The sequence below is a fragment of the Monomorium pharaonis genome, chromosome 1, assembly GCF_013373865.1.
Source record: "Monomorium pharaonis isolate MP-MQ-018 chromosome 1, ASM1337386v2, whole genome shotgun sequence".
NCBI lineage: Eukaryota > Metazoa > Arthropoda > Insecta > Hymenoptera > Formicidae > Monomorium > Monomorium pharaonis.
The window spans coordinates 29993264-30065352 of NC_050467.1; the positions used below are offsets into that span (position 1 = coordinate 29993264).

The 72089-nt window shown below is 37.6% G+C and overlaps 4 protein-coding genes and 1 long non-coding RNA gene across 10 annotated transcripts; 2 read left to right on the forward strand and 3 right to left on the reverse strand.

Moving 5' to 3' along the window:
- Positions 1-4204: 4204 nt before the first annotated feature.
- On the reverse strand, positions 4205-15077 carry LOC118645536 (fatty acid synthase-like). 2 transcript variants are annotated; one of them, XM_036286812.1, is made up of 17 exons: positions 14862-15077; positions 14170-14588; positions 11914-12207; positions 11661-11844; positions 11408-11568; positions 10755-11072; positions 10121-10617; positions 9580-9881; positions 9110-9505; positions 7994-9018; positions 7557-7801; positions 6788-7481; positions 5845-6676; positions 5237-5718; positions 4862-5116; positions 4437-4691; positions 4205-4343 (listed from the first exon to the last, which is right to left on the reverse strand). In XM_036286812.1, the coding sequence occupies exons 1-17, from the start codon at positions 15043-15045 to the stop codon at positions 4233-4235; spliced, it is 6654 nt and encodes a 2217-aa protein (XP_036142705.1). In that variant the 5' UTR covers positions 15046-15077; the 3' UTR covers positions 4205-4232. The 2 variants fall into 2 exon arrangements, with proteins under 2 accessions (XP_036142705.1, XP_036142706.1); XM_036286813.1 differs by lacking the exons at positions 14170-14588; positions 14862-15077 and having other exon boundaries at positions 11640-11844; positions 11914-12231.
- Positions 15078-18260: 3183 nt separating this feature from the next.
- On the forward strand, positions 18261-33285 carry LOC105835386. 2 transcript variants are annotated; one of them, XR_004963251.1, is made up of 3 exons: positions 18261-19313; positions 19671-19876; positions 31037-33285. It is a non-coding gene; the product is annotated as an uncharacterized LOC105835386 (long non-coding RNA). The 2 variants fall into 2 exon arrangements; XR_001138974.3 differs by lacking the exon at positions 31037-33285 and adding an exon at positions 27120-27378 and having other exon boundaries at positions 18262-19313.
- LOC118645538 (DNA transposase THAP9) lies at positions 23722-25687 on the reverse strand. The gene is made up of 4 exons (XM_036286819.1): positions 25594-25687; positions 25304-25495; positions 25066-25197; positions 23722-24935 (listed from the first exon to the last, which is right to left on the reverse strand). The coding sequence occupies exons 1-4, from the start codon at positions 25656-25658 to the stop codon at positions 24809-24811; spliced, it is 516 nt and encodes a 171-aa protein (XP_036142712.1). The 5' UTR covers positions 25659-25687; the 3' UTR covers positions 23722-24808.
- Positions 33286-48592: 15307 nt separating the features above from the next.
- Positions 48593-52787, forward strand: LOC118645564. 4 transcript variants are annotated; one of them, XM_036286893.1, is made up of 5 exons: positions 48593-48725; positions 48992-49200; positions 50421-50541; positions 50727-50900; positions 51456-52787. In XM_036286893.1, the coding sequence occupies exons 2-5, from the start codon at positions 49024-49026 to the stop codon at positions 52061-52063; spliced, it is 1080 nt and encodes a 359-aa protein (XP_036142786.1). In that variant the 5' UTR covers positions 48593-48725; positions 48992-49023; the 3' UTR covers positions 52064-52787. The 4 variants fall into 4 exon arrangements, with proteins under 4 accessions (XP_036142786.1, XP_036142780.1, XP_036142795.1 ...); XM_036286887.1 differs by having other exon boundaries at positions 48618-48725; positions 48980-49200; XM_036286902.1 differs by having other exon boundaries at positions 48619-48725; positions 48980-49200; positions 50463-50541.
- Positions 52312-56165, reverse strand: LOC118644135 (protein ANTAGONIST OF LIKE HETEROCHROMATIN PROTEIN 1-like). Its single transcript, XM_036286882.1, has 6 exons — positions 56039-56165; positions 55598-55818; positions 54713-55112; positions 54416-54629; positions 53342-53614; positions 52312-53187 (listed from the first exon to the last, which is right to left on the reverse strand). Exons 3-6 carry the CDS (start codon positions 55099-55101, stop codon positions 52858-52860), a joined length of 1206 nt encoding a protein of 401 aa, XP_036142775.1. The 5' UTR covers positions 55102-55112; positions 55598-55818; positions 56039-56165; the 3' UTR covers positions 52312-52857.
- Positions 56166-72089: the final 15924 nt, after the last annotated feature.

Sequence of the window (72089 nt, forward strand, 5' to 3'; positions counted from 1 at the left end):
TTTCTAGAAAAGTAGAAAAAGTCGTAGCAAAGTATGAAAATGTAAACAAACAAAATAAAACTTAAAAAACCAGTTTATCTTTTAGATTTTATTTTGAAAGTATTCTATTTGTAAATTACATAAAATTAAAATTTAATATTTTTTTAATAATTCCCTTTACTTTAAAACATTGTAAATTATTAAAAATATCACACAAAAGTAACTTAACCCGGGATAAAATATTTCTTATATGCTCGTATATGCTCATATTAGAAGTAATTTTATACGCTCATATATGTATTTTGTCCCCAAAAACTTATATATGGTCATATATGTGATTATCTAATCATATTCAAGCATTATATATAAGATCCGATGCAGACCGTTAGGCGATTTACAAATCATTAATATGATTATCGAAATTTAAAATGTAGTCACTCAAAAGTAATTAGGAATTTTTTCAGATTTTTTGTATGTTTTTAAAAACGTTAAAAACGGAACAAAACAAAAAGGCGTTAGTGTACAGACTGTGTCAGTGAAAATAAGTGTACAGACGGAGAGTTAAAAATTGGACAAAAACTGGTTTGAATTGGTTTTATCAAGCGACGCGGTAGCGGCGCGACGCCAAGTACATAAAGAATTTTGCTGCATGATGCAAATGATGCAAACTTCACTGCGCAAATGTCACGCCGCTACTAAGCTTTATCTGGAATTTAGCTGTCAAATTCACTTTCAGTTAAAATATCTCAGAAACTAAAATCATAATCAAAAATCTAATGGCAATTTTGTTATATAATATTGATGTCAGCTTTCGATTGCGACCACTCCGATTAAAATTGGTACACTCATTTTTGAGATTTCGTAATCTCTTGCGCGAAAAAGCTCACTTGGATCACTTGGATATTTTCCACAGATCACATGTACACACACACGTAAAGCCAGTTTGTCGTTCAAGGGGCTTCACAATGTTCCTACATACAATTTTATAAAATTAAAATAAAATTATTTCGTAATGTAAGTGGTGAATATTGGTACGCGAAAAAATATAATAAACTTGATAATTCTAAGATCTTGTGATCTCTTGCGCAAAAAAGCTCACTTGAGTTATTTTCCACGCATTCACATATACATGCACACACACACCCAAAGCCGGTTTGTCCTTCAAGGGGCTTCACAATGTGCCTACATATAATTTTATAAAACTAAAATAAAAATTATTTTGTAATATATGTGGTGAATATTGGTATGCGAAAAAATATAATAAACTTAATAATTCTGTGATCTTGAGATTTCTTGCGCGAAAAAGCTTATTTGAGTTATTTTCTACAAATTCACATGTACATGCACACACACACGCAAAGCCGGTGTGTCCTTCAAGGGGCTTCACAATGTGCTTACATATAATTTTATAAAACTAAACATATAAAAAATTATTTTATGATATAAATAGTGAATTTGGTATGCAAGAAAAGTATAATAAGTTAACAAAAATAAAATAAATATATAACATAAACAAATACATGATATATGTGTAAATGTCAAAAATATTAATATAAAAATTAATAATAAAATTACAACGTCTGAATGTGAGTAATGTAAGTGATATTATTAGTACACGAAAAAATTTAATAAAATTAATAAAAATAAAATAAATAAATAATAATAACAAATAATATACATAATATATATGTAATAAATGTCAAAAATATTAATAAAAAATTTTTATCTGTCAATGCAAATAAGTATAAAAATATTAGTGCAATCTTTTATCACGGTGAAAATATAATAGATGGACATTACACAAACATGATATGTACTAAAAACGCAAAATGGATGTTAATAAATGATTTAAGTATAAAGAAATGCAATTGGCCTTGAAATGCTAAAAATGCATTCATATTTTTTGCAGAACAAATAAAATAAAATAAATTATGGAAAATATATACATACACAGAAAAAAAATGTAATACAGCCAATAACATATGTGATTGCGGGCTGCCAACTACATAAAATACTCAATACAATAATATTTGCTATTAATGCAAGTACAATGTTGATACTGCAATAGCATATATTATTGTATTGAGTATATTTTTAATTGGCAGCCCGCAATAACATATCTTATTGAATATATTGCATTTTTTTTTCAGTGTACATACATATCAAATTAACACATTAAAAAATATGTATAATAAAACTTAATGTAATTAAAAAAAGAAGTAACTCTTTAATTTTTACAAAAAGGAGTGAAATCCCTTAAAAAAACCTTAAAAAGGTAAAAAAGATACGCCAAGTACATAAATGCGTGCTTTCCAAAATAAATTTGAGATCAATATAGTTAGCCAAGTATATTTTAAAAGACTTAAAGAAGTTTAATAAACATCTATTTAAAAATTGCTTAAACGGGCTTGATGATTAAATGATTGAAATCAACCAACGGGATTATAGTGAAGCAAAAACTTGGCGTGCCCGGCTTAAAACGCCCGACTTAAAATGATCAATGTTATACAATATGAAAATTATTTGTACGAATAAAATAATAAAAAAAATAATAACTTATGAAAAACTTCACAAAGTTAAAAAAGATATGTCAAGTGTATATGTCAAGTATATAAACGCATTCAAAAATGGTTTTATTCAAAAATTATGTGAAAAATGGGAATATAAGTGATAACATATAATAAAGCAGAAATTGACAGATAGTAAAACAATATCCGAGTCACATTAATTGCATTCTTGTATATATATTTATCAATATCAATAACATAGAGCCTTGGAAATTCAGAAAAAATATGAGCCGGGCACGCCAAGTTTTTGCTTCACTATAATCCCGTTGGTTGATTTTAATCATTTAATCATCAAGCCCGTTTAAGCAATTTTTAAATAGATGTTTATTAAACTTCTTTAAGTCTTTTAAAATATACTTGGCTAACTATATTGATCTTAAATTTATTTTGGAAAGCACGCATTTATGTACTTGGCGTATCTTTTTTACCTTTTTAAGGTTTTTTTAAGGGTATTTTATTTTTTTATAAATTTTCTTTGTTTTAATTTTTTGGAATTTTTGTATATTTTAACTTTTTTTTACTTATTTTTACATTCCAGTTAATAAAAAACAAATCAAATTGTTATGTTATATTTTTCAAGTTAATTTATTTTTATATACATTACCTAAATTTCTAAAATAAATTATGTTTTTGCTTAATTTTTAAAAATGTTTCCTAAGCCTTACAAAATTTTCAACAATTTTGTTGTATTCAAAAAATCAAAATCTACATACATAACATTTTATTTATTTTATTTCCATCTTATCTACTGTAGAAACCAAAATAAGCCCAAAAATTTTAATTTATATTTTGATCGTAATAAAATTAAAAACGTTTTTTTAGTTTTACAAATTTAAAATTAATTAATTTCTTTTATTAGCATTCTAAATAAAAAAATATTTTACAAACAAATTTTTTATTTAATCTCTATTTTTAAACCTTCGCAAATACATTCATTTTTCAAATCTTTGCATTATATACATTGGGTGATTGCCATCCATGGCAAATTTCAAACAACTGTATTTTTTCTAATATTTATGCTAAAATTCTGAAAAAATGGATTAACTTTAAAGTTTATAGAAAGTATTTACAAACCTTTGGTATTAAAATTTAAGTAATTTCATACTTAAAAAATTATTAGACTTCGCGATTTAAAAAAATGAGTTTTTGCAGTTTTTACAGTTTTTGAGCTTTTTTCATTTATTGCGGTATTTGAAAGGTACAAAGCGCTGAATTTTTAGTTATGGGTGGTAACAAAGAGTATGTATGCAAAGGGTTAATATTAAAGAATAAAGGAAAGAGTAGTGAATCGTTACTTTTTAGATAACGGTAACGGTAACGGTAACAAATTATTTTTAGAAAGTAACTTTCCTATATATATATAATGTATTATTTCCCAGGTTATATAATGTATTATTAAAATGCGCGCACAACAATACACACTATTTATTGACATTTTTATTAATTTTATTAATTTTAAGGAAAAAATAAAAAGGGTATAAAAAATAACCTTATATTGTAGTATACATATATAGTATTTATTATACGTTACAAATAATTATGATTTTTTTTAATTTAGCCCATTTACACCTTTTCTTTTAATTCAAGTTTAGTATACTAAAAAATTGTGTGTGTATATAATGTTTTTAATTTTTAACGATTAATCGCTGATTTTTATCTTTTAATAATGTTGCATAAATTATAACCTCAAATGATAAAAGGTGGTTCCCCGTTTATTGCAGCTGATACTTTTTTATTTCTCAATATTGTCACATGATTACCGTCGACGTAATGTACTTGAATCATATTTTGAGTAACCTTAAATAATTATATTTTTTATTAATTCTAAAAATTTTGATGGCTTATTGCAACAAGAAATAAATTATTATATGTGCAACTTTTTAAAAATACCTTATGCAAACCATAATCTTCATCTGTTATTGATATATGCAACGGCTGTGTAGGTTTTAGCAAGATTATAGGAGATTTAATTGGTGGCAAAGTAGAAGGATCGTAGTGCCGAATAGCGGATGAATATTTGTAAACTGTAGTACACAGCGTTTTTAAATTTGCTGGAGACAGTGATCTATTCATAACTAAAAACGATCTTGCGAAAATATCGTATCGCTCTTCCCAGGTATTACATTTCTCCAATTCCATTACAATCTATATTACACATTTTTTTAAATATAAAAATTTACATTTACAAAATAAAAATCCATAAATTACAAAATTATAAAATAGAAAATATTGATAATAATTTCCACAAAAAATACAAAAATATATCACAAATGTACAATAAATTTTAACTTGTAAAATTGAAATCACGATTATACCTTTTTATTAATTTCTTGTGAGTAAATTTTCATAATATTGATTAAAACAGCAATCTGAAGATGCGTTTCGTTAAAATTTGATGTAAAATGTTTATACATCATTTTTATTTGTTCGGGAGCGCCGTCGATAAGAACCAAACGTCCTTTAAAATTCAAGGCTTCCAATCTTCTTGTTAACTCTATTGCAATAATAGACCCGAAGGAGTATCCTACCATTACAAAGTTCTTTCCGTCTTTTAATTTTGGTAATACATGCTATGAAAATATTAATGTAAATATCAAAATATTTTCTGAATTTTATGCCTTACAAAATAAAATAATAAGGATTCTATATAAATATAATATAAAATTACTATATATAGTGCGATTGCGTACATTAATTATACGATTAGTTGTCTCCAATATGACGTCCGTAGCATCAATGTTATTATTTATTGTGTTATACTGTAAAGACGTTGCTAAAAATTTAATATCTGCTGATAAATATTTGAATACCGTTCCACACCCGTCCATTCCCGGTATAAGAAAAACTTCAGTCGTACTATTTCGACTTTTAGTCGAGAGATCGAAACATAACTTTGAAACAAAATCTTCGTCTTCCACAATACCAATTGGCAATTTCATGATATAGGCCTCTCCAGCATTAAGATTATTCTCATATTGTATATTATTATTACTGACGTTTATATTGGACATTTCGTTAAGTTTCGCAAAGGTGAGATTAGATAGCTCTTGTGTAGTAAGAAAAATGTCAAATTCTCGTTCCAAAGTTTGTTTGATTTCAACAGCCATCATGGAGTCCATTCCAAGTTCAGCGAGAGATATACTTCGACTTACAACTTTTATGTCTTTTATATCTGTAATATAAATAGAATGTTATTTTGACTTGAACTTTAATGTACTACCAGTAACTAGTTACGTAAAATAATACTAAATAAAAGATATAGTAAATATATAAAAACAAAAAGTAAACATAAACTTACTTAAAATATCGGCGATAATTTCTGTCGGAGTTCCATGTCCAATAGATCCCGTTTTCTTTTCAGCCACCACCATACTACTAACAACAGGCTGGCTTTGAAGTAAAAACTTATCAAGTTCATCAAGGCAACATGATATTTTTTGTTGTAAGGTACCACCGATAATCAATTCCTTCTCATTCTCCTGCATGTCAGCGACGAGACCCACGTCACCTACAGCTCCCCATTGAATTGCCAATCCGGGTAATCCTTCTTCTGCTCTCTTTTCACACACTCTTTCCATAACAGAGTTAGCCATGCCATAATTCGTCTGTCCAGCATTGCCTCTACCACAAGAAACGGAAGAGAACACTACGAAATGTCTCAGTTTAGAGCAAAACTTTCTGGAAACTTTATCCAAAGTTTGCGTCGCTCGAGCTTTTGACTGAAAAGACTCTGCAAATGTCTCTGTGCTTTGATTCTTTAAAACATTATCCTTCAACACCACACCGAGGTTGAATATCGCGTCCACTGATGCTTCGTTTTCCGCAGTTCGCAAGAGATATTCACAATCTTCAGGATCAGCAACATCGATATTCTTAATAATTAGTACATTTACACCATAAGATTCCCATAATCGAATCTTCATGCGTTGGTAACCGTTTTTTATTCCAGTTCGTGAAACCAACACTATGTTTCTGGCACCACGAAATATTAGCCAATCTGTTAACTCCAAACCAAATCCACCCAAACCACCCAATATAATATAACTTTTATTCCTGAGACAATAATAACGACGATATGCCATAATAGGCTCATTTAAAGGTTTATTTCTGTCCCGAATATTTATTATAATCTATAAACATATACATATATTAAAAATGAGCGTAAATTACGTATGAAATATTTCTGTACAACACTATAACGGAAAAATAAATGTATATTTTACAGATAATTACAAATGTACCTTTCCCATGTGTTTTCCACTTGCCATGTATCTAAAAGCTTCTTCAATATCTGTTTTCGGAAAAACTTTTACTTGAATAGGTTTAATAGTACTATTCTTAAGACCATCAGTTATCATTTTGCGTAATATTGATTTATACTTGTGATCACCAATAAATAGATTATCTAATAAAATTCCATGAAAGCTAATACCCTTCTGAAACGCAGAAATATAAAGAGGATTGTTAGAAATAAAATCAAACTTTCCGATCTCCAAAAAACGGCCGTTTTGTGCCAAACAACGAACGGAGGCAGTTAGCTTTTCTTCCGCCAGTGAATTTAACACGATGTCAACGCCGCGACCGTTTGTCTGCCGCATGATCATTTGTTCAAAACTGGTATCTCGAGAATTTCCAATATGTTCATCCAAAATTGTAGAAAACATTTTTTTAATAAAATTTCGTTTGTCGCTCGTGCCTACAGTAGTAAACACTTCGCATCCTTCTTTGAGAGCAAGATGAATAGCTGCCTGTCCAATGCCACCAGTACCAGAGTGTATAAGTATTTTATCGCCTTTTCTCATTTTTCCATAAATGTATAAGGCAAAGTAAACTGTACTGTAAACGCATGGGACCGTCGCAGCCTCTTCAAATGTCCATGCGTCCGGTATTTTCCAACAGAAGTCTTTATTCTTTACAACAACGTTTGCTATACAACTAAAAAAATTATATCAAGCTGGTTTTAATTTTTTCATATTAAAAAATGTAACTAGTTTTTAAAACATTATTTACTCAGTATCATGAACTCCCATTACTCGTTGTCCGGTAGCATCGAATCCAACGTATTCCATTCCAAGAGGAATATATTCAAATAACCGTCCCCGTGAAATAGCCGTATTAAGTATTAATTTACCAGTTGCAAACATGACATCTCTAAAATTCAGGGATGAGTAAACCACATATACCAAATCTTCAAGAGGAGATTCAATAGATCTATTATTTCCCATCCAATAAAATGTACTCAAATCATTACGAATCTACAAAAGTCAATTATAATACAATATATAATGTAATATATAAAACAATAATTTCAATAAAAGAATTGTAAATAAAAATTATAAGCAAAAATTAAAATGCGTAAAAGTACATATTATTATTATTATTCATAACAATAAATCATCGATATACTTTGAAAATATGTATTTTTTTTATTGCGTCACCACACATACCGTTTGGCTAACGTGAGCGGTAGAAACAGGTTCGGGTTTCTGTCGTGGTAATGTTAAATGTCTGTACGATCCCCAGATACTATCAGATCGTAATACATTAATTGTCATATCTTTTTTCAATTGTTGTAAATAAAAGGGGTCTTGAAGAGAAAATTTAGGAGCCTCCTTGTCTTGAATAAGCACACCCCTAACAAGTTCTCCTCCTGGTTCTTTTCTCAAGCAGTTGATAAAACCCAACAGACCACATTCAGAGTCTCCCTCTCCAACAACTATGATTCTACTATCCTCCTCAAGTTTGCTTTTGTCGCTTATAAGCGGCTTTAAATCATCTAACCAGTTAAAATTATTATTATTTATATGAACAACAATGCGTTTTTTTACATAAACTTTCTTCTTCATAAGAACAATCATTTCTTTATCGGTGCACTTTTCAAGAATAACGTTTAATTCGTACTGTTGCTGATACTTGCTATAATCACATATGTCGCATTTTTCGCGCGTCAACAAATAGCCACCTTCTTTTAGAAACGGCAAAACTTGTTCTAAAGAAGTTGGCTGTTTAGACAGAAGATTGAATCCGGCAACTATTAAGACTTTATCGTTTACAATTGGTTTGTTTATATCAGTGATTAAAATATTTTGTGATAGGGCTTCTGAACTGAAACGATTCGGTGATGTTAATAGAGTGACATTCGTTTGTATCAATGGTATATCCTCAAAAGCTTCAATTAACAATGAAGATGAAAGGTATTCTAATGTAACATTGTCGTCGTCTTTTACCAGCTCAATGGCTTTTACTTTAGTGATTTGATGATCTTCTAGCACGAGTTGTGCTAATATCCGAATCGCTTCTTTTAAAGAAATTTTAGCGCGATCTTGGTGAGCTATAAATGTGTACTGCTCAATAACAGCAACTTGATTTAAATTTCGGCGAGAAATCTGAGTAGCTTTAAGACCTTGTACTTCTATTCCACCAGCTCTTATTGTGTCTATCTCTCTGTATATTTGTACTGGTAATATAGTATCTAAAATGTACCTTTATATAATACCACATAAATTTTGTGCAACTTATTGTCTGTTACAATTAATACCTACATTTATGCATGTCTGACGTACCTTTTACGTAATCTGAATTATTTTGTAGCATCGAAATATGAAGTTCAGGATTAATCACCAGTTTTTGAATACCGGTAGGAACATACAAATCTCTAGTATCGTATCCGATAAGACGCATTTGTAACATGGCATCGATAAATGTTACCCAGTTTTTCCATACGATATGTCCTTTATTGCCTGAAACGGATGCACTTTTTATTCCACGAAACCAACCACTATACTGATAACCGCGGAGTTTTAACTCCTTGTAGATATCTCGGTCCGTCATTTGTTCTTCTTCATCGTTATTCTTTGATAATAAACCTGTCGAAATCATTTCTTGTTGTGGATTTGATGTATCGTATGCTGTGCCTGTTACCACAACGCTATCACCTTCCGTTATTTCAAACTTCCCATCTAAGAAAATTTTTATGTTTGATATATTTTTATTTTCCACGGTTACACTTTAAAATTACTTATTCCACAAATACCTTTCTGTATTGCAATCCTCAATGTCACAGTATTATTTTTTATCAAATGTGTAGCACGAATAAATTTTACATCTCGAAATATTATTGGTACTGTTGAGTACATTAATCCTTTCATTATGCCAATAGTTTGCCAAACAAGTACAAGATAACCTGTTGCGGGCAGCAAATTTCTCCCATTGATCACGTGTCCGACCAAATAATCGTAATCTACATCTTTAAGGGCAATTTCGATGTATCTTTCTCTTTCCACGTACTCGTGTGTTTTACAGTCCGGTATAAACCAATTTTCAGAATGATTCCATCTAAAATTACATAAAAAGTTTTGCTCATACACTATAAAAGTATGTGTGTGTGTGTGTGTGTGTGTGTGTGTGTGTGTGTGTGTGTGTGTGTGTGTGTGTGTGTGTGTGTGTGTGTGTGTGTGTGTGTGTGTGTGTGTGTGTGTGTGTGTGTGTGTGTGTGTGTGTGTGTGTGTGTGTGTGTGTGTGTGTGTGTGTGTGTGTGTGTGTGTGTGTGTGTGTGTGTGTGTGTAATATATTACTTGATCGATGGAGAGATCATAGGAGTTCCTCGGCTAACTGGAAATTCCACTGGTGGGTACAAATTGGCGATCTGCGGCTGTAAACCATAATTGTAGAGCCGTCCAATTCCTTTTAAAAGTACTTCAATATTTTGTTCAGTGCGTTTATTCAATACAATGTTTGCTTTTGTACCCAAGGATTCTTTCAAAACTTTTTGCAAAATGTTGTCTGGTGCGATTTCGATAGTTATAGCATTACTTGGAATTAGTTGCGTGGTTTGTTCAAAAAGAACAGGGTTTAATATACTATGCGTATGATAGTCCGCTGATGATAAGCTTGCCGCTGAAGTAAACCATTCCGTACAAGGTATTGAAGAACTTATCCATTTTAAACTCCGTTTCTTTGGCCGTGGTATTACATTGTTTAAATTTAACAGAAGTTGAGTTTTAATAGATGCGAGATACGAACAATGATACGGTACGTTGCAGTAGATCTCTTTCACATGAATATTATTAAGCTGATATAAAAATATAAAATTTAACACGTGTAAAGGTAAAGTAAATTGTAGTTTCAATTTAAAAAATTAATATTATTAAAATTATCAAGTTAAATTTTCCAATTCGCTAACTCAATACAAAAGCTATTTTGTCTTACCTGTAATTCTTTCATGAATTTTTGTACAGATTCTGTAGGTCCACATACAACAATGCTGTTTTTGCTATTGCAACATATTATTTTAATATCCGTTGGACATATATTTCTTAGATTTCCATAATCAGAATTGACAACTGCCATAGAACTACGAATTATTTTTTCTTCAACACATGCCAAACCAATGAAGTATGCTGACAAAATAGTTTGTTCAATAGTGAGACATTTATCCGCGTAGGCACAACCGAGTTCACCAGCGGAATGACTAATCATGTAATCCGGAATAATTTCTAAGGATGTCAAAAGGTCTACTAACCCAATCTACAAATATGTACATATTATTTTACAATCAGACATCATATTTATAAATATTAATTAATCATAAATCAGTAAAATGTAATTTAAAATACATATTTATTAATCACATATGTATATATACATATGTTATATTGTAAATACATTTATAAATAAATATAAATGTATATATGTACTTTATAAGTATATATGTATACCTCTGAAAATAAAATATAATTTAACACATTTTAAATAATAAGATGATATATAGTTCAAGTAAATTAAAACATTACAGAAAATTTATATTTTTGTTTTAACAATAATTATAATATAATTAATATTATTTATTCATAATATTTTACCTGAATAGCGACAATACCAAGAAAGGCATATAAAGCGTTTTCACACAATATTTCATCTGTCTTTGTCAAAATATTCGTGATATTTATACCATATGGTTGTAAAATATTATCGCACATTCTTATTGTATTTGCAAAAACTTGAAATTTTAACAAGTTTTGTCCTAATTTTAATTAAAAATTGTATTTATTATTCTATTAGTTATATACATATAACGTATAAAGTATTAAGTACCCATTCCTGGCCATTGTGTACCTAAGGCAGAAAATATAAACCAAACAGGTCTTTTCATGTTTTTAAAATTTTGAATTTCCTGTATTGATTCTTGTTGCTGATTATTAAGTATAATAAATCCTCTCCATGGATGACCTTCTATATTGTCTGCATGGATGTCTTGTAATAAACGAATGTATTCTTCATCTATTGGATAATTAACGACCTAAAGTAAAATATTTTTTGAAACAAAAATTAATGCAAAGGGTAAAATTTAATTATTTGAAATACTAACGTCGTTTAAAAACAACTTCACAGATTTTTTAGAACGTCCAGATAATATCACAAGCCTTGGCAAGTCATCATTCGGTAAACCATTGTTAATTTTCTGTTTGTAATTCCACTTTAATAATGCATGAACATTAGCTCCTCCAAAACCAAAAGAACTGATACCTATGTAACCGTTTTTAAGTGGCAGCGGTTTTTTGACGACACGAACAGTTCCATTCACTAAGGCATCTATATCATTCCGTGGTGTTGTATAATTAATATTTGGCGGAACAAATCCGCTTTCGAATGCTATTATTACCTTTAAAATTAATAACAGTTTTAAATTAAAAATTTAAATTAACTTATTAAAGTTAAGTAGAGGTGAAAAAAGAGAAATAAAAGCATGTTTCATTTTATTTAATTAACTCAGTAAACATTTATATAATACAATTCTTTTTGGGGTACAAGTTTGTTACCTATAGAATTCTACCAATCATGTTATAAGCAGAAGCAGAAGATTTTTGGATATACATAACGAACATAATTAACAATTTACTAAAGAGGAAAGAAAGATTAAGGTTATGGAACCTGTAGAAAGAGAGAGAGAGAGAGAGAGAGAGAAGGGGGAAGGGAGATATAAAACATTGTTGTTTTACAAATGTAACATCCCACATAACATCGGACATTCTATGTATATGCATTTTTTCTCCATAATGTGAAAAAAATATCTTGTATGTTAAATGTATATACATCTCATATACATGAATTGAATATACATTATGGTATGTAATGTGTATATCCATTAATGTATTTGGTATGTATATACAGCGTATAATGTTAAATGTATATACATATTATATACATGATTCGAATATACATTATGGTATATAATATGTATATCCATTAATGTATTTGAAATGTATATACAGCGTACAATGTTAAATGTATATACATATTACATACATGATTTGAATATGCATTAATGGATATACATATTATATACTATAATGTATATTCGAATCATGTATATGAGATGTATATACATTTAATATTGTACGCTGTATATACATTCCAAATACATTAATGGATATACATATTATATATCATAATCTATATTTGAATCATGTATTGAGATGTATATACATGTAACATTGTACGCTGTATATACATTTCAAATACATTAATGAATATACATATTATATACCATAATGTATATTTGAATCATGTATATGAGATGTATATACATTTAACATTGTACGCTGTATATACAAATGGTATATAATGTGTATATCCATTAATGTACTTAGTATGTATATACAGCGCACAATGTTAAATGTATGTACATTTTATATGCAAGATGTTTTTCCTCTATAACGTGAACTTGCACGCCCACGCGCAGGGAGTAATTTTCGCAATCACCGCTAGGTGATGCAACTTAGTCCTTTCTCCGGAGTCAAGTGATGCTCTCTTGCATATATAAGGAGGTCACTTGCAACTCCAAAATCAGATCTCATATCTCATTTTTATTAATTACCGTGCCTTAAATACGGTACCGCACGCAACAATCTCCCACAAATTTGTATCATGTATATTCTATGTACATATTATGTATGTGCAATAAATGATAAATGGACGTACATGATGTATATACATGCAGTATACGAATCATGTACATGTGTATATACTTCCGATGTGCAATGGATATTTTTCTTGTAACGTTTGCATATACATTTCATATCCAGTGGATGTACGGTGTATTAAAAAACCATATACATAGTATATACAATAAAAAATAAACTGTTTTGTGGGAAATACGTTAATGAATCTCATTCCGATAATATTTATATATTCTATGTCATATCCTCTATATGTACATTGTAGTAGAAAAGTGTGTACATTGATGTATATATAATGTATGTACATGACATATACCCAAATGTTTTATAGGTATATACACAGAATATGTAAATAATATACATTTCATATACATGTGTACATACAGAAGATCTTCAATGTACATCATAACGGTAACATTTGCACATTCTATGTATATCCCATCTATATACAGTGCATCACGGAAGTATATACATAGTATATGTAATATACATGGATGTATATACATTGTATATACTACGTATATTCTAATGTTTTGTGGGATATATATAACATATAAATAATAATATAAAAATAATATATATAAATATATAAAAATAAATATAAATGCATAAAATAAATATTATTTAAAAAATAGTACATAAAGATGTGAACCATTTTGTTTTACCTTAGCAATCTGAGTGATGCCACTTGCTGACTCAGTATGACCAAGATTAGATTTTACGGAACCAATCATTAATGGAGTTGTTCTATTTTTACATAAAACGTTCTGAATTGCATTGACTTCCTGAGGATCGCCGACTTTGGTTCCGGTACCATGTGCTTCAATATAATCCAAGCAAAATGTCGGTATTCCGCACTCATTGTAAAATTCCGTTAGTAGATTAGTTTGTCCTAATTGCGATGGGTACGTAATTCCTTCCGGTTTGTATCCATCACTGTTTAATTTAATATGTGGACATACAGCATAAATCCTTTTTGCATTTTTGGCTTTTTGTAAATATATCACTGCCACCGTTTCAGCACGCACAAAACCGTTAGCAGCGGAATCAAAAGGTTTGCAGTAACCATTAGGTGACAAAACACCTGTAAAATGAGAAATATATTAAAAAGGCGTGTTTCACTTTATATTGAATAAATTTATTTGTCAAAAGTATTATATATTACTACTTGTTTTGTCTATTAAAAATTTTATCCAACTTTGTTAAAAATCTTATTATATTTTTTATATACTTATTAAAGTTATTTAATTTATAAAATTATATTTTTTTAATAAATGGAGAAGTACTTCTTTTAATTTTTATGCGTAAAGTAATCTTTATACACAATTCATAATAGTAACATATTTTTTAAAAATACCAAGATTTGTGAATAGTAAATTAATAATTGGACTAAAACATAAATTTGCAGTCCCAATTATCGCGTCTTCGCATACTCCTGACATTATATAATTGTAACCAAGTGCCACGGCAGAAAGGCTAGAACTACATGCTGTATCGGTTGTATGCGATGGTCCCTTTAAATCCAAGTAGTATGAAATCATGTTCGCTGTAGCACTTTTGCTACATCCAATAACATTTAAACCACCTAACTAATTATAAAATAATGCATTTCAAAATACTAACACGCACATAATAATAAGTTTAATTATTTTTTTTTTAGTATATTTATGTTATTAATTATAAATTTCTTTTTTACCTGTTTTTTTTTATACAAAAAATCTTTTTGCGATTCAACAAAATATGTTCCTATAATTACAGCAGTATTTTTTCCTCGTAATTGCTTCGGATTGAATCCCGCATCGATAATTGCTTCGTAAGAATGTTCCATTAATAGTCTCGCTTCAGGCGAAAGTGTGTGAGTTTGATCCAAAGATAATTCGAAAAAATTCATATCAAATTTTTTTATATTGGTAACTGTTCCCATACGACTTGACATATCCGGGATATCTAGTAAAAAATAGTTTCATAAAGATGTTATATCCTCGTTCTCTTTTAAAATTTTAATTTAAAGTATACTTTTTCGATATATATATATATATATATATATATATATATATATATTTATGTCAAGAAGCACGGTAGTGCTTCGCGTCAAGTGTACGCGCAGCGCGAGGTACCACCGCTGCTTCTTTTACGCGAGACGTCGTTTGCGAAAATCCGTAATTATCAGATTCTCAATAATGACTGAACCAATGGATTTCTCAATAGGCTTAACCCTCGGAGAAAACATAGGGTCAATTTGATTGTACTTACCTCAAATTTGATTGTAAATATCTTAAAAGCATTTTGAAAATTGGTGGGTCTGAGGCCGCCTACCTGTAGTTTGGGGTACTACCCACACAGCACACTTTATCCTAAGGATATCCCAAATTATCCCAGACAGACGAAGGCGATCCCACGGATATCTCAATGAGTAGCTCCCGGGATATCTTACAAAAATATCTTAAAATATCGTAAAATATCTTAAGATATCATATAATATCTTATTAATATATTTCGATATCCCCAAAAATATCTTAAAATATTATAAGATATTGTAAGATATTCATTAATATCTTACAATATCCTATTACATCCAAATAATATCCCATCGTATCTTTTTTATCTCTACAATTAATGGAGCATAAATCAAGTGTAAAGGGAAAGTTAATTATAATGTAACAAAAGAGTGACAGAAGTGTAAATTAAATCTTTAAGAAACGTAGATTAAAACGTCAGAACATAAAGAAAATACACTTATGGAAACAATGTGGTATATTAATAATATGCCACATATACTAAAAAATTATAAAAAATGAAATTTAAAAAATTTTTTTATTTTATACAAACAAAGCAAAAACAGATTTTTTAATAAGTTAGTCTACATACTATTTTGCGCGCATATATAAAAATAGTAAAAAAAGTGAAAAAAATGGTAAAACTTCATATTTATTTATAAAAATATAAGTTAACTATACATGTTTTATCCTTCTGACAACATCTATTGTAATGATCTATAACAAATATGAATCCATAAACAAGAAGTGTTTATGGATCACCACGAAGCGTTAGAATGCGTACGGTCTTCGAAGTTAAGCGACATCGGCGAGGGTTGACACTTGGATGGGTGACCGTTTTTTCGGGTATAGAGATATTAAACTATTAAACATGCTTTAACAGGTACGACGGCTTGGCTGAAACATGTTATATTATAGTCTTCTTTCTCTTACAAAATTGCCGTAAAAATAATTAGAATTTTTTATTTTTTGTTTAAGTTTTTTTCAATTCTTAGAAACTCTTAAAAATACTTAGAAATATTCAAAAATTTTCTAAATTAATCAAAATTTTTTATTTTCAAAGTTTTTCCGAGAAACGTTTTAATTCTTATAAAAAATCGGAATATTTATCAGATCCTGAAAAAATTTTTTTTAATTCTGACAAATTTTTTCATTACGGTATATTACGATATCTCAGGAAATCCCTTGGATATCCTCTGGATATCGTTTGAGATATCTACAGGATATCAAATCGGTGGACATTGTGCATCCCTTGGATATCGCAGACGGTCCACGGATATCCAACGATATTGCGATATCCTAAAATGACATCTCAGGGACATCCCTAGGATAAAGTGTGCTGTGTGGGTAACTACCCATACAGCACAGGTAGATCCTTAGCATGTTCGCAGTATATCACAAACGTAGATTGTGTATATCCCATTAATATTCGAAATACGTACTATGATATTCTAAGAATATACTAATGATATTCCTATGTCTCGCCTAGAAGCCTACTCAGTATATACTCAGAACATTTTTTGTTATATCGTAAGTATATCAACCAAATATCTTGAGCACATTATCAGTAGCTACTCGAAATATCTTTTAGTATATTATGAATATGTTTGTAGAATATATATCTAAAGCGTATATTACTAATAAATTATATATAAATATATGTAGGATATAGTTGGAATATACATATATATAGGAATTCAACACTTGTTTATTTTTACATAAAGTTACATATTCTTATGATATATATATATATATATATATATATATATTTTATATATATATATATATTCTATTATATATATATATATATATATATATATATATATATATATATATAATAGAAATATTATTTACAGATTGCAAAAAAAAAGAGTAATGTACCAGAGCAAATTAATATGCGATGCAATAAAGCTGAAAACAAAGTTGAATGCTTGGGATTGCTGGGAATGTGAAAGTGTAATACAAATTACAATAAAATATATGCAGAAAGCATATTCTTCATTAAAAAAGCATTAACTTTTATATGTATTTTTTAGTATTACAAGGCTCTGTCTCTGTCGAAAGAAGATGTGCAAAAGCGAAAAAATCAAATCTCACGGCACCCGCGTAAATACGAATACGAAAGACCGCGTACACCAGAAGGTATATTTAATGTTTCTCATCATTTTTGATATAAATAATATATTGATTATGTAAAATACAAAGTAATCTTTTTTTCTTAAAAGGATTTTGGGATCCAGAATTTCATAAAACATTGCCAAGCAACTAATATTACACATATCGATAAAATAATACCTGCTAAAATACTTGATATATATTGCCATTCAAATCTGTTAAATTACATGTTTCACTATTTGTACATTTTTTACTTAGCATATTTAATTCTTCTTACAAAATATTTTGCTAGCTATATTAAATGTTTAGTAGAATAAAATATAGAATTGTTTGGTGTTATCAGATATTTATTTTAAATAAACTAATATTAGGTTTATATAATTTGATTTTTTTATAGAAAAATGCATACATTTACTTATTATTTGCTTGATAGCCCGTGGCCGCTGTATTTTGTTTGATATAAAAAATTGTATCAAACTAGCTAACTTAACATTTTTTTTCAGTGTGTATATATTTATTTAAAAAGTGTAGTATATCAAAAATTTATTATTAAAACTAACATATGTTAAAAAATTTTGTAGAATTTACATTGTGTACAAGATGCACAAAACGATTTGCAGAAAGAAGTATATATTATATCATTTATATAAAAACACTTATATCAAATAAAAAATATCCAATTATATTTTCTACATATTTTAAAAATCTGAATAGGATTCTTCTTTTGATACTAACAATAAAGTGTTATCTTTAAAACCAAAAAAATTATTGATTGGCAATTTAAAAAATAACTTAGAGCTTATAGAAAACTATCAAAAAGGTGATTCTGAAAGTTTAAAATCTATTCGCTTTGAAGAGTCAAAAAAAGCACAAGTTGATAATGAGGAGCAGGTATATAATATATAATTTTCTTATTTTTATAAGAGTTTTTAATCATAATATATTTACTGTCTCTAAATATTGATTTTCTAGATTTATACATTCTTACAGGTAGATGATGCAGATATTACAGACTGTCATCATAATGTAAACGACATTAACGAAAATGTTTCATATGAACAGAATGAAAATATTCAACCAAATAATACTGTTGCGAACGCGAGCTTCGCGAGCGTGAGCTTTGCGCGCGTTGTGGCGCAAGCTTAACGCGAAAAATCAATATATCGATTGCTTCAGTCAGCTGAGTCTATCGGCCCCGGCGTTGCTTAGTTATGTATAAACAAATGGTTTTGTTTAGAACTTCCTGAGACGTCAACTCGTGCGGACGTGCTCGGAGTTGTAAACGTGTTCGCAGCTTTGATTAAAGTTTCTTGTTCGCCAAAAGCGTGTTCTTATTCCGCCGCGCTCGCAAGCGGAAGAGTGAGTGTGTGGAAGTGCGAGAGTGCTTCGGGAAGCGCAACAATACGGAAAATTTATTGGTAAGTTATTTATTATTATTTATTTACATATTTTTATTTCAATGTTTTAAAATATATCTTTTACATTAAATGCGAGTCTACTTATAATTATTTCTTGTTGAAATCTTTAATTTTTACATTTCTTTTGTTATTTAACGCTCACACTATTAAAAAAAAACTTTATTATAACAAATATAAAGAAAATATTAAAAACAATTGCTAAAATAGTATAACGTCTTGAAAAATATAAAAAAACGTAAAATTGCTCAACTTAAGAGAGTAATTTACACTTGTTTACAAATTTACAATTAAAAAAAATTTATTTTAAAGTTTTAATTTCATTATACTTTATTGTTTGTATATTTTTTTACATAACAGGTGGATCTTGGATGTGGCGTAAAAATACACCAAACTATTCTTGAAGAAAAAATCCGAAAAAAATGAAAGATTATTATTATTGGATTTATTAAACACTTTATATACTAAAGCAGATTTCACTTCTTGCTCTAGAAGCGGAAAAAAGGGAAAATTTACCGAAGCAGCAAAACCCGAACTGGATACAAATAAACAGAAAGCTATATTGGGTAAATATAGTCACGAAACTTAATTATTAAAGGAAATCGATAACTAAATTTCTACAGCACACATCTGTAACGAGCCGTTCCGCCGCCGTCGTTGAGACGTATAGATACGAGGCCATTACCCTCCTACCTCGTGTGGTCCCCTCCTTTCTCCCCGCACTTCTCCGCTCCTCTTGTCACCAAACGGGGGCTATAAAAGCCCTCCGCTGGTGATAAGAGAGCAGATCTCCCCGGTCTAGCGAACTGAGCCGACCGATCCTCTTAGCGAATTGAGCTAAGCCTCCAGAGCACGCACTGAGTGCCGAACTTAACCTAGCACCGGCTTTCTTGTCAACGCGCACTGAGCGCTTCCTCGCGCCACATAGTGAGTGGCAGACCACCGCCCCGCTCGTCACCCGAATCCCGGTACGCGTACTGAGCTACCGATCCCGACCGCACACGGGGACCCCGCACTGAGGGGAAATCGCCGACGCGGAGGATCATCCATGCGGGATGATCCTCGCTGACAACAGCTGATCGCCGAACAGCTGATCGCCGTGGCTGCCGCATAGACCTTATAGATATGGACTGGCAATTGCCTATAGTTTGTGTATAGAAAACGGTGTGCGAGAAGAGGTGCGAGAGAGAAACTGACTTTTTAGTACTTCTTTCTCTAAAGTTACCGGAAATCACTATCGCGCATGTCAGCGCAACACATATATAAAAACAACGTTACATCATGACCATATAACCAAATATAACCAATAAATTGTGTCAAGAAATCGAGAGGCAATTCTTATTTGAGATTAAAAGTACGTTAAATATTTATAAAAAGCTAATTAAAACTAGTTAAATTTTATATTAAAAATAGCTTATTATATTTTATTTGAAATATATTTAATATCTATAATAATTTAATAAAAGGGAGTGTTATAGAAAATAAAAACCATTTAATTATTTTATTTTATTTTTTATTTGTGTTGAAATAGAATTAATTTTGTCAATTTTTGTCTCTGTTTTTTTTCTTTATTATACATTTTTGCTAAATGATGAAACCTTACATTTATGTAATGTTCTGTTACAGATACAATTAACTGTTTCTTATGGTTATCAAATGGATCTTGAGAAAGAATATGATGATCCATGTTAAGAAATACATATGGTAATACAAGTTGTACAACATTGTTAACAATCACAATTTTCATATTTGGTTTAAAAATATCACTTTGTTTTTGTCTAATAATTTTTTCTGTCCATGTACAAATGTAAACGACATCTTTTGATGGCTTAATTAATTTACCTTTATTTTTTATAAGTAACAATAAATTAAATGTGTCATTTTCTTATAAATCTTGTTCACATGTTGTACATGATATCTTTTTTTTTAATTGTTTGACAATGAATCCAGCTATGTATTCAGTTATATCTTCAACAAATGGAGTTAAGGAAATAATAGTAGAACTATAATCGTGATTAATTAATAAGTTTATATCTAAATTAGTTTTGTTACTATTAATATTAGTATTATTTTTATGATTAGGAGAAACAGTTAATACTGATGTTGAATCCAATATTGCACAATTAGTATATTCCGAGCCTGATATTTCATGATGTATCAACAACTTTTTATAAGCACTTTCGAACTGAATACATGTGGGATTGCTATTAAATCCTCCACGGCTTCTAATTGCACTAAAAAATGACTCTATATGGTCTTGTAATAATTTGTACATAAGTAAATATTGAATATACTTTTTTGAATACAAAATTTGATATAATTTTAATGCATTTTCCAGACAAATAACTATTCTAATAAATCCAGTGCTTCGTGTTGAGTGTATGATTTGTCTACCAGTATTGTCTTTTAAATTAGAAATGTAAGTTTTAAATTTTGACAAAAATTCAGAATATTCTTTAAGTGTATCGTTACTAATCGGTAAATTAAATTTTTTTTTAGAAAATTTACTTCGACAATTTAGGATATCAAATGCTTGGTTTATTAAAGAACAAAATTCAGCTGTAGCTGAAACTCCACTAAAATCATCATATTTTTTCTCTGCACAATATATTAACGCTTTACTAACGCTGTCACTTAAAAGTTGTGCTGCTAGACGAACATTCATTTTTTCATTTTGGTAATTAATGTGACGTCCTGTTAATTTAGTGGCTACTTTTAAACCTTCCGTTTTCTCTTTATTATAAAGCTGAACAATGTACTGCCATCTTATACTTTCTCCTCGTTCATTAAAAAGAATTTTTTTATCTCCAAACGTATTTCGTATTAATTTAATAGCGTGACAAGGGTCTAAAAATATGAAAACATCTTCTCCTGTTTTAGGATGACAAAAAGTACAAGACTTATTAAAATCAAAAGCAGCACCTAAATGTGCACACATCGCTTTATTGACAAATGCTCCATCAAAGGTTATGGAATAAACATGACACCCTGTATCATATAATAGTGATAAGCAAGTTTTTAATAAATTAGATCTTTCCAAAGAATTTAAACTATCAATCAAAAAATACCCTAATGGTATTTTCCAATGACTATTTAAAGCAACAGCAAGAAACACTAATGCATTTTTTGCTAAATGCAAATCCATCGTGGTCGTTGGTGAAACCAAAACCCATGTCAACAAAACCAGAATAGTTATGACCATCCCAATGGACGTGTTGTCGAATTGCCATTTCGTCAATTACAACATTGATAATAACAATTCCTTCTTGCACTTTTTGTCGAATGCAGTTAAAGGATTCATGTGTAAATCCAGGCTTACCATTAGTTGTCTCATACCATTTTCTTATTGTTCTTTCGCTAGATAATAACTGATTAAAAGATTTTCTAACATAAGCATAAGCCCTTGCTGAATAAAAATGTAGCGTCACGGCAAATTTTTTTAAGTCTGAAGTGAACGATGCTTTTTTAACTCCTGATAAATGTCTTTTTATTATTTCAGCGAGTGAATTAGATTCAGTCGTCTGTACAAGTAAAAAAGATAAATATGTATAAAGAAATTATCGTAAAAAGAAAAGAAACCCGAATCAATTACTGCATCTATTTGAGTAAATTGAATATGTAAGCTACAAACTAACATTATTGTTTATAAAATTACTTTACATAAAATTCTATATAGTTTAAATTACGTGCTTATACATTAATAAATTTTTAAAATATGATACAGCAATTTAATTTAATTTCATTATTTAATATAGATAAAAAAATGTTAGTATTGTAAATTTATATATTACATAAAATAATATGAAAATTTATTTACACAATTATTGGTAAAATTAATATGCATATTTTAAATTAATTACTATTTATTAATACAATTTTTCGTATTAACCCTTTGCGGCACGGTGGTCGATATATCGACAACCTATCTTGAAGTCATTTCTTTAATTCTTCGGACACTAAATACTGTATTTTATTACTTTTTCTTGTAATTTTACTTTAGTAAGAGTCTTAGTAATATTTGGTAAGGTATAATTTTCCTTTATTATTAGTTAATTTTGTTATATAAATAAACAAAGTGAAAAAAAGTGTGTGTTTTTTACAAAAAATGTATGTCAGAAAGAAGGAAGAATCATAAAGCTGTGAAAATCAGTATACAGAGGTTTTTTGGGTCGCTGATTACGAATTTGCTATCAGATTTTGACGATTCTTTTTCAAAATGGCGATCCAATATGGCGATTTATGATTTTGAGTATTTTTTATCGGTTTTTTATGGAAATTGGTATACAGAGATTTTTCAAAATGCTAATTACGAATATAAAAATTGATGTGCTGTGCTAACTGTAATAAAAAAAGTAAATTGTGCGAAAAAATAAAAAAGTAAAAAAAATTGTAAAATACAAAAAAAAATAGAGACAATGACCGCCACGTCCACGTTCGTGTCTCTGAAGTAAACTAAGTGCGGTTTCTTTTATGAAAAAATTTTATGTTCTATGTACCATTGTTGAAAAAATGAAAAAATATAAAATCTTAAAAAAACATTTTATATCACCCATTATTTGAAATTTTCCATATTTAAATTTCAAAAATCTGATGATCTACACATAATCAACCTAAAAAAGCTGGTTCTATACATCTGTTCTTGTAAAAAAAAAGTAAAAAAGTTCGAAATTTTTCAACATTCCGACCCTAAAAAATTCAATATATCAATTTCCATAAAAAACCTATAAAAATACTCAAAATGGTAAATCGCCATATTGGATTCGCCATTTTGAAAAATAATCGTTGAAATCTAATGGCAGATTCGTAATCAATGTTCTGAAAAATTTCTGTATATCAATTTCCATAAAAAACCGATAAAAAATACTCAAAATCATGACTTGCCATATTGAATCCGTCATTTTAAAAAAGAATTGTTGAAATCTGATGGCAGATTCGTAATCAGTGTTCTGAAAAATTTCTGTATATCAATTTCCATAAAAAACCGATAAAAAATACTCAAAATCATGACTTGCCATATTGAATCCGTCATTTTAAAAAAGAATTGTTGAAATCTGATGGCAGATTCGTAGTCAGCGACCCTAAAAACCTTTCTACACCAATTTTCATAAAAATCCGATTAATAGAAAAATGTGTGCCGCAAAGGGTTAAATGTACGTGATATATGTACCAATAAGATCTGGGCTGCATTTTCTGATATTAATTGTTTATCTTGTAAGTTCTGTATTAAAGCTTCCATTGACAATATTTTTGATTTTAATCTTGTAATTTGTTTTCGGGAAGCATCCAAACGTTTTTTGTGTTCAAATAATTTTCTTACTGCTAAATCAAAACATTTTTTTGCACGGCGTGGAGTAGAAAAATATTCCTCTGTACAATCGCCTAATCTTGCAGGACACGAAATCTTGTTAGTTACAGAAATCGACTTTCTACAAAATAAAAGAGCATTTTATAATGCAAGTACTTTTACAGTTTTAAAATATAATATTACTAAAAAAATATTACTTTAATGGTAATACTATATTCTTATCTTGTTCATTTTCACTTGTACTTTCATTTAAAACAGGTGTGATACAGGTTGATATATCTGTTGTAATTGAGGTTGTCGTAGATGATAAATTTTGCGTTCTATATATAAAATGTATATAACAGAATAAAAACAAGCATTATTCTAAATGTAAGTTAATAAAATTTTCAATAATTTAAAATTTACACAATATAAGTATATTTTACTTTACTGGAAAACAAAGAGTAATACCCAGATTTTATTTGTTCTCGAATCTCATCTTGAACTTCATCCTGAACCTCTATTATATTGTCTACATATGAAGTTAATGGAAAAACTAAATTAGATTGAACACTAGAAGAGGACAAGGAATGTTTTCGTATTCTAAAAATAAAAAAAATTAAAATTATTTAAGAACAAATTTTTTATTAAATTCTTAAAAACAATATATATAATTTAGAAATTAAATATCTTAATATTTATACATTACCTTTTTAAATATTTATTTTCTTTGCCCAGAAATAATTCTGGAATTGCATCTTTTTTTAAACTTCTGCGACCAATCCATGTAGTAAAAGAAGAATCATTAAAATGACGTGAACAAATTTTATCTTGCTTCTTCGCTTGTGTCATATTACACCTATCTAGCCATTTCTTTTTGTATATTTCGTTGGTTGGAAATCTGAAATTGTTAATGTATCTTTTAAGGTTGCATCTTTAATATATTTAATTTAACTTTATACTAAGAACAATTAAATAATCAGTATGATTAATACTTACGAATGAAACGAAACATTATTTTTTGCAGAATCGGTTAAACCACAAATAACACATTTTCGAACCATTATAATTTTTTATTTTATAAATATAATATAAAATAATGATACTTTTCTAAATTTTATCTCAATAACCTCCCAAAATACCGATACTATGATTACAGCTATATATATATGTTAAAACACGTGACTAGACCCATGACCAGAACGTATCCAATCATTGGATTTCAATGTATAATACGTGCAAGCATGCGCGAAACGTATTTCCGGACTCTTTAGAGAGAGAAGTATGGACACGGTTTCGCTTGGCATTGCCAGTCCATATCTATAAGGTCTATGGGCTGCCGAACCGAGCTCCGCGCCGCATCGCGCAGTCGCGCACCGCCGCGACCGTAACACCGCCTCGCACCACACCACCGTAATTACACCGCCACGAGCGCCGCAGTCATCAAGACCGGCCGCTACCGCCGATCGACGCGCCGACCGATCGATACACGGGCCGTACGCCCGCCGCAGCCAATCCGGCACCGAAACTCTACGCGCACATGCGCACCGCGACACACGTCGCCACAACAAATTGCCCGCGCCTCGCATAGCGAGATCTTAGATATAAGTTGTACATATTAGAGTAGGAACCCTGTATATATTAGATAGGAATATATTAGAATAAATCATAGTTGTTAATCATACATAGCTTGCATCCGTCATTCACTTAACCAGCCCGTCGTCCAAATCTTGAATTGCCCGCGGCTATCCGTAGCCAATAGTATTCGAAAATTCACGGTTACACATCTAATAAACTTCTACGATTTATTTATTAACTATATCTTTAAAAATGTAACATTTTAAACATTATTAGAATTTCTTTTTAAAAAAATTACTGATGTTAATATGTTTCTATGTTTTTATTAGTTAATAACTATTTGATTAAAGTTTATTAATTAAAACACGTTTATAAATTGTAACAAATTTTGAATATTTACTTTAAATATTTCCGGGCAGAAATTATTTACAATAAATTGAAATTGTAAATAATTTTTTTCGTTTTTAGACAAAATCAATATAAAATCTTTAAAAATAATAAAGCTTTAAAGGATTGAGTTTTGGATATTAAAAATACGTTTAATGTCTTATTCTTCATTTTCATTAAAAATTTACTTTTAGATGGAACGTCTTTTTGTCTGTTTTTACATAAATATTACATAAGATAGCTGAAAAAATAAAAGTTATTGTTAAACCGTCTCACCTAGAAGTCAATTTTTGTATGGAAATAAAAATATTAAATATGTTTTTATCAACTAAAACTCAATTTATTCGTTTAAGCCTTTATTGTTTTTTAAGATTGATTAAATATTGTCATTAAATACTGCCATAATTCTTAATTTATTGTGAGATCAGATATAGTTTGAAATTAAAATAGAGAGAGAGACAGATTATATATCAATTTGTTTTCTAATATACTGTAAAATTAATTTAATAATTATATATTATTATAGTTAAAAAATTTAAAAATGATAATTTTTTTTTTAGATTATGCAGTTAAAATATTTCCAGAGAAAGAAAAAGAAGAAATGACAATTTTGCTCAAAAAATTAATAGAAAATAAATGTAAGAATGCTGGAAAGCAAAGCAAATCAAATGAAGCAATATTACCTAAATAGAATATGAGCCAGTAATATATATTTTTTTACATATAATGTGTTTTAATAATGTAAGGTATTTTAATATTATTAAGATTACTAAGCTGCAATGGTATTATTAATGTGATGTCATTTTTTATTTTATTGATTAAATATTCATAAAGAATTTTTTAATAATATAAAATATATGATACATATATACATATAAACATTTTTTTAAATATTATATTTTAATTTTATTTAATGCAATATTTAATTATATTAAAAACAATAAATAAAAATAAGAACATTATTCAATTTTGTTTTTATTTAACGTACGCTTCTATATAGTGTATATAATTATATCTACATTTTATTATTTTTATTTAATTTTTATTTTATTTAATCACTAAAAACAACTAGTTAACAAAGAAAGGGGAGTTTAGCATCCCCTTTTCTTTCAGATCGAGTATAGACTAGCAAGTGTCACAACTGTGTAACATCGATTTGATTCTCCTTCTTTAAAATATATTATATATTGTTAAACATAAAAATCTAAGAGATTTTTTTATATGTGCAAATTTATGTTTCAGGGATAAAATAACCTTTTAAAAAAAGTTGATATTTTTTTCAAAATCAAATATTGTCGAAATTATAAGAGATAGAAGAAAAATTATTTAATGAAAGTGTTCGGGAATTTAAAGACGCATATGCATAAGATAGTTTCTATGTAGTTGTGTACATTCGTACATGATGAATACCGAGGACATTGACCGACTCCTCGACGCGACTCACGTCTGATCTTGCGTTGTTTGACCCAATTCCTTTTGACGACGCTACAAACAGACAGTCAGATTTTCATTCATTCTTTCTGAGACGAGCGTTGGAGTAAGACGCTCATTGAGATTACAATACATACGTATTGTAAAAGGTTACGTGCTACGTATCTCGTGCAAATCTGTTGCACTTCCAAGATTATCGGCAGTATTATCGGCCAAGTACACTGCTTATTCAGTTCCTGCTTATTCAGTTCCTACGGCTTGCAGAAAGATAGAGTTCGTATTCAATTCCTGCAGTCACCACGGCGAGCAGAAAGAGTGAGAGAGAGAGAGAGACGTACTCGATACCATACTACGGCCTTCCGAGAGAAAGAGTGAGAGAGAGGGACATATTCGACCCCAAATTCTACGGCCTGCTGAGAGAGAGAGAAGGAGATCGAGCTCCAGGTACACGGAATCTCTGTAGAGTGATTTCAGTTGAGTTCTTGAGAGCGATTTCATCCTGCTTCGGTACTAGCACGACGGCTAACTGACAGGACAGAACTCAACTCAGAGATTTCTGTTCAGCTGTTCTATCCAGCAATTATTCAGTTACGTTCTCATGCCGTCGTTACTATCAGATGCATTACTTTCTGATGCATTACTTTCTGCATTTATTCAATTGATGAGAGACATTTTACATAAATGTTAAACATTTATTATTCAAAGTTTCTATAACTTTCTTTGCATATGCGTCAATTCTCTTGAAATACTGTTGATATAATATTATTTTCATTTTATCCCGGCTTTATGTGCGACAAAGAACATTCATGTTTTTTATTAAAAATTGTTGATGTAAAAATCTAACGTATTCTAACTAAATCTTTGTATTGTTCCATAATTTTCATTATGCTTATTATTCAAATATAATACTACTTACTTAATTGTAAATCTTACCATTATAATTTTATTGCATAAAGCTCACTGTATGAAATGCATGCTTATTAATGTGACTAACTTTTGAATTTATTGTACCAAATTGTAAACTACTAACTTAAATAATTTCTTATTGTTGTGTAATCTTATATGTGTGTAATCTTATATTTGTGTTTCATTATATTTGTTACGATAGTCCGTCTCTACCAAAATTGTCATCAATTATTTTATATTCTGCCAATAATTATTTTTAAGTCATTAAAATTTTCTTCCATCTTTAATTGATTCTGTTCTCATTTGCTTCCGGCGTGCTTGTTTATTAAACAGAAAGTTTAACGGAGTGAAGAGTACTTTAAAGTTATAAGGAAAAAATTTTTTCCTCAAATCGTGAAACTTTTATTTTTAGGGACTTTTTTTCTATCTCTTTTATATTATAGTTTCGACTTATTGACTTTGAAAAAAAAACCGCTTTTTCAAAGGGATGTTTCACCTCTTAAATATCACGCATGTATAGAAAAATACGTATCTCTTAGATTTTTGTGATTAAGGGGATGCTAAAGTAAAGAGCGAACTTCGACCGGACCCCAGCGCCGTCACAATGGAATTAAAAATGTCGATAACTAATCCCGTCGGTAAATTATCAACATTTTTAATTTCGTACTGTATTACCATAAACTTATAACGTACATGTATTGGAAATACATGTACACATGCATACCAATGCGGTAGTGATTTTACTATTACCGTCAAAAGAGACGTTCCAAATATTATAAATTTTACCAATACAATCTAAATAGATGCATATGGTATTATATAGTTTTCCAGTTTTATCTAAATAGACACTTCAAGAATTACTAATTTTTTCAGTGCTGTCTAAATAGATGCAGTTGGTATTATAAAATTTTTCAGTACCATATAAACACTTCAGGTATTATTATTTTTACCAGTTCTGTCTAAATAGATGCTATATGGTATTATAAAATTTTCCATCTAAAGACACTTCAGGTATTATTATTTTTACCAGTGCTGTCAATAGATGCTAAAAGACATTACAAAATTTTCCATCTAAAGACACTTCAGGTATTATTATTTTTACCAGTGCTGTCAATAGATGCTATATGATATTATAAAATTTTCTAGTACTATCTAAAATAATCTAAATAGACACTTCGGGTATTATTGTTTTCACCAGTGCTGTCTAAATAGATACATATGATATTACAAAATTTTCCAGTATCAAATAGACACTTCAGATATTATATAAATAATAATATAAATTTTACCAGTGCTATTTATAGATGCATCTGGTTTTAAATATTTTTTCGTAAACGTGCGATCTGACATGTTGTAACGTCTTGTCACACGCTGTTGTTTTGAGGAAAATTCAACATACCTCACCAATTCTGGCGCTCGAACAATGTATATAAACAAGAGACGCGTAGCCACGTGCGTGAGGTAACTGTTGGCGGGATCGGCATGCGGCAGCGTAATGAAGAGATACAGGATAGGAGACAATGGGAGACAACGCTCAGCTGTACAGGCCGTACTGCTATTCCGAGGCCCGAACTCAAGCACATTTACGCACACATCGCGCTCCGTGAACCACTAAACCGTCGCGTGCTCGGCTACGTTCGGTCGGTTCGGCGTGAGCGCGCTCAGCTGACTCCGAGATCGCGGCGTCTGAACTTTTTCGGCATATGTTTATCACGCGGGCACCGCTCATATACCGTGTCCATAAGATCGATCTACAAGAGCGTTGTGTGGCGACGGGCAGTGGGCGAGTACCTACCGATCTGTCGATCCGAGTTCAATTCCTGCCGTAGTTTCTTTCTTTTTTATTTTTTAATACAATTGCGAAAAATTTTTATTAACGTAACAATATTTATGGTTAAAAATTTTTTCTGTATAAAATAATTTTTTTTTATACCAAACCATAATTATTATTTATTTTACAGTTAATTTTTTATATGTATCTGAAATGAAAAGGAAAAATATAACGCTATTTCAATGACAATTTTATTTTATAGTTTATATAAAATCAAAAATATTGAAAAATGAAAAATTTAAAGTTAAAACTTTCAATTTCATTTATTCATCGTTGTTAATTTCTTGACCTGACCGTTAAACCGCCTAGAGGGGACGCCCAAGCCGAACCGACGCCAACAACAACTGCAGGCGCAGCGCAGATCGTGAGTGCAGTTCCCGCGTTCCCAGTGACACCGGGAAAGGAGTGGAGCGGCCTCCGAGCGACCAGCGTCAGGCTCCAACGGATGCAAGGGGAAAAACCTTACGCCGAGAGACCAGACGAATGGGAACAAGCTACATAGAGATAAGAGTTTATTTGTTCTCAGAGTTTTATTTTATTTCATGTTTCTTTTGTATACATTAATTTTAATAATTTTGTTTTGCTTAACTTTTGTTAGTATAGCATACATTTATGTTCTTTATTTTTTATATATATATAAGTTTAGAGTTTCGTTAACGATACGTGAATAGCGTACAAAATTAGAGGTTAAGTGTAAAGCATGTTTCATAGTGCAGTCAAAATCGCGATGTAGAAATAAGATCGCGACAGATTATTCTTTCCTGTTACACATAAGGTTCTATGAAAGAAAGTCACTAGACGATAGACTTAGGCGTTATACATAATCGTCATAAAGCGCATAAAGTCAGTGAGCTAGCGCGACTCACGCAAACAAGTCAAATTTTGTTTATCGTGCGAATCGAGTCACGAGTGCTCGCGTTTGATTTATTTGTTTTATTATTTGCAAGTAATGCACGAACTGCAGAAAGAATTGCAGAAATACTATTTTTTATTGTTTATTGTCATAAAATTTATTTTGAATATTACGTTTATTATTTCTTATGTTTTTGCATGTATTTTATAGTAATCTAGTATAAACATAGCATATAAGGTAGTTTTAAGTGATAAAACAGCTCCTGCGTGAAAACTGAGAAGAGTGCAGGCGGTGGCACCGAAAAGTACACCTGTATTTGAGAGGCGGCGTGCTTGTAAACATATGGCATGCATCTATACGCATTCTCAGATGTCCTGAATGCACTTTGTGCGAAAATCGGACAGCAGATGTGGCAAGCGCCACAGTCAGAGATGGAATAACCTCATTGGTTCGCGAGTGAGGAGTGGGGAGCTTCAGCAGCGGCACTGCCACTCGTGCCAGGATTGGCGGAGACGACCTGGAGGGGACACCTCACCATCCGAGACACACCACAGCGCGCTATTGGCCGAGATGTCGGGGGAACGAAAACCTGAGCGCTGATTGGTCGAGCGTTACTGGAGGGGCACGCCGGTATAAATGGGGACGCAGTGGCATCCCACCAGCTTGTTGGAGCCCGAGTTCGTCACGGGTAACATCCCGCGTAGTTTTAACTCGCGAAAAAGGGATTAGCATAGTGCAATCGAACAAGTTCCGCGGAAGCGCAACCGCGTTAACAATAGAGTCACGACCGTTCGCTGAATGCGAGTAGGCGACGGGGAACTAGGATATACGAAGCCTAGCACCGAACGAATAAAACGCGCTCAAAACGAAACGTTTGTGAAAAAGCGACGCGTTCAGGCGAATGTTCATAGCGCGATAGCGCATAAGTAAATTACGAAACGAATGTGATAAGGCGACGCGTACGGGAGTGCTGTTAATAGGATAAGTGTTACGTTTTAATAAATTATTTATTTTGTGAATATAAAACCAAATACGCAGTGTAGTGAATACTTACCTGTTTCTTACCTGCATGAGATCCTACGACGAATCCGAGGGGTTCCTGAAAATAAAGTCCTGAATATTAAACATCCGGGGTATTCTGTTCATGCGAAAAGTATATACCAACGTACTTGAGCACATCCTTGGAGGGACGAGGCGATCCGGAGAGTCAGCGGCGATCCGACGGCAAAAACAGCATTTCCTGAAACAAAGAAAAATAAAGATTATTCGAACCAACAGCGAAGTAGACACGCTCGTGGTAGCGTAGAGTGCTAAAATTAACATTTGGTGAAAGTGTTGTGCTGAGTTATCAAACCAGCGCACATATTATTTGTCCGACGGCAAACGACAGGCGGATATCGCAGCAGGCGACGGACGGAGATTCCTTGCTTCTTGGTAGTAAAAGGAGCTGGCGACCAATAGGACGTGGACGAGAGTCTTCTAAAGGTTTGTTTTTCTTGATTTTCCGAAGCGAATTCGTTACCCAACGAGGTGATGATCGGTTACAACCGTACGAATGGTTCGTCCGTTCCATACCTTTTACACAATGCAAAAGAAAATTGTGTCATTGAAATAGCGTTATATTTGTCCCTTTTATTTCGGATACGATACGTATAAAAAAATAATCGCAAAATACATAATAATTGAGCTTTATTGGAATAAAAAATTATTTTATACAGGAAAAATTTACAAAAATTTATAAATCTCGTCTTACGTCAATAAAACCTTTTTGCAGATTGTAAATAAAAAAAGAAAAGTGCGCCGGAAATCTAACCCGAATCCGTAGATTGGTAGGTAATCATCCGCTGCTTATCGCCATGCTGCTTTATTACAAATCGGTCTTATGAACACAGTATACGTACCACCAGAACCTGTTAAAAATTTCTGACGTGGACTTATAATAAAATGTGCTTGATGTAAAAATTTTAGATCTTGTATACATAAATCAAGCCTTCATCAAGCCTAAATCAAGGGTCGTCCTTGAGAAAACATTTACAAACAATACTGCGCCTTCTGATTGAGCGTAGGAATTCTAATAAAAAAGTTATACGACTGCAAAAATTTTATGTCTGAAAATTTCGGCGCCGCTGTCGCACTCTATTAGGGTCGGTTCACAATATACGATACAGACCATCCCGTACCGACGACAAAATTATAAACCTGATCAATGCAAAATGTTAAAACATGCGTTATGCAATTATTGATAGATTCCGTTGACGATATGTGTTGGCCAATGTTGATGTATATGAACAGTCGCATTACCCAGACAGCACACAATATTCATGATAAAAATTTATAAACACTTATTAATTTTTTTTTTCTAAATATTATATAAATATTTTATACATATTTTATATACATGAAGAAAAAATCGTTATTTAACATATTACAATCTAGATTACATATTTTATACTATATTTATGATAAATAAAAAATAAAGATTTGTATAAATAATATTTTGTAAATATTTATAAATATTTTATATTTTTATTATATTTATGATAAATCTTTATGATATGTCAAATCTAACACCACAAAAATATTTATAAAATATTTGGATAAATATTTATAAAATATTTAAATAAATATTATAAATATTTTGTAAATATTTTATAAATATTGTGTTCTGTTTTAGTAAAAACACATGTTTAATATTTTGTCGTGTCAGGGTCGGTTCGTATCATTTCCAATACGTGAGACAGTGTAGAGCGATCCTTATGGTATATCCACACAAACTTGCATAAACGCATAAACATATGCATAAGAAATTCGATTGGTCTATTTTCTTATGTAAGTGCTTGTAGACCAATCAATTTTCTTATGTATATGCTTATGCGCTTATGCAAGTTTGTTTGGATAAACCATTACCCTTCTTATTCTGTTGTCACTCAGCTACAGCTAGATAGTAGCATGTAAACATGTAAATCTACAAGGTGTCCCTGACCATGTGGCTCAATATTCATAAAAATGTAAAAAAAATCGAGATAAACATAAAAATCCAACATCGTCTTTGATTAGATCTTGGGTTAGGTTGTAACCGAACACGTCGAGAAATATACAAATATCCCGGAATATTCACTGTAATCTTACTTTAAAGATGATTAACGGTCGCCAGGTCAATGCTTATCCCCATCGCCAGGGAAGTGGCCTCGCTTGAACTGCGCTGGATGGCCGGAGATGTGTTTCTCGACTTTCAGATTGAATATCCGGTTGCCCGTCGTCCTGGCTCACGGCTGGCGTCTGCCTCGCTTCGTGGGCCCTTGGGGAAGGTCCTCGTCGTCGCCTGTAGCTGTATGACGCAATCTAACCCCCCTTGGAATAATGGACTCGCCCGGGATGGCGTGGTTATAATAATAACAAGACACTTAATTTTCACAATGCTCTGCTTTATATTTCACATTCACACGTACACAGGCCTCGCACGATCGGCAGGCGCGTATTATTCGCGTACGGCGATGCTTCTAGAACGGGCCACGCCTGTTGCTGGGTGCCCGAAATGTCGCGATCTTTTACGCGTTCGCGAATTCTAACGCGGAAATATCTGCGTTCGAGCGTTCGAGTTATATTCGCGTAGTAGTATGCACTCGCGCTCGATATTCGCGCTCGGATATAATTATTGGGCGATTCCACTTTACGCTAGCGAACGCTGTCTCGCACTCACGTCCGTTCGCTGTGGATGCCACTCGCAGACTTTTTTAGTGGCAAGCCGTGATCCGTTAGGACGCCTGCATTCACCCCCCACCCGACGCCCTCCGATTGGCGCTTCCGGTGTCATGCGTTTTCTTCCGCCAATCGGGGGACTTCGGGTGGTTCCTTCTCATTCACACTCGAAGTCCTCTTTGTTCGGCGCCGAGCCCCGCATGCGCATACGCCGCTCGGCCCCAAACAGAAGTATGTTCTGTTCAGAGGTGCAGTTCCGGTACATTCCTTTTCCGGCGTTTGTCCGGTCTGGCCAATAAGGCGCTTCAGGAAATATCTAAAGTTAAATATGCGTTCATACGCATCCTATAATGAAATAAAGTAATTAATTGGGATTATGCCGGAACTGCAGCGATATTGAGACCTATCCGGTCGCTATACATATGTATATGAAAATATAAACTAAATATTACAATGTGCACGATGCAAGAGATTAAAGAATATTAGAAAATAATAATAATACGCGTCATTCGCGTTTCTCACGTTGCGGTCTCGTCGATGGTCGTGTCGTAAACCTCATAGAAGATCGACGCGTATCCCGGCGCGTGATTATCAATAATTAATGAAATAAACACTAAATAAATGATGTTTCCCCATCTTATCCTAAGATAAAACATAATGCCCTGCGGTAGTGGCAATAATATACGCTGACTCTCCCTTTGATTGTATCGCGGTATGTCATCCATGTCGCTCGCGACTCCCTACACTGGGGCTCCTAACCTCAACCTGTCAAACTTTGACGAAGGTGAGCTCGCCGCTCAGGTAGTTTTCTCGGTCGGCGGGTCGCGTCGGGTGATTCTCCCTCGGGTGGCTATCGGCCCCTTGCACCTGTCGACGTATGGTCGGGTGAAATGAGTCTTTTGCGTTATAACATGAAATAACTAACACAAATTATAATCTTTATTTAATTCAACTTAATTTACGCGTCTCTCGCGTTTGGTATGGAACTCTTTCTTGCGCTCGGCGCTGATTAATATAATTATAACATATCTTTCTTTTTAACATATATAATATATTTTAAACTTAAAGCTACGTGTGTATTCGCGGCATTCTCTCGGTCGCATTCACACCTTATAAGTACTGTTCGCTTTCGGTGCGATTTTATAACGAATATCTTATTAACTATTTCACACGGGATTAAATATGAATATATAGATATATATATACGCGGTTTGCGGCTCTGCCGGTCGCGTTACAAAGTAATAAACTTAAAACTAAGGTTTTCACACTTCCTCATAGTGTGAGATGCTCTGTGACGCCTGGGGTATGTTGTCGTCGGCTTCCTGGTCGTCGGCGATCGGCGGCGGCTCGTACACCATGACTCTCACGGCGCTCGAGTCCGTTGTTTCCGTCGGCGTTGACGGTCGGCTCCTCGGTGTCGGGACGTACCTCGGCGTTGCCCTTGGTGATTCGGCTCGGTTGTTCGTCCGCTCGTTCATCTCGGCTTCTCGGGCTGTTGTCGTTACGTTATCCATCCTTGTGATGGCTACGGCGAGGCTGCGGATCGGCGCAGCGCCGGATATTGCTGGCGGCTGCAAGGTTAGGTTGGGTTTGGTTTACAAACAATTGAGATATTAATTTTTTAAATTATGCAAATAAGAGCGCGTCAAAGGAAGAGCTCGAACCGCTTGAGCCATAACACGGAAGAAAGAATCTATTCTACAATTGATAAAATTGTTTTAGCGGAGAAACAAAGAAATGTTGGTTGTTTCATAATAATTTTATTATGTGTATGATGGGTGCGTTCAGGGAGACGCTATTAGCGCTATCAGCATCAGTTTATCCTTGTTCTTTTAATGAGTAATGAAGATGGACTGATGCTGGTAGCGCTAATAGCGTCTCCCCGAACGCACTCAATGTATATAATAATGTGTATAATAAAGCAAAAACACAGGGGCTCGATTCTTGAATTCATTCGCAAGAGAAACGTATTCGCAAATTCTGTTCTTATAGAAAAGTTGGTAATTTATTGGCTATCGTATGGCTTTTAACCAATAAACTTGCAACTTTTCTGTTAGAACGAGTATTTGCGTAAATGTTTTTCTTGCGAATGACTTCAAGAATCGAGCCCCAGGACGTATTCAATTAAAAATTTTTATTTCTAAAAAAAATTACATATATCTTTTTGGTTTTTAATAATAACCGCGATAATAATAGTATGACGGATACGACATTGGAGGCGGCGGATACGACATTGGAGGCGGCGGATACGACGGTGGAGGCGGCGGTGGTAGATACGACGGTGTAGGCAGCGGCGGATATGCCAGTGGAGGCGGCGGTGGTGCTGCGTATCCTGTTGAAGCGTACGCTGATGAAACGTACGCAGAACCATGTTGTTCGTACGTTCCAACAGCGTACGCTTTTTTCCTTTCCTTTTGTATCTCCCTCCTAACAGCTGCGTTGATTTGCTATAAATATAAATTTATTTAAAAATTATTTAAAAATATACACGACGATAATAAAGCAAAAACACAGTTGTATTGTTCGTCTGTTTGCTTCTCATTCGCTAAGACTTACGTACAGACTTATACCAAAATGTAATTGTAACATCGCCGCGTAATACTCGTCTGAGAAAAAATATCAAGATCTCGATTCTTGAATTCATTCGCAAGAGAAACGTATTCGCAAATTCTGTTCTTACAGAAAAGTTGGTAATTTATTGGCTATCGTATGACTTTTAACCAATAAACTTGCAACTTTTCTGTTAGAGCGAGTATTTGCGCATACGTTTTTCTTGTGAATGACTTCAAGAATCGAGATCTTGATATTTTTTCTCAGACGAGTATTACGCGGCAATATTACAATTACATTTTGGTATAAGTCTGTACGTAAGTCTTAGCGAATGAGAAGCAAACAGACGAACAATACAATAACGTATTTTATGTGTTACCTTTCGTGACATCATTCCTCCTCTTCCTCCTTTTCCTCCCCTTCCTCCTCTTCCTCCTCTTCCGCCTCGTGGCGGTGGCGGTGAAGGTGACGGCGACGGTGACGGTGACGGTGGAGGTGACGGTGACGGTGGAGGTGATGGTAACGGTGACGCTGGCGGTGGCGGTGGCGGTGGCGTTGGCGTTGACGACGTTCTTAGCATTTTCGAGGGTCTGCTTGGCGACGGACCAACTTTATCTTGCGTCGCCGTCGCTGCTGCTGCTGTTGCTTGCATGTTGCGCGCACTGCGCGGACACACGGGGCACTTGGCCCCTGCAACGTGCTCGGTGGTCACCTCAGTTGTAGCTGTAAAAAAAGCAAATATGATTACGTTTTATAGAAAAAATATACATGTAGTATTTTATAAGTAAATATGATTTACTTATATTAAATATGCATTATGCAGTAATAATTATGTACTTACACTTGCGAGATCGCCGAGACGTCGTGTCGAGAGACATGTTATGTGCCGTCCATGGGCTACACATACAATGATGACTACTCGCTGGAAAATAAATCTTCGCGGTGATAGACAAAGACAACCATATGCGTTCATGAACGCATATGACTGCGTTCAGAAATATCACCTGAATGTCCTTCTCATCGTTTTATTTTTGTTGTTCGGGCAATATAAACAAGGATATAATAAAAATATGCCAGATATTATTGAAACATATAAAACTATAATGTTTTATCAATTTCACGTGTGCTATGTGTATTCTTGCTGCTCGCCAAGTCAGTCCATCAAAAGATTAAAAATTTAATATCAAATCGATCACATTGTATGATTTACAATTTTAATAGTGTGTTTATAATATTAAATAAAATAAATAATTATATACTCCAAAAAGTAGCATCTCTATTAACATGCACAAATTTTATACTTTTTGGTGTCCATATCGCTAAAATGCAATATTCTCGCCGCGTAATGTTTAATTGACCCTGGATTTGATAATAAAATCGGTGATTCCGATTAATTTCCTCCTGATTTTTTTTAGCAAATATGCCTTTTAGAACGGGTAATGTCTTTATGGCTTCTTCCGCTGTCAATTGTTCTGCAGACAAAGGGCATTTAATTTCTACCAGACCATTATCTTCTATGAGACCATCAGGAGAAGCACCAAGGCATGGGTTTTTATAATCAATAAATAATCCGCAAGGTTGTATATCTTTGTTCAATTTTGTCGCCAAATCTTTTAAGGCTTCTTTTTCGTTTTCTCGACCATACCTCATACCTGCGGTGTCAACTACAGAAGGGTACAAAATATTCTTGACTGTCAATGCGCAAGAAGTTGTCGGTCTCATACGGCATACAATTCCAAAATTGGATGCTGTTAACATTTCACGTCTCAATGCTAACCAAATTTCGGATTCACTCTGTTCTATCGTATCTCGTTCGATTTGTTTCCATTTTTTTGCATTTTCGGTAAGCTTTTCTATATGTTTTTCCCAAAATTGTTCAAAAACGTCATCTGAAAGATCTGGTTTTTGTGATTGGGGGCCATAATGACAATCTGTTTTTGATTCTTGTTTCCATTTCCTTTTCCTCCCATCTGTTTTTCGAGATTCCCTGGTTCTTGTAATTTTTATTTGTCGTTGTTTTTCTAACTTTTTAACCATTACAAGAACAGTTTTATCCATATCTTGATGCAGTTCTGTAAGAACTTGCTGTGTATTGTGTTGCAGAACTGATCCTGCAATTCTGGCGTTGTAAGAACCTCGTGCGCCAAAAAATATACCCTTTCCACCCAGTACTTTGCAGATATTGGAATGATACGCTTCTGCAGGATTATTCGTTACGTTTTGTAGAAAGCTATCGGCGTGAATACTTAGATACTTGATAGCATCCATAATTTTTTGATAGAAACCGTGTAATTTCAAATGCGGAACATAATTTATTTCCGATCACGGTCAATTTTGCATTCACGACCACGTTCCTTACATCGTTTATGCTCACCGTACACGTGGCTGGGAATGTTTAATATGTCGAATCGTAATTCCCTCACTTTCTCATGCTGAGGTCGGTCTTTTTCTCTTTGTAACGAAGCTGCTTGCATCACCTCCTCTCGAATTTTTTGCTTATATTTTTTAACGATCTTTCTTGTCTCAATAAAACCAGGTCTTTTTTTCGTTTTCGATTGAGTCATTGCACTTACGATATCCATCTTTTTATCGAAATTGCGAAACATATGGTTATTGCATTCTACTTTTTCAACCGTTATCATCAGTTTGCGATATGAATCATTGTTTTTAATGCTTTTATTGCAACGTTACTTTCTTCACGTCTGCAACTTCGCCGTGCTTTTCAACAAAAGGTTAGGCGCCAGGCGCGTAATTCGCGCCGCACAAAACTCGCGATACTCTCGGTACTTCGCACGACGGCCAAATGCCGGCTAGTCCGCCTCCACACGAAATGGCAGAGGGGCGAGGTTCTTTCTCGGCACGCGGAATAGGAGAGGAGAGGTCTCGCGTAAATAACTAGATCGACTGAATAAAGATAATAAGCATGTATTGAAGTTAGAATGGCAACTGCGTTGCCATCGATTACAATCTAATCGTTATAACGCACTGACCGGTACGGTATATAGCGTACTTAACTCAACATTCACAATAGCTCAAAGCTTACTCTACACAGAATACAATCTACTTCAATATGACGACACACGACGTTAACAATACTTAATAGGCGATAAACGGGATAGGCCGCTACGTAACTTGCGCATTCCGTGCAGAAATCCTCATCTGCGGAAGCCCGCCTCGGTATTGCACAACCGGCTCACACTCTCGGTATGCGGCCGATGAATCCCGGCGGGTATTACTGTACGCGCTATCCCGTCGCGAGACTTTACTTCTTACGCAAATACAAAGATCGACTGTCGGCTTGACATATTCCCTGAGGGAGGAGACAATAGGCGCAATAACTACTCTATACGAGGCGAAGATCGACACGGCCCTGCTACGCGGTGACTCGACTCTCGGTATCCCGAGAATAATAAATCCGCCTACCGAACGCTCGGTAGGGTAATTAATTCTCACTCTCTCTAAAGGCCGGGCCGGTCGTCTTCGCTCTTACCGCGTGGTCGAAGTGGTGGCCTTACAAGCAGGGTAGCGTCGTCGATGGCCGTGGAACCGCTCTCGTTGCTATCTCGCCGAACAGTGACGAACCGTGAGCGGTCGGGGGCGCCGCGGACGCCGGCAGCGGCCCGCGCATCGATCGCGCTTCGATTTGCGCACACCGATCGCTAGTCGATGGGGGGTTCTACGCCCGTCCTGCAGGATCTCAGCGTCCGAGGGCGCCTCTGGTCATGACGCCGCGTAATTTGAAGGCCGCGGATTGCACGCCACGATGTCCTTTTGGCTGTTTCGGCTGCCGCTGAGCCGGCTCGGGGTTGATCAGGTCCCGTCCGGCCTACTCCTCGGGGCCGTGGCTACCGCGCCGGCTGGGGCTTCCTCCATCCTGGTTGTCGGATGTAGGGGCGCATGCTTTCTCCCCGGCGTCGCCTCCGGCTGCACCGGACTGCTGCTCCTTTCTCTACAATACAGTATAACGGCAGTGTCTGTCCCCTGACTTTTACAACGTATCTGTACTGTATGCAATTACTTGCCCTTGCTCGCTATCCTCCGGCTGTCCGGGACCCCGCCGCTCGGTCGTCTATGCTTCTCATTCATCTTCCCTCGACGGCTGCTCCGTTAATCACAAAAGGTCATCTTGGCGCACCACCTCTCCCGCGGATCGCGACTTCCGCTAGGCGGATACCTACGTGTCTTAAGAACTAACAAAATCTTATTGAGAAAAGGAGAGGCCGCTCCTCCCCCGCTCGGGGTAATGAGCGGCCCCAAATGACCTTTTCCCGGCCGGGCCATCCGGCCCTTGTGACTGACGAAAAACGTCACGTCACAACTCCCCCCTCCCAGGGAAGGACCGAGGAGGTCTTGGCCAACGACGAACGTCGGTGACCACCAATTTGACACAAAACACAAAATTTCATCAAAATCGAGCGTTTACGCCCACACACAAAAAGAACTTCCGCACTCAGTATCTCACCCTACTCGCCTCCATCGTTTCTGTCTCCTCCTCATCGTGACCAGTCGACTTTACACAAATAACTCAACTTAACCGTGACTCTCGCTACTACACTGGCGTCAGGGCAACTTCGCCACGCCCGGATTCATCGCCAACCAAGAGGTTCGCCTAAACCGATACGCGTCGCGACGCCTATTTTAAGGGGATAGGGGAATATGGGCAAAAGAAACATCCGTGTACTCGTGCCTAGTACACCAAAAAAAATATTTTTTCCCCATACTAAGAGGGGCAGTACGTCTCTCCCGATCTCCGGCTCGGAGCCTTCATGAGATCACGACAAAATCACAGAGCAAAAAAAAAACAACAATTAAACAAAACTGGGTGGCGCACAGCTTAACAACAAAAGAAAACAGGGCATTAGTCCCTCGGTCGGGTCGCTGTGTAGTTACCGTGGGGTCTCGCGGGAGCGATCCTATGTGCCTCCCTCGTGCTCCTGGTCCTTGTTACCCCCGCTAGCGACGCCTCTGGCCGTTCCCTCGCTGCCGCTCGGTACTCTCGCGGCCCCGTCGACTCAACGACCGCTTCCTGCCCCGGCTACGGCTTCGGGGTCCCCGCTTCGCTTGCACGGTGGCCCCTTCCTGGTAGGTGGGGCCGCACCGGGGGCAGGACCTGACCATCACTCCACTCTGGCCGCATCCAAAGCAAAAGGCCCTCATCGGCTGTGGGCAGACCGAGTATCGATGGCCGCCCCCGCAGTTCCAGCAGCCCTGCGGTAGTTCTGCGGGGCCTATTGCGCCTCGGGTGTACTCAGCGCTCCTCCCCCTTTCTCTCGGTACGGTCTGCGCCTCGGTAAGGGTCCTCGGGGAAGAGCGGGTCATGGTATCGACATCCCGGGTGGGCCTTCGCTCCCCTATGTCACGCGCCCGCAGATCAGTTTGGGACATCGTGTTGTCCCTCGCCGGTGGTCGGGGCGTATTACTTCCCACCTCTCGTGTGGGTATCCGCACCCTGATATCGCGTGCTCCGAGGGTGGTTTGGGTCCCGTAGTCCACCAGAATGGGGAGGTCCCTCACTACGGCCCCTTGCGTCGTAATCCGGGTGGCCAGGATGCTTCTCTGAACGTCCGCCACGTCCGTCCAGAACCCCGGGTGACGCTCATTAATGTAATGCACCAAGTCGCCGTAGCGGAACAGAAATGCAATCCATTCCTCCATGCTGGCGCTCCTCGGTATCTTCACTCGGTAGTATCGCTCAACTCTACATTTGGGGCAGGGAGATTATAAGGTTTTAAATCTTGTACGTGTATTTTTCCCGCGGGTTTCCCATCCAGCCCCACTAATTCGTAAACTACAGAGGACAATTTTTGCTCTATACGGTACGGTCCCTGAAACTTAGGTGCCAATTTTGCCGCAAAGTTCTGTGCAGCCGACGACAGAGTGTGTTGGCGCTTCAACACCAACTCCCCCCGCCCAAAGACGCGATGTCGGCGGCGCAAATTGTAACGTGACGCTTGTTTGTCGTAAGCCTCTCCCAAATTCTCGGTAACCCAGTTCCGCAATGTTTCCAACTGTTTCATACGATCTGACCACTCCTCGGTGGTTCGAACTTCGACCTCCGCCACGTCATTCTTTTCTCCTCGTAGCAGTTCTCTCGGTAATAATTCACGACCTAAGTTTAAGAATGCTGGGGAGGTTCCTAACGACGAATGCGAGGCGGTATTATACGCGAATCGGAACTCGGAGATGTGCTTGTCCCACTCGCGGTGATCTCGGTCGATGAATGCCACAATCATTGTTTTTAATATTCTGTTCACGCGCTCAACCGAGTCAGCTTGGGGGTGGTAGGGTGGTACGGTGGTATGTACTATTCTGTTTCTGTTCGCAAAAGCCTTTATAACTTTATTGACAAATTCCGTGCCGTTGTCTGTCAGCAAAAATTTTGGGGTGCCCCATCTCGATATCACAAGGTCTTCCAGGGCCTCTTTGATCTTTTCCCCATTCGCTGCTCTAAGCACTCGGCACTCGATCCATTTAGTAAATAAGTCCTGCACTACCAAAAGATACTGAAAACCTGCCTTGCTGCGGGGTAGCGGACCCATGATGTCCGCCGCTACTACCATCCATGGGCCCTCCGCGACGCGTCGGCCCATCATTCCCGCCGGACTTGTCTGATCTACCTTCGTCCGTTGGCAGATATCGCACGTTTTTAGGTATTTTACCACGTCTCTGAACATTTTTGGCCAAAAATACACAACGGCTAAACGCTGAAATGTCTTATCAATTCCCAGATGACCGGCCTGAGGTGCGTCATGGGATTCTCGTAGTGCATGTGCTTGTAACTCACGCGGCAACACGAGTTTCCATCTATCTAGATCCTCTATTATGTCGGAAACGATAGGCTTCGGTCTTAGAAAATATAATTGGCCTTCGACAATTTTCCATTGGGGAAAGCGTCTCGGATGCGCGAGTACCTGTTCGTAGCGCGTTTTGTACCATTCATCCTCGGTATTCGGGACGTCAACGGCCTCAGTTGCCGCTAACATCGTGACCTCGGTACCTAAATTTTCCCTATCTTCGAACATACGCGACAACGCATCCGGAACATGGTGTAGCGCTCCCTTCCTATACTTTACTTCGTAGTCGTACTCTAATAATTTCAGTGCCCATCTCGCTAACCTACCAGTGGGATTTCTCAAATTGTGAAGCCAGCGTAAGCTACTATGGTCCGTAATAACAGTAAAGTGGTATCCTTCTAAATACGGTCTAAATTTTTGTATCGCCCACACCACCGCCAGGCATTCTTGCTCGGTAACGGAGTATCTCGTTTCCGGATCCGCTAGGGCTCTACTCGCGAACGCGATTACTCGTTCTTCCCCCTCAATTGTCTGTGTTAAGACCGCTCCGATACCCACCGCGCTCGCGTCGGTCTGAAGCACAAATTCCTTTTCGAAGTCCGGGCACGCTAAGGTCGGCGTAGCAGAGAGGTGTTCTTTTATGCTAGCGAAGGCCTCTACTTGTTCGTTTCCTCACTCCCAGCGCTTATTCTTTCTTAATAGCCTCGTGAGCGGCTTGCTGGTGGAAGCGAACCGGGGAATGAAGCGACGATACCAGCTCGCCATGCCTAAGAATCGACGTAACTGCTTAATATTTCGCGGGGCGGGGTATTCTAACACAGGGCGGGTTTTCTCTGGGTCCACCGTTAACCCGTCTTTTTGTACAATAAAGCCCAAATAACGAACTTGAGATCTACAGAATTCGCACTTCTCGGTATTAACAGTAAGGCCTGCTGACGTGATCTTCGCTAGGACGCGTTCTAACCAAACTAGATGTTCCTCGAACGTCGGTGTGGCAATGACTATATCGTCTAGATATGCAAATGCGAATGGCTCCATTTCCGGTCCTATCAACTTATCTAAGAGCCGTTGGAACGTGGCTGGGGCTCCGGTTAGACCATATGGCATTCGCGTAAAATGGTATAAGCCCTTCCCTGGTACGCTAAAAGCAGTAATTTCGCGGCTTTCTTTAGCCAGCGGGATCTGGAAATACACTTGGCTCAGATCTATTGTAGAGATGTACTTGGCCGAACGTAACTTATCTAGGATACCGTTCATATTAGGTAGAGGATATGCATCCTTCTTTGAGACGCTATTTACTTTACGAAAATCCAAACAGAACCTATACTTCCCATTAGACTTTTTAACCATCACGATGGGGTTTGACCATTCACTATACGAAGGCTCTATTATTCCACTGCTTAACATTTTGTCGACCTCCGCGCGTATGGCCTCCTGCACGCGAGGTGATACTACGTAACATCGTTGCCTAATCGGCGGGTGTGATCCCACGTCAATTCGGTGTTCCGCGAGGGACGTCACCCCCGGGGTCTCGGTAGGCGTCGGGACTGTCTGTTTTAAAAAATTGTCAAGCGTTTTCTGCTGAGTCTCGGTAAGCTCGGGTAGGCCGCTACACACTCTCTCGGTATGGCTCTCCGCGCTAAAGGGGTACCGCTCCGCGGAGCTCTCCGCGAAATGCCACTCCGAGGCGGCAAAATCCAAACAGACGCGAAACTTCCGTAGAAAATCCATTCCGATAATACAACGCACAGCTAACGTGGGTAGTAAGCCCACCGGCAGAGTATTCGTAATATTCTTTAATCTTAATGGTACCATCACGGTCTCTCCCACGGAAACGATCTCCCCATTCGCCATTCGGATCTGGGCCCCTCGGTCTCGCAAACTCGGTAAGCCTATCTCTTCGATAATATCGATGCCCTCCCTTCCGAACAGCGTACGACTCGAACCTGAATCCACTAAAGCATTTAGTCGCCTACCTCTAACATAGATCGCAAAATATCGCAAAGGGGGAATCTCAACGCTCTCCAAGGTGACATACGAGGGCTCGACGCTCGACATCGAATCTGACTTGCGGGCCTCGTCCGAATTGCCTGGAGTCGATAGGGCCCGTCCTATCGACTCTCGCGCCTGTTTCCCGAGCACGTAGGGCACGTTTTAACCGTAAAATCTTGTTTCCCGCAGCGATAACAGTGGATCTTTCTAGGTTCTTCGCATTCTCTCGAGAGGTGTCTTAGCTTTCCGTAATTCCAACAACGAATCTCCGATTTCCGGGACGTACTTGGTGCGCCCGACGCGACGGATGAGGCTGTATTTGCACTCGCCGCACTGGCGGGGGATGTCTCCACTGCCGCCGTTCTCTTTTGACCGTTCCGTTTCGCGTCGCCTTTACCCGAACTACCTTTCCCTTTCTTCCTCGGTATGTCCAACCCCGCGGCGGTGATTGCAGTAGTCGCCTTAGTATTCCCGCGGGGGGGCCTGTACGCTAATTCCGGGAAAATAGAACGGGGTTCGGAGGGGCTCGGTAGTTCTCTGCGGCGTTATAGCTACACTCCACCCGCGCGGCGAGCCTCTCCAACGAACGAAAATCATCGATCTTATCGCGTGGCACCGCTACCTGCAACCGCGGCAGCATATTTCGATGCGCGTAACCTAATTGTTCTTGTAGAGGCCACGGGAGGTTCAACCTATCAAACAAGGCCTGAATGCACGTCAGGAAGTCGGCCACCGGTTCGGCCGTCCCCTGTGTTCGACGTAGGATCTCGTCGCGCAGTGCGAACTGAAAATCCGGTTCCCCGAATCGGGTACGCCACGCGTTCTCAAAGTCCCTCCACGTATGCCAGTGTGCTCGATTCGCCCGGTACCAATACAACGCGATGCCGCTTAGGAAAAAGGGCAGACACTTAAATATGTCTTCGTCCTCCACGGGAACCAGCGCGCGTCCCTCCTCTATTCGTATTAAAAACGCCTCCGGGTCACTACCTTTGGCTCCCGTGAAATTTAAATTCCACTTCCTCATCACGTTGTAAACCTCGGTAGCGGGATTGTTTGCCCGGCGCGGCATTTCGCGCGAAAACGGAGCCGCTCGCTCCACTCGTGGTGGCTCGCGAGGGGGTGGGACCGCTAACTCGATGCGCGGCTGTTTGAGGGGGGACGGTACCGTTGTAACCGGGTTAAGCTAACGAAAGAGTATGCTTCGGAAATTATATGTGAACAGACCTTTGATGTCTTCTCGATCCGGCCGATATTCACGGTCGCCAGTTCCTTTGACCATCCCAGGAACAAGGTTCCACGTCTCCGAGTCGCCTCTCGAACTGCCGGAACGCTCGGGACCCGCTGTGAGCTGCCGTCGCACAGGACACGTATTCCAATTTTTAGGTTATGTCTTAACTAGCACGAACGGTTCACACTAAACTAATATGTCTAATCCCCTTTTTTCTGTTTCAGGTGCTGCTGCAGGACTACCCTCGGACTTCGCTGGACTGCCCTCGGACGCCTCTGGACCACCACGCCCTTCCGGATTCACCCTCAGGTAAGTACGACACCAAGGTGCTCCCCTAACCTCAAAGCCGGTTTTACTAAGGACGATTCTCCCGTCGGAATCACTGGACGCCGTCTCCAAGGATGTGGACAACGCACACAGAAGGTAAGTATGTATAACACTTAATGTTAATGTTGTTAACCAAAGATTATTTATTAATACACTTAAGATTTTCGTGATGCACATTAACCCCGTACGCGGCGCTTAAATTCACAATCTAGTACGAATTCGTGGCTGTTGTTATGCGCAGTACACATTCCGCACGCGACGCTAACTGACTGTTGGGCTGCGTTCGGAAACACACACTGGGTACACACTGGTGCACACCAGCTGTTCGGAAACACTCGTGTGTACTCGGTGTGTGTCCGTGAGGGGTCGTTCGGAAATAGTGAGTGTGGCACACCGTGTGCCACTAAACCACCCGACGAAAAAGTGGGTTGACTCGGTGTGAATCGGTGGCGCATGCGCAATTATATGCATGCGCCACCGATTTCATGCATGCGCAATGTTTGTAAATAATAATCTATAGTGAATCTCTCTGAACCTAGTCGTATCACAGCTAACGTAAGTTAACTTAATTAATATTAAAAATATTTCTTATTATTTATTAAAATGTTATATATATTTCTTACATACATGTAAGAATTTATTGATTTAATTATTATTATATAGTTTCCATGTAAATATGTCATGTTGGATTTGCAAACATTTATTTATACTTTGTGATGCTATTGTAACGATAGAAAATTGCATGATATATTTAGTATATATTTCTGTTTTACATATTGTTATTTATGATATTCTTATGATGATATTAGGATTCTTACTAGATTTTATATCGGGATCAGTATCCGTTGGTTTCATGTTGGCGGCGGCGATTATCATCGCTACCAGCCAAGTAAAGGATATTCTTGGGCTCAAAGTTTCCGGTACCAAGTTCGTGCAAGTCTGGCGAAGTATTTTCGAGCACATTGGCGAGACGAGTTGTTGGTATACCGCTTTGGGAATTGTCTGTATAATCATTCTTCTACTTCTTCGAGTAAGTGCAACACTATTGCATTACATTTGCAGTTTAGTTTAATTTACCTCCTAGCTAACCAAATCTGCAAAAGCAGAATCCCACACAGCAGATCCATAGCCTACTGTGTCCGCATTAGGCTTGTGTTTCGTAGACAGAATCTGCTGGACAAAATCTGACAGCATATTGGCAGCAGAAAAAAAGCAGATCAGTCGAATGCAGTCGCTGTCCGACAGAACACGAGCCTAATGCAGACACAGTAGACTATAGATTTGCTGTGGGATTCTACTTTGGGTTTGGTTAGCTGGGCTGTTGTTTCGGTACTTAGACAGTAAAGTCCGGCCACAATTCTCTTTCAATCATTTATTATAGTCTATAGACTTGAAATTATGTTAAAACTAAATAAAGTTAGAAGTGTGATTCCGATTTCTATTATAATTTTGTTATTAAAAACCGGTAAAGAATTAATTAAATTTTAATCAATTTTAAATAATTTATAATCATTTTCAATAAGTTTCTCAATCAATAAATCACAAATAAAATTATTTTTATTGCTTCGCTATTAGAAATTGCATACGTAAATTAAAATATAAACATATAACAGCAACATGGCAACAATAAATGATTGATAACAAATGTATGCTGACACGTTGCTATTAATTTGACATTGTTAAAAGTAGAATTTAAATGAGTTTAACCTGACAGACATAATGCTGTCTCACCTTGTTCCGAGTTTGTTTAAATTAGTTACTGCACGATTGTTGGCAACATAACTGCAACATTAAGACGTTTGACTATCTGAGATCTTGATGTTGCAGTTACGTTACCAACAATCGTACAGCGTTGATAACAACATGTCAGCATCAATTTGTTATCAATCATTTGTTGTTGCCATGTTGCTTTTATATCGCCAACAATATAATGTATTATTATTGCTGACTGTTTCCTTTTTTAAATGTCCTCAACCGATTGCATGTATAAGTAATCATGCTGCTGAATTTGTAATGTGTAATGCAATATGCCAAATATGCCAAAATATATCTATTTAGGTTTAGGTTCTTTACTTTAAATATTAATAAAATTATCTTAACTTGTATAATTATCATTGATTTTTTATTATATGTAATTAGACCAATGTTTTACTTTGTGTTTAATATATAATTATATTTTTAGTAGATTTAGTTTATTTATATACTGCTAAAAATTACACAATTTTTTTAGTTTATTAATTTTTATTACAGATCAGTATACATACAATGTTCAATAATATAATATTAATACAGGGTCGGCACAAGGTTGTCATGAATGAGGACAAACCTCTATTGAATAGCGATGGAAATTTACTTATCCAAGATATACAAGGTGACGAGTTATTATATAAGTTTCAAAACTATATAAAGAATAAAGTTAAAGATTATTTTGTAATTTTTTATTTTCAGTTTTAATACTTATAGATTTCTATATTATATATAGATATAAAACAGTAGTTTTTCAACAATTATGTAATTATTGGTTATTGATTAAAATATAATTATTTTATTTTACAGAAAATGAAATCTTTGCTGTACCTATGTCTAAAAGTACTTTAGAGTTTTTCAATTTATATGTGAATCAAGAGTTATATAATGAGGCTTCAACATCACAGAACAACGAATCAATGTCATGTGACAATGGTTCAAATGATGCAGGGTGTTCAAGCAAAGTTCATAGCAATTTAGCAGGTAAAATTTTACTTTTACTCCTTTAGTGCTCTTTTAGGTTATAATGTTTATTTGAATGTAATGATTACCGATATATATCCAGTGCATCCGCTACCGATACTACATCCAATAAATTGCAAAGGCCTTGTTATTTTTCGCGAATGCCAATGATAAATTGATGCAATTAATTACAGTTTTGCAACTGGCGACAAGGCATTCAGATAAAATCATTCTGAATATAATAGTCAAACATTTATTTATATTTTGTTACTAGTAACAACATAACATTGCACCATCTGGATTGTTTTAATAATAATGAATTAATTGTGTTGTTTCTCGCAAAATAAGCACATTGTCGCACTTTGTACATCATCAGAATATCTCTCATTTGCTGATTTATGTCATATGAGGATGCATCTATGATCAACGTTATCATTTTCAATCTTTGAATTTCGTCACTATGCAGATAAAATATAGCAAATGTATTTGGGCGTTTGCAACTTATTGTAGAAGTACTTTATAATTACTTAATAATATAAGTACTTTATAATATTATTGTCTATGTAATTTTTGCAGTTTCATCAACAGCATCTTGGAGAGATGACAACGAAGTAAAGTGTCTCATCTATCTTTGGCGAGATTATCAAAAACGTTTCAAAACTATGAAGAGTCGGGATGTGTGGGCTTTAATCTGCGAAGAATTACAAAAGACGTCTTCTGAATGGAGGAAGAAAACTGCAATTCAATGCGAAAACAAGTGGAAAGATATCAAAAGGAAGTACACAGAAGTAAAGGATCATAATAATCAATCTGGTAATGATCCCAAAACTTGCAAGTTTTATGAGGAATTAGAAGACGTTTTAGGAGAAAAACCATGCGTTAAACCTGTCGCTGTTGCGTCTAGTCTTAACAAGAGAAAAATGCCTTCCAATTCTGAAGGCAATTTTGAAGAAATAAATGAAGATTCTGAAACTTCAACTCAGTCTGAAGAAATTCCTTACCAAAGAAAAAAGAAAATGACTAAAATTCAGCGAGAATTAAAAGACTGGTCTGCCGCTCTTATTGCGGATGCAAAAGTTCGGGAAGAAGCGAAGGAACGACGTCACAGAGAAGCTATAGCTGAATCAAAAAATGTGATAGATGCCTACAAAGAGATAATGAATAAATTAATCGATAAATTGTAAGTTCATTTAATATAACAGTTATATAAAATTACAATTTTTATGTTCGGAAAGACAGTATTAACGCTATCAGCATCTATTCTTATCCTACTTTTAATAAACAATGAAGATAGATGCTTATAGCGCTAATAACGTCTCCTCGAGTGTTGCAATACTACATTTTTACAATGTGACTAAAACAATGCTCAAACTTACGGGATAAACCTTATGAGATATTTTCATATTTATTTTCTTATAAACAAAATATTTTATAACGTTATTACATATATATGTTTATTATTTGGTTTTAACATACATATAGTTCGAAAGTATACTTATAAGTATAGCTATTGCATAGCAAAATAAGGTTTATATTAATATTTTGTTAGAATATATTTGCGAAAGATATTACATATATATATTACATACAGTATTACATATGTATTTTGGTTTTAAGGATTTTATACTATTGATCTTATCATTATCATTATGAAAGGCTTTCAGGTGAATGTCGCGTATTAAAACAGCATTAAGCCAATATTTTGCGAACACTGTTTCAGTACGCTACATTTATCCGGAAGCTTTTTATAATGATAATGACACATATTTTATTCCTATCTATGCTATAAAACAGACTGACTAATTATTGATTTTAATAATGTTATTTTATAATAAGAAATACTGATTTAATCTTGTGATAATAAAATAATGTTAAATTTATGTCAAAATAAAAATAAATTTATAAATATTGAGAAGTTGCTTATTTTGTATAAATAAATGTTAATACTAATTTTTTAATAAATTTTATTATTGTGATATTACATTTCTAATGCATTGTGTATCAAGAGGGCCGTTAAATAATCTCGGCGGATCAATCCCCTATCGTCATCAGGTAACCGATTAGGATGGAAATCATTTGCATTATCATCATCATAATCTTCTATATCCTGTATAAAATCCTCAACGTCTTCACAACCTTCGAGGCAAATGTTATGTAATACACAACATGCCAAAATGACATAGGGTATCAGGTGAGCGCAACTCATATCCAAATATTTTAATCGTCGGAATCGTCCTTTAAGAAGAGCGAAAGCTCTTTCAATAACCTGCCTCATTTTTGATAACTGCTCATTGAAATTCTTTTGTGCCTATAACAAAGAAAAAAAATTTAATTCCATCAACAAACTTTGCAGACGTCAGAAACATTTCTGTATTCAAAAACATATAAATTTAAAACTAAAGCATAATTATTACAAACATTCACGAAATAAAAAAATTAAATTTTCCAATAATTAATTATACCTCGGTAATATTGCCTCTGTTGATGTATGGAGTTAAACACCACGACAAGACAGGATAGGCTTTATCACCTATGATGTATTCTTTATTAGGGAAGAAGGCATTTGTATTCGCCATTACTGCATGCCAGAGGTCAGAATTCCTGAAAATCCTCGCATCGTGAACGGATCCAGCAAAACCAACAAAACAGTCTGTAAACATAAGGTTTGCATCACACACAGCCTGCAGTGTTATGGCATATTCCTTCTTTCTAGTTCTATAAGAAATCGGATGTATCTACAAACACAGAATCAAAATACAAGATAATAAAAATTTCTCTTATTAAACTCTATTTTCTGATTTAAAATAATGGCAAATAAATATAATTTTTTCCCCTTCAATAAAGAATACTAAAGGCACTCTTCTGCACACTGCTACCGATAATTGTAGACTCGATAAATGGCATATCTTTTCATAAATCAAAAAAGATAAAACAATGATCGAACCTACTCATATCGTCACATACTTCTTATTCCTGGTATTATTTTATTTTTTTACTAAAAATTTATCTGATACTGTAATACAAAGATTTATATTTTAAAACAAGTTTGAGTGCGTTTTTACTAAGTGCGTTAGTCCTGGTCTACAACCTTGCTTTAATAAATAATTTAAGCTCTAAGCTTTAAGAATTGATCAATCATAATTGATTATTCTTGTCAAATGCGATTGTGATTGGTTAATTCTTAAAGCTTAGAGCTTAAATTATTTATTAAAGCAAGGTTGTAGACCAGGACTTACGTGTCGCATTATCTATTCTATCAGCTCATTCAGATTTGTATCTTCAAATGATACAATAGAATAAAGCCTAGAGCACACGATGCTTTTTTACCTGCTGGATTGCTTGCTCGCGCCTGTGCTACATGTCCTGATTGGTTCTTCTTGATAGTTACAATTATGAGAGTCAATCAGAATGCATACCACAGGCGCGAGCAAGCGATCCAGCAGGTAAAAAAGCATCGTGTGCTCTCAGCTTAAGTCAATAGAATAAATGACGCGATACGTGACGTACTCAGTGGAAACACACTCCTTATAACTTACTTTAGGTGCAGGAATAGCAACGTGACATCCGTCAATTGCCCCAACAACATCAGGAAGTGATCCAATTTGAGAAAATCGACATTTAACATCATTTAATCGGTCACCAACCGGCCATTTGATAAATCTATCGACTATATTATTTAAGGCAGCCACCACTCTCTTTAAGGAATCATGTACGAGTGATTTACTGATACCAAAACGGTCAGACACAGATCTTTAAAAAAATTGCACTTTATTACTTTTTTCGAATATAAAAACTGCATGTATTTAACAAACTTATTGACAACTACTAACTACCTGAAAGAATCAGGAGTTGCGAGTATCCACAAAACTGCGAGTAATTGTGTCCTCACATTTAAAGTATTTCTTCCAGTTTCTGCTGTTCTTATTAAATAAGGTGTTAATATTTGCTCTAAGTTTTCGAATGTTCTTCTAGACATTCGAAAATGTTCTCTAAATTGCCTTTCTGTATAATTTGGTATTGTCATGGTGACATAATTTCTAACTCTTACAACGTGGTTTAAATCTCGGTCAAGAAGCCGCACTTGAAGCATGTTTGCTTCCTGATGCCATCTCTCACATTCATCATCACTACTATCTTCATACGATAGTCTTTTAACAACTGTTCTTAAAATATTGTGTCCAGCCATTACATTGATTATAATAATAATAATTTGTCTATCCATTATAATATAATCTATAATAAAAACCAAGAATTAAAAAAACTAGGTTTAAATATATATATATATATAACAATATGTAAAGTTGGTTACTAAAAAATCACACTTTATTTTTTGATAAGTGTTAAACGCAATCTTGTTTGTGATTTAACATAATTGGTTAAATCCATGTGCAATAATTAATCGCTTGTCAGTGAACAAGCTGGATTTCAAAAATCACCGAAAAAAAGTATTGTAATCTTTTAGCAACTATATGCCCGGATAGCCAAACGTCTTAATGTTGCAGTTATGTTGCCAACAATCGTGCAGTAACTAATTTAGACAAACTCGGAACAAGGTGAGACAGCATTATGTCTGTCAGGTTAAACTCATTTAAATTCTACTTTTAACAATGTCAATATAATAAATGATTGAAAGAGAATTGTGGCCGGACTGTTTAAGTACCGAAACAACAGGTAAATTAAACTGAAATGCAAATGTAATACAATAGTGTTGCACTTACTCGAAGAAGTAGAAAAAAGCAATACAGACAATTCCCAAAGCGGTATACCAACAACTCGTCTCGCCGATGTGCTCGAAAATACTTCGCCAGACTTGTACGAACTTGGTACAGGAAACTTTGAGCCCAGGGATATCCTTTTACCTGGCTGGTAGCGATGATAATCGCCGCCGCCGACGTGAAACTAACGGATACTGGTCCCGATATAAAATCCAGTAAGAATCCTAATATTATCATAAGAATATCATTAGGAAAGAAAAAATTAAATATATAATTAAAAAAATTAAATTTAATATTTTTGTTAATGTAATATTTAATTGTAATATTTTATGAGAAATTAAACTCTACAAGATATATATAATTCATCCATATGAGCAATCAATTTAATTGACCATCCCCTACCCAGAATTTTATTAAAGTGAATGTAATTAAAAGATAACCTACTAGACACATGCAGGCACAGCGTCCATTCGTTCCTCAGCGCACCTCAGTGTCACACGTAGCGTTCGGAAACCTTCCACACTCGAGAGCACACGATATCCCCACTACTTCTCCACTGAAATCACGCAACCACACCACCAGTGGATGTTTCCGAACGCAGCCTTGATGTTCGCGCGGTAAAGTATTTTACGCGACTTGCGCGGAGCTCCTGACACCTCGGAAGTTCAGAGCAGAAAGCTCCCGATGTTCTGCGCGCCCTCCTTTTATCCTGGCGCCCGTCGCTGGTCTCCACCAATCCGGAGATAGCGTCGGTTTTCTGACTGTCCAATCCCGTTCGGGCTTCCCTCTCTGCGCCTGGAACGCCAATCAGGATGTCCAGTCGTGGCGCCGTTTCGTTTAGCCAATGGAAAGATGCCTGGGTGATGATGGCTCCCCTCCAGTTTTTCTGGGCCAGTGGGATCGCTTCGAGCGACCGGGTGTTCTTACGCACTGAAAAGTGCGGTCAGTGTAGCTGTTTACCCCCTCCATGCTTCCTTTGAGGTTATGTGATGTCGTATCAATGCTCGCAACCTCTGCACTTTCGGGTGCCACTCAAACTACTAAGCGCAATTTACATAGAAACTTAGAAAACTTCACAGAATCAATTAATTAACATAAAATTTAATCAAATAGTTGTGTACAGGCATTGCTACGCAGTTTATTGGTAGAAGATATGAAACGTTTGTTGTATCAAAATAATAGAAATATATTTATATAAAATCCATTCTCTTAACCTAATTTCATACACATGCTATATCGCAGTTGTATCTTAGCCTAATTAAACAAAATATTGCTGCAAATAATAAAAGAAACTATGAATTTTTTAACTCTGACTTGATCCTAATTGCACAGGCTTAAGAATATTACTCAGCGCGACTTTCTAATTCGCAATCTTTAAAATAAACAACTAACAAAAAGGAAGATATAATCTTTGCATGATTTTTGAACTATCGACTTGTGAGTCGACTTAAGGCATAATAAAATAAAACGAAATAATTGTTTTCGCCAACGCTACTAATCAACTTAAATCCGCTCGAGCCGGAGACTCCTGGTTGGTCTGCCCTCCAGGTCCTTTGCATCGATGGTTTTGGTCTTGAAAAATTTAACGCCGCTTGGTCCTGGGGTCGGCTCGCCCTCTGGTTGGCTGGCTCTGTTGGTCGGTCGCACCGTCAGCTCCACGCGCGGAGGGGGTCGGGCTGACGGGGGACGTCGCGAAACCTCCTGTAGCGCGCCCTCGAATTTTCCCTGCTCCTCACTTGATTCTCCCGTGCCTAACTCGGGGGTGTGAGGGGGCTCCTCCCCGGCCTGTAGGGCCTCATATCGTACTAACCGTTGCTTAAGGGTGGGGTGAATCCCCTTCGTAGACTCCCCCCTCTCTTCTAGTTTCTGCCGTAATTCCTCGGTACTAAGCATCTCTATCCATCTCTAAGGGGGTGGCTGTTGCGCCATCACGAAGCACGCGAATGACAGGGATCACAAAAATATTTCGGTATCTGGCCTCAATCGAACCCACAGCAGTCCAGTATCCCGATACTCAAGCGCACGCTCCGCGCACCCAACAACAACACGATTCAATAGACGAAAGGCTACGACTTTCCGATCGAGGTCACTTCGCTAAATATCACGAAATTCCAAACAACAATAGACCTCGACCGGAGCGATCACGCGTTTCTGCTGAGACGACCACGGCAACGCACGTCGTGAAAACTATAGACACCGGTCACAGAAATTCGGGCTTCACGAGGCTGTCACGCGGGACGAGGAAAATAACTGCACACTAATTCTATCGCGAAACACGCTCCTTAAATCAATGACATCAATACCTTGCACGAAAAATAATGGCTCAGGTATCCCAAAACAAGCGTGATGATAAAGTCGCGCAGTGGCACTCACTTACGACAAACAAACCATAGCACGCGGCATGCAGCGTACTGTTTACGTTCTCAGGCCGGCGCGCGCGGGCGCGATCCCTTGGTATGCGTATGAGGCACTCGCCTCGATCTCTCGGTACACGCTCCTATCACGCAAGGTCACGCACGATGGCACACTAAGCTTCACGCACCGTACTTCCCTTACACACGGGACAACAATAATAATCGGGGCGACAATAACAACCTTCCATAAATCGCAGACACAAAAATATAATAAGTCTATCAGGGCCGGAAAATTTTCCGGTAGGCAAAATAATAAAAGCGAGAAACGATAATTTCATATAAAGGGACTGACACAAAAGAAAAACACATGCAGTTGCAAAAATGCGACACAAATCTTCGAGACGACAGTACTGCGATCTCTCTCCCCTATTCTTTCGTTAAATCAGTGGCCCCACGTTGGGCGCCAAATTTGCAACGTTACTTTCTTCACGTCTGCAACTTCGCCGTGCTTCTCAACAAAAGGTTGGGCGCCAGGCGCGTAATTCGCGCCGCACAAAACTCGCGATACTCTCGGTACTTCGCACGACGGCCAAATGCCGGCTAGTCCGCCTCCACACGAAATGGCAGAGGGGCGAGGTTCTTTCTCGGCACGCGGAATAGGAGAGGAGAGGTCTCGCGTAAATAACTAGATCGACTGAATAAAGATAATAAGCATGTATTGAAGTTAGAATGGCAACTGCGTTGCCATCGATTACAATCTAATCATTATAACGCACTGACCGGTACGGCTATAGCGTACTTAACTCAACATTCACAATAGCTCAAAGCTTACTCTACACAGAATACAATCTACTTCAATATGACGACACACGACGTTAACAATACTTAATAGGCGATAAACGGAATAGGCCGCTACGTAACTTGCGCATTCCGTGCAGAAATCCTCATCTGCGGAAGCCCGCCTCGGTATTGCACAACCGGCTCACACTCTCGATATGCGGCCGATGAATCCCGGCGGGTATTACTGTACGCGCTATCCCGTCGCGAGACTTTACTTCTTACGCAAATACAAAGATCGACTGTCGGCTCGACATATTCCCTGAAGGAGGAGACAATAGGCGCAATAACTACTCTATACGAGGCGAAGATCGACACGGCCCTGCTACGCGGTGACTCGACTCTCGGTATCCCGAGAATAATAAATCCGCCTACCGAACGCTCGGTAGGGTAATTAATTCTCACTCTCTCTAAAGGCCGGGCCGGTCGTCTTCGCTCTTACCGCGTGGTCGAAGTGGTGGACTTACAAGCAGGGTAGCGTCGTCGATGGCCGTGGAACCGCTCTCGTTGCTATCTCGCCGAACAGTGACGAACCGTGAGCGGTCGGGGGCGCCGCGGACGCCGGCAGCGGCCCGCGCATCGATCGCGCTTCGATTTGCGCACACCGATCGCTAGTCGATGGGGGGTCCTACGCCCGTCCTGCAGGATCTCAGCGTCCGAGGGCGCCTCTGGTCATGACGCCGCGTAATTTGAAGGCCGCGGATTGCACGCCACGATGTCCTTTTGGCTGTTTCGGCTGCCGCTGAGCCGGCTCGGGGTTGATCAGGCCCCGTCCGGCCTACTCCTCGGGGCCGTGGCTACCGCGCCGGCTGGGGCTTCCTCCATCCTGGTTGTCGGATGTAGGGGCGCATGCTTTCTCCCCGGCGTCGCCTCTGGCTGCACCGGACTGCTGCTCCTTTCTCTACAATACAGTATAACGGCAGTGTCTGTCCCCTGACTTTTACAACGTACCTCAGTACTGTATGCAATTACTTGCCCTTGCTCGCTGTCCTCCGGCTGTCCGGGGCCCCGCCGCTCGGTCGTCTATGCTTCTCATTCATCTTCCCTCGACGGCTGCTCCGTTAATCACAAAAGGTCATCTTGGCGCACCACCTCTCCCGCGGATCGCGACTTCCGCTAGGCGGATACCTACGTGTCTTAAGAACTAACAAAATCTTATTGAGAAAAGGAGAGGCCGCTCCTCCCCTGCTCGGGGTAATGAGCGGCCCCAAATGACCTTTTCCCGGCCGGGCCATCCGGCCCTTGTGACTGACGAAAAACGTCACGTCACATTATATACACTACTGTCGCCATCGGCGATAAGTGTTTTGTAAACTAATCCATGCATTTCAATACTACAGTTGAAACCTTGTGCAATAGCATCGCTTTCCATACGTGTGGAACTTATATTGCGATCAAAATTTTTAAAGCACTTATGCATTTTTGGTTCACAACCATTTCGCTCGTCATAGTCACATTGCGAGCAATATTTATTGAAAACACCCATGTAGAGAACTTTCCGTGTTCGGTAGCCAAGTATTGTACCCACACCGGAAAGGGAATCATAACCTTTACCGTACGATCTTTTATTCCAACTGCCATCTGCAACAACAGCTATGAGTCCCATCTATTAGTTCATTATTTTCTATCGCTAGTTGTTTTTTAATCTCGCCTGCCTTTTTTATATTTTCCAAGGCAGTTTCTTGAAAATTTTCGAAAACTTTTTCTCGATATTTAATATAAGTGACTTCAGACATGCAAGAAATATTCATGCCTGCACACATCTCGTGCAGCGTTGAATAACCAATTCCAGCTGTAATCGTTGCGGATACAGCAGCTGTATTAATATCTAGCTTATCAGATTCCGTGGCGTCTGACCAAATGCTGGTTTTATAATGACACATTTTACACTTGTAAAATACTTGCGTCAATAACCCACGGCAATGGAACTTCACAGGTATCCAATCATTAAACGAGCAATCTATTCCTCGTTTATGTTCAACATAGGACCTGCGTACTTCCCTCAATACGAAACGTAAATCGACAATGTGACGACCTTCAGGTAAGTTCTCTTGGATAGCACCTATGTCCAGAACACTTGTGTTGTCAACAACAAGTACGTCGTCATTTTCGCTATTGTCGACTTTTTCGTATTTATTTTTTTTGATTGCTACTCTGATTGTACTTACGTTTGATATTTTATCAGTCTCCAAATCTATCACATCGGGAGTAGTTCGATTTATTAACTCCTGACAATAGAGAGATTGCTTTTCAGTATTATTTGTTTCAATACTATTATCATCTTCCAGAATTGTTTGCAATTGCTTCATTAACCGTCGCCTGTAAAATTTTAAATATAATATTAATTTTAATTTATTTGAGATATTTTATGACTATTATATTTTTGACCTAAACAGTAACATATCTGTACATTACTGAGAAAGCCACTTTTGTCACTTGTGAATGTAGCACCCGACTTTTTAAAAATGAATTTTTACGGAAAAAAGTAGCATTGAGATATAATTATTAAAACAATAAATTGTCGAATTTTTTTAATTTTAAAAAGGTGTCAAAGATATGGTAAAGATAATCTCGCTTGAATATCTGGGAATGTGAAGGTTAGGTGAAGGTTAGGTTAGGTTGTGACCGGATAACCGATAGGCACGAGTCGAGATCAGAACAATTGGGAACTCACCAAAGACTCTACGCAAGTCGTCACAGTCGCCAGCCCCTTTATATCCACCAAGAGGCAAGGATTTCCGCTCCCAGGGTTGTCGCTCAGCCCTGCTGCGCTGGAAGCACTGCGTTTCTGGATGTGCCGGAAGGACGAACAACACTAATGGAACGCTTTCACTTGCCGTCGCACAAGACCAACAACGCTAAATCAGCGAATATCACTAATCACTAATTTTCTTTCTGTTTCAGGTGCTGCCGTCAACGTCAGGATGTCCTCCCAGGTCGCCGTCAATCCCACGGGAACTTCGCCAGGTAAGTGTAATTTTTAAAGAGTGTTTTACCCGCGGTCTCGTTTTCGGGACTGCCTCTGCTCAGCTTTCCAGGAATCCGTCTCGTCTCAGGAATCACGCACACAGGAAACTCAAGGTAAGTGAACAAACTTATGCTCGTTTTATGAACAATAACAACTGATTTATTCAACTTAATTGTGTCACAGAAACCCGTCCGCGATGCTTCTTCACACTCGTTTCGAGATCGCTTGGTTTTCTGCTTTTATTTCGGCCTACTCGCATTCGGCCGCGCGAACGTATTTCGCCTTTAACGTGCACAGCACGGAACTAACGCACTCGCGTAATCTCGTATATCGATGTTTCGAGATATTGGCTTTGGAATCTCAATAGCGCGCGAAAACTCTTACGTTGGTATTCCGCGGTGTTATCGCCTTGAAATTCAGCGCGAAAGCTCGCCAACTTTTACGTGCATAGCACGGAACTAACACACTCGCGTAATCTCGTATATCGGTGTTTCGAGATATTGGTTTTGAAATCTCAATAGCGCGCGAAAACTCTTACGTCGGTATTCCGCGGTGTTATCGCCTTGAAACTCAGCGCGCGAAAGCTCGCCAACTTTTACGTGCATAGCACGGAACTAACGCACTCGCGCAATCTCGTACATCGGTGTTTCGAGATATTGGCTTTGGAATCTCAATAGCGCGCGAAAATTCTTACGTCGGTATTCCGCGGTGTTATCGCCTTGAAATTCAGCGCGCGAAAGCTCATGAGAGCTCTCGGTGCTCGCTTAAGTACTCGGGAGAGTGACGCTACCCCCTCCCGTCGGGATGCGCCAATCATACGCTAACTCGCGCGCGTCGCTGCCGGGAGCGCTCGGGTTTCCCCCTCCCGTCGGGTTACGTCAACCACGCGTGGCGTCGGTTTCCCCCGGTCGCGGGACTCCGCTGAGGCTCCCACTCCTTGCGGCTTGCTTGGCTGCGCGGCCTGGTTGCGCTGTGGGCATCGCGCTTGGTCGCCCCCTCTAGTTTGGCGTATCCCCTCCATTGAATGGAGATTGCACTTGCAAGTGCAAATATTTGGTTTTGATCGCACTTAAGGTGCAATCCACACCAATTATGAATTTCTAATATTAAACGAGGCTTACTAAAGCCACGATACTAGATAATGCATTGCGTATGCAGATGAAATTAGGAATGTTGCATTTAACCCCAAAATAATAATGTTCAAAAGCAAACAATGGTAGCAGAATAGCTGTGCTTCAATCATGTCAGAATGACAGGTTTATGGTATGAAATAAAGATTTAATGTAATGTGAGTAAATAACAGACTTTTATAATTAATCTGGAAAACATAAAATAATGACAAGGATAGTCAATAATAAGATAATAACTAAGGTCAATAAAACCATTATGGGTACGTACAACATTCCTAAGGTTTATGTTATTTAATATGTTTTGAGATTATGTATACACTCGATATGATATCAATTAGGCTATTTTTATGAAAGTAATCGAAAACTTAAAAGTAATGTGAGCGCATTTATTTGTAACTTAGAACTAAGATTAACATGCACAAATAAAATCAATGAATGTTTTTATCAAATAACTATAGTAGTATGAACGCGCGTTTATGAGTAACCTAAAATAAGGGGTTGACCCGCGCAAACGAAAAGAGTGAAATTTTTATTAGGAATAACTAAAGTGGTATGAACGCGCATTTAATGTTAACTAACTAAGAGGTTAACGCGCGGAAAACAAAACGTGATATTTTAGTTGCACAAAGTGCTCGGACACGCTAGGGGATTTGGGCTTGCTGCTGTCCGGTGTCTTCTTCGCCCGTGTGGTGTTCGGCGCGTTTCAGGACGACGCTGACCTCTGCGCTGGGCTGGGTCCCCTCGGATTTTGTCCTTGTTATCACCTTGGCTGTGTCCTCTGTTACTGTAGATGGGCCGGGGCGTAGGCTGACCCTGGGGGACGGTTTCAATACCCCCTCTAAGGGGCTTTGTCTGGACTTTTTGACCAGACGAAGCGCCTTACCTTTTTTGGGCGTAGGCGGTGCTTCCTCGCTGGATTCGTCGCTTGAGAAAGTATATTTTGGCCTGTGCTTATTACCAGATGAGTAATCTCTTTTCCGGAAAACCCACGACCTTGTTCTTTTTTCAGGTGAGTTATCTTTTTGCGGGCTTTGTTCGTTAGGCTCACTTTCGTTGTGTTGATCCGCTTTCTCTTTGATTCCTCTATTCTCTTTGTCACTGTCTTCACGTTCGTTGTCGATTTTTTGTTTATTTTGTTCTTCGACTGTCGATGTATTCTTTGGTAAATTTTGGAAGTTATGTGACTCTGCTTTGTGTGGTTCTTGGATGGTTGACTCATTGTTCTCGGGTTCTGCGGTTTCTTGGGTACTGGTCTGTTGTTCCGATCGAGGTTCATCGGGGTAATAAAAATATTTAATGTTTACTGCCTGATTTATCATATCGGCTACTACGCGAAGGTTAGGTAACTGATTTCGTGTTTTGTCAGCCACCTCTACCTCTAGCATTATTCTTACTTTGGCGACGAGATTTCCTTGTTCATCCTTAACCTCAGCTGAATCAAACGTGCAATTTTGCCTTGCGACGTTTTTATAGTGCGTATTGATGAATTCAGCTACGGCACTGCTTCGCTTAATATCTTTCTGAAGCATTTCTGTCGCTTGTTTTTTATCGAATCTTACGCCTGCCGGTGGATCTGTACCTGCTAGGTCCCTCAGGAATTCCATCCTTTTGCGTTTTCTTGACTCGAGCTCACGGTTCAGGATGTTGACAGCTGCTTGGTCAAGCATCCTCTCTTCGTCACTATCTAGATCCAGTTCTTCGATGTTCTCAAACATCTTGGCCAGCTCTCTGATAGCCTTTTGTATTGTTTTTGCTCAAACCTTTGGTTTCCACAGGTTGTTCACTTTGTTGATGTTCGCTTCGAGCTATTCGTATTACCTCTGAACGTAGGTTATGTAGTCTAGAGATGGTTAGCTTTGGCCTTATTTCGATGTCCCTAGATGCCTGTGATTGGTCGATGTCGCTCTTCTGGCTCGTCGGCCAATCAGCTGGTTTGGTTGGTGTCGCCACTGGCGCGGCAGCTGGTTGCGTACTCAGCTTATCGCGTGCCGCCGGTTTGTTCGATATTTCTTTGCTTTCGTTAACCTTAAGCCTATCGCTCTGTCCGGTGGTTTTATTCGACGCGGTTTTGGATCGCCTATCTACGTACCAGTTACACGCACTTTGTAGCGTATCACAAATTACGACTTCGCACAATGATGAATTATCATGTGTTATTACTAATTCGTTTTCTCGCGCTTGGTTTTTCGGCTTTTTTAACGTAAAGGTTTCGCTTGCCTTATCGCGCGTGATTTTTCTTTTATTATTTAATCGCATCTCTATACCCGTGTCGGACGATGCGGAATTTTCGCTGTCGCTAATATGACAGGTAGTTACTTCGTTTGGATTGTTAATTTCGCGTTTATTTTTTAATTTATTACTTCGCGGTATACAAGTCGGGTTTGCACTTTCAGGTGCAATGCGCGTTACGGGACTGCACTTTTGAGTGCAATCCTTATTGTTTAGAATAACTACCGGTTTCATGCGGGAAACTGAGATCTGATCGCTTACGTTTGTTGTGCGCCTGCTCGAGGTGAGAATAGGGCTGATTTCGTGCCTTATGGTCAGTTCACTGGCATCGCTGCTGGTACTCCCCTCAGGTTGTGTTGCCGCTTCGCGCTCTGGGATGGCCGTGTCCAAAGGGTCGTCTCGACGTCTCCCTGTGCTTTTGGGTTTCTCCGATCTCCCTTCTTCAGTCCGGATAGTATCCAACTGGTTCTTGATTCGCTGCATTTCCAACTTGGATTTGGTTTTACCCCAACGTTCCAGTTTCTTTTTAGGACTCGCCGGGTTTCTTATTAGGTTTGCGAGTTCCTTTCGTGAGTTCCTCGCAATCAACAGGATTGGCTCAGCCATTTCAAGTATCATGGCTTCCACGTTTATCTCTCTAGAGAAAATTTTTGTGTGGACTGTTACTGCTTTTATTTTCGTCCACTTTTCTCGCTTCAGATAAGCGGGAATATTTGCCGACTCGGTTGTCTTTGCCAGATCTCTGTTAATTGTTTTTTCGATTAGTTCGACTGCTCCACTGGTGATTACGTTAAACTCCCCTCTGGTGTCCATGGTCACTTTGATATCCTGACCTTCGACTTTGGCGTAGATCCATCCCGTTGGTATTCGACCTGTCAGTAGCTTTTTAATGCGGGAGATATGTCTCATTCCTTTCTCACTGATCGGTTGCTTGGGTCGTCGTTTCGGGTGTCGTGGAACTTCGAAGTTTTGCGTGTCGTGGATTTCATCGATCGAGCTGTTTAGTGAGAGTTGTTCGTTCGAGTTATCCTGACGTAATTCGTCGATGTAGCTATCGATTTGTCGATTACTAATTTTTTTCTTATTTTCAGGTACAGTTAGCATGTTTACGCACCTTACTTCTTTATTTTGATTACTAATCTTTTTTCTTTCTTTTTCAGGTTTGCGGCTTCCAGTAGGTTTCTTCGTAGGATCTTCCAATGCGTTTATCTGCACCGGATCCATCATACACGTTTCCCTGTGCGGCTTCAATTGCCTAGAGTTGTATACGCCGACAGCGTTGTCGTCGCCGTCAACGATCAGGTAAGCGTTCTCACGTATGATTTGACCCACTTTGTATGAGCCGTCATATACCAGGTGGATTTTCTTAGTTAACCTTCTGCTGGCGTCACTCCTCCTATGGAGCTTGACCCATACCGGATCGCCGACTTCGAGTGGTTTGGCTTCTTCGGAGTTGTCCGCTTGCACCTTTCGGAGTCTCGCGCGTCTTTCGAGAACCTCCGCCGCCCTTTCGATCGATGCCTGGAGTTTTTCTTCCGCCGTCCTCTCGTCTTCTTCTTCCTGCGGCTCCAAACGCTCGTCGAGGTGCAGTGGATCTTGTTGGCCCCGATGTAGGTCGACAGGCTTGAAACCCGTACTCGAATGCGTAGTGCAGTTTATTGTATCCTCAGCCCTCTTGATGATTCGGTCCCACCTGACCTGACGGTCATAGGCGTAGACCCTAATTATGCGCCCGAGCTCACGCATAACCCTCTCGACCGGGTTGGATTGGGGGTTATACGGGCTTGTTTTGCGCACTGTGAGCCCCATATCCGTCGCGAACTCGCGCCATCGGTTGGTGATAAATTGACCGGCGTTGTCTGTTAGTATCTCGTCGGGAATCCCGATTTCGTTAAACGCTTGGAGTTGCAACGTATCGATAATGGTCTCGAGTTTTTGATTCTTGACCGTATATAACTTTGTTAGTTTTGAAAATTGGTCTAACAAAACCAACACGTATCTGTTCCCCTTAACCGTTTGGGGTAAAGGTCCGAATAAATCTAAGGAGATTACCTGACCCGGTCGTTCCGGTAGGTCGTAATATTGCACTCCCCTTGTTGCGCGCGTGCTATATTTAGTCGCTTGGCATGTGTGACAGGATGCAACCACGTCGCGGGTTAGCTTATCAATACTACTTATTGAGAACAGTCGCTTCGCAAAACTAAGTGTCTTATCTGTTCCGAAGTGTAGCAAGTAGCTGTGCACTTTTTGCACGAGACGCCACCTGATACAGTCCGGGATCGCGATTCTCTCACCTTCACCGGTTTTTACGCGTATTAGGTCGTTTCGGATTTTGTAATTTTTGGGTTCGCTCGTAAGCTTATCCTGCAATTGCGGATCTTCTGTTTGCGCGTGTTTAATGACCTCTACCCATTCGCTGGTCTCGCTATCATCATTCGGGACGCGGATCGCTGCGATGACCTTAGTCAATTCCGCCTTTTTTACGTAACCGTTGTTGATATTATTTCGCGACAGGGTGTCTGCCGTCACGTTTTCTTTACCCGGTACGTGGCAGATTTCGAGGTCGAATTCATTAAGAAACGATATCCAGCGCGCTATTCGGCTGCTATCGTTTGCGCACGAGGTCACGAATTTGAGCGCGCGGTGATCAGTGTGGACGCGAATCTTACGTCCGAGTAGGGTGGCATGCCACTTTTTTAACGCCCATACGAGCGCTAGGCATTCAATCTCGGTTACGGTGTAGTTAAGTTCTGCGCCCTTGAGAGATCGACTCGCGTATGCAATCGTGTACCTAATGTCGGGCTCGTTGTCGCTGTACTGATACAAGTACGAGCTCCAAGTCCATATTTTGATGCGTCCACAAAAATTCCGAACTTTTTATTGGGCCTTATAACAAACAATTTTTCCGCCTCGTCGAACGCGCGCTTTATCTCATTGAACGCACGCTGTTCGACATCGGTCCAGGCAAACTTGACCTGTTTTTTCAAAAGATTTTTTAGAGGCTTTGCTAGGTTCGCGAGACCCTTGATGACACGGCGGTCCCAATTGACCAAACCCAGAAAGGCTTGTACCGCTTTTTGGTTTCGTGGTCGTTCGAAATTCTTGATGGCCGTCTTTGTATCTTCGTTCATTTCGGCCGTGATCTGGTCAAACGTATGACCTAAGAACTTGATCTCCGGCTTCATGAACTCGCACTTCGAAACATTGAGACGGAAACCGACTTTCTGAAATCGCTCTAATACATAATTTAAATGGAAGAGATGCTCCTCCCACGTTTCGGATGCGATCAGTATATCGTCTAGATATACGATCGTAAACGGATCGCACTCATCGCCCAGTGCTTTCCTAATTGCGCGCGTAAACGACGCACCTGCCGTCTTCAGACCGAACGGCATTCGGGTAAAGACATAGGGCTGGTTGTCGAACATGAATCCAGTGTACTTTTTGGATTCAGGTTCGAGTGGGATCTGCCAAAACGCTTTGGCAACGTCGAGAGTTGTAAAATATTTGCAGCTTCCTATGCGCCTGAACACCTCGTCTATAGTAGGCGGTTGGTCGTGGTCATTCGTCATTAGCTTGTTTAGTTGCCTCGCGTCGAGACAAAGCCTGATCTCGCCCGACCTTTTTACAACCGCTACGAGAGGGTTCACGTACTGGGTCGCCGATCTCTCTATTACGCCGTCGCGTTCCAGCTCGCGAATGTGCTTTCTCACTTGCTCACGGTGAGCATCGGCAATGGGGTACAGTTTTGACTTGTACGGCTTATCGCATTTCATTTCGATTTTATGCCGGTAGTGCGTGACCTTACCGATTTTTTCGCGAAACAGATCTTGATATTTTTTCAGAGTTTTATTTAACAAAATTTCCGCTTCTTTTGCGTCTAACGCGTTTATTATCTTGTGCGGCATCGCGTTTTCTTTTGTAAATTTTACCGCGAAATTTTTCTCGTGACACTCGAGTATCGCGGCTTGTTCCTGCAAAAAGTCCATACCAAGGATCATCTCGTAGGACAAGTTCTTTACTACGTAGAATTCATGCGTGAATTCTATCTTCCCGATTGTAAAATCAAATTGCACTTTGTTTGCGATGGGTTGCCCTTTATCATTAAAGGCACCGCGTAACAGAAATTTACGAATCGGTATGATTTTTAGAGACACCGCTTCAGAATTTAACTTGTCGAACAAGTCCTTTGTAATGGCCGATACCTGTGCCCCTGTGTCGACTAGAGCTTTTACACGGACGCCTCGCGTTAGCACTTGCACGTATGGCGTGGCTTTTACGCTGCCCGCACTCTGGTCTTGAATAGACACATCGTCGATATCGCTCATCATCTCACGAGTCCGAATAATAGCTAAACTCTTATCGCTGGTTTCGCCGTCGGTTTTTTCACGATCGCTGTCTTTGTCGAATTTCTCTTTGATCGATTTTATAACCGCTAAATTTTTTCGAGGTTTCGTGCCTTTCTTTATCGCGGGTTTAGGTTTTTCCGCAGACTCTCTTTGTCTGTTCGTCGCGTATTCCCATTTTGACTTTTCCGCGTATTTTTTATCGTATGGCACTATCTCGCGCCCTATCGCCTCGTCCTTGTCTGAGTCAGAACGATTCGATAGTTCGGGCTTCAGCTGTCTCTTCGGTCTGTCCTTGGAAAAGGGTCGCGCTCTTTGTTTACATCCCGCGTCGTCGCTGGCTCGGCGCGCGTCTCGCCATTTCTCAACACGCTTCTCGGTCGAATCGTCTTTTATTTCGCTACGTTTGTTTACTTCGGCCGGCGGTTGTCGAGGTTCGATCGCTCGCTTGGCAACTCGCATTGTTTCTGACGCAACGTTCTTACTAGGTTTGTCGCTCGCTTCTAGTTTCTTCGCGCGGCTCCTTTCGTAGTCGAGTTCCTCCAATAATTTGACGAACTCTTCTACGTCCTTGACCGTCGATGGACGCACTTCTCTCGCTATTTCTTTTCCGAAGTGTCGTTTTAAATTACGTACGATTTCGAGCTCAGACATGGGTAGATTGAGGTATTTAGCCTGCTTCGCAAGGTTTAGTGCGTATTCCGACATGGATTTGTTGACGGATTGTTTATATACGCCCGTGTACATATCCTCGCGGAAACGAGCTTGTTGCTCCTCCCCCCAATAATACTCGATAAACTTTTTCTTTGCCTCGCGTATGTCGCCTGGTTCTCGAACCAATTTGACGCGGTTCCGCGCATGCATTTGGCAAAGAAGTAAAGTTGTTCTTGTTCACTAATCCGTTCGTACGTCGCGATCTTTTCAAATCGTTTTACGAACTTCATAGGATTTTGGGAGTCCGACTTCCCGTAAAACTTTAAATCTTCGTACGGGCTTTTCAGCCATCCTCCCTGCGGTAAACGCGCTTGTATAAGACTATTTCCGTCGCGGACTGTCGACTCGCGCGCCGGTGCGCCTGCTAATTCCGGCGTTGAGGAACGATCGATACGCTCGCCGTCGAATTCTTTACGCCACCGTTGTTCGCGTGCTTCTAGTATCTCGAGTCGTTGACGTACTTCGGTCATTAACAAAACGAGTTCATCGCCTTTCGCAGAACTACTCTGATCCTTACGTGCCATCTCGCTCTGCTCGAGGCGTTTACGTAGGATTTCGTTCTGTTCTATTAATAAGACCATGTCCGCGGACGACGCTTCGCTCGCGCTTTCCGTCGCGGTTTTGGCTTTGGACCTAGTGATTCGCTCTTCGCTCGACTTCTTTTTGGGAGAGTGTTGGACTCTCGGTTTCGTGAAGTCGGGAATGTCGCTAAGTTCGGTTTCGCTCTCTTTACTCATCTTGATTCGCTCGGTGTCTATTCTCGCTTCGGAATATCTCGGTATTAATCGCGTAGAAATTACGTTTCGGAAGCCCTTTTAATGCTAACACGCAAATCACAACGTATCCTCGACGAACTGGTTTCGCGAGATCACTCGCGGTTTGTTTACTCGAGTTGGTTGCGTCCTGTCACGGTCGCCAGTTGATGATTTGAGAGTATCGAGTATATTTTGGGCTCTAGATCTTTCGATTCTGCGTTACACGTGCGGAACTAGGCTTGAACGTCGGGTTAACAACGTATCGGACTTCGGATCTAAATTTACAGGCCCAGATTTACGCGTGGGCAGGCCTCTATCTACTGTGACCGGATAACCGATAGGCACGAGTCGAGCTCAGAACAATTGGGAACTCACCAAAGACTCTACGCAAGTCGTCACAGTCGCCAGCCCCTTTATATCCACCAAGAGGCAAGGATTTCCGCTCCCAGGGTTGTCGCTCAGCCCTGCTGCGCTGGAAGCACTGCGTTTCTAGATGTGCCGGAAGGACGAACAACACTAATGGAACGCCTTCACTTGCCGTCGCACAAGACCAACAACGCTAAATCAGCGAATATCACTAATCACTAATTTTCTTTCTGTTTCAGGTGCTGCCGTCAACGTCAGGATGTCCTCCCAGGTCGCTGTCAATCCCACGGGAACTTTGCCAGGTAAGTGTAATTTTTAAAGAGTGTTTTACCCGCGGTCTCGTTTTCGGGACTGCCTCTGCTCAGCTTTCCAGGAATCCGTCTCGTCTCAGGAATCACGCACACAGGAAACTCAAGGTAAGTGAACAAACTTATGCTCGTTTTATGAACAATAACAACTGGTTTATTCAACTTAATTGTGTCACAGAAACCCGTCCGCGATGCTTCTTCACACTCGTTTCGAAATCGCTTGGTTTTCTGCTTTTATTTCGGCCTACTCGCATTCGGCCGCGCGAACGTATTTCGCCTTTAACGTGCACAGCACGGAACTAACGCACTCGCGTAATCTCGTATATCGGTGTTTCGAGATATTGGCTTTGGAATCTCAATAGCGCGCGAAAACTCTTACTTTGGTATTCCGTGGTGTTATCGCCTTGAAATTCAGCGCGCGAAAGCTCGCCAACTTTTACGTGCATAGCACGGAACTAACGCACTCGCGTAATCTCGTATATCGGTGT

Bases quoted from the DNA above. Each gene is read 5' to 3' on its own strand.
- LOC118645536 (XM_036286812.1), bottom strand. From the start codon at position 15,045: ATGATTTCATACTACTTGGATTTAAAGGGACCATCGCATACAACCGAT. The intron at 12,208-14,169 runs GTAAAACAAAAT...TTAATTTTAAAG, and splicing joins GCATCACTCAGATTGCTAAG to GTAATAATAGCATTCGAAAG. The intron at 10,618-10,754 runs GTAAGACAAAAT...TTTTTATATCAG, and splicing joins AATTCATGAAAGAATTACAG to CTTAATAATATTCATGTGAA.
- LOC118645538 (XM_036286819.1), bottom strand. From the start codon at position 25,658: ATGGTTCGAAAATGTGTTATTTGTGGTTTAACCGATTCTGCAAAAAAT. The intron at 25,496-25,593 runs GTAAGTATTAAT...TAACAATTTCAG, and splicing joins AATAATGTTTCGTTTCATTC to ATTTCCAACCAACGAAATAT. The intron at 24,936-25,065 runs GTATTACTCTTT...TTTTATATATAG, and splicing joins CGAGAACAAATAAAATCTGG to AACGCAAAATTTATCATCTA.
- LOC118645564 (XM_036286893.1), top strand. From the start codon at position 49,024: ATGTTGGCGGCGGCGATTATCATCGCTACCAGCCAAGTAAAGGATATT. The intron at 49,201-50,420 runs GTAAGTGCAACA...TTTTTATTACAG, and splicing joins TCATTCTTCTACTTCTTCGA to ATCAGTATACATACAATGTT. The intron at 50,901-51,455 runs GTAAAATTTTAC...TAATTTTTGCAG, and splicing joins AGTTCATAGCAATTTAGCAG to TTTCATCAACAGCATCTTGG.
- LOC118644135 (XM_036286882.1), bottom strand. From the start codon at position 55,101: ATGGATAGACAAATTATTATTATTATAATCAATGTAATGGCTGGACAC. The intron at 54,630-54,712 runs GTAGTTAGTAGT...ATTTTTTTAAAG, and splicing joins GCAACTCCTGATTCTTTCAG to ATCTGTGTCTGACCGTTTTG. The intron at 53,615-54,415 runs GTAAGTTATAAG...CTGTGTTTGTAG, and splicing joins TTGCTATTCCTGCACCTAAA to ATACATCCGATTTCTTATAG.